At 56.2% G+C, this 69,661-nt stretch overlaps 2 protein-coding genes across 2 annotated transcripts; both read right to left on the bottom strand.

Moving 5' to 3' along the window:
- Positions 1-7,850: 7,850 nt before the first annotated feature.
- Positions 7,851-11,568, bottom strand: KLHDC7A (kelch domain containing 7A). Its single transcript, XM_074560431.1, has 2 exons — positions 10,766-11,568; positions 7,851-10,660 (listed from the first exon to the last, which is right to left on the bottom strand). Exons 1-2 carry the CDS (start codon positions 11,392-11,394, stop codon positions 8,428-8,430), a joined length of 2,862 nt encoding a protein of 953 aa, XP_074416532.1. The 5' UTR covers positions 11,395-11,568; the 3' UTR covers positions 7,851-8,427.
- A 5,038-nt stretch (positions 11,569-16,606) lies between these two features.
- Positions 16,607-66,007, bottom strand: IGSF21 (immunoglobin superfamily member 21). Its single transcript, XM_074560504.1, has 10 exons — positions 65,775-66,007; positions 39,381-39,493; positions 29,019-29,140; positions 22,936-23,054; positions 22,181-22,296; positions 21,462-21,909; positions 18,157-18,242; positions 17,735-17,927; positions 17,594-17,632; positions 16,607-16,878 (listed from the first exon to the last, which is right to left on the bottom strand). The coding sequence occupies exons 1-10, from the start codon at positions 65,836-65,838 to the stop codon at positions 16,805-16,807; spliced, it is 1,374 nt and encodes a 457-aa protein (XP_074416605.1). The 5' UTR covers positions 65,839-66,007; the 3' UTR covers positions 16,607-16,804.
- Between the last annotated feature and the right edge of the window lie 3,654 nt (positions 66,008-69,661).

The following is a 69,661-nucleotide window of genomic DNA, read 5'->3' as shown; positions in this document are numbered from 1 at the left end:
AAAGAGACTTTATTGTCACCAAACCAAGCGCAAACCTGTTTCCAGCCTGAAGGTTTTTTTAATTCTCCCCGTGAATATTTTTGATTGTTTCTCTACCGCATGCTGCGAAAAAGCCGCTTTGCCGGCATTTCACCCTGCTCTCCAAGCGGGAGGTGTAAACCTGGACGCCTCCCACCGAAACCGAGGGGGCGGCGGTGGCGTGAACCCGATGTCAACCTCGTTATTGAAGGTTTAAACAAAAAAAACCAAACAAACAAAACCAAAACCCAACACCCAGCCAAAAAAAAAAAGCGTCGGCGGAGTTGGGAAGCCTCAGCCGTGAGCGACCTGACGGATCAAATTTGCGTGTCACCGAGATTCGGTGAACTGCTATTGTGTTGATTTTTCTAAAGATCCGCAGCCATCAGAGAAATGCAACATAATTGCTGCCCTGTTTATCGACGGCAGGCACCGAAAAATCCATCGCCGCGGCAAATTAACCCCCTCGCCGCCGACATGCGGCCGAGCTGACACCTTCCTGCCTCCGTCTCCCAGGGCTTTTCGCAGCATCCAGTCGCTCGGCTCCTTCCTGACATGGAAGGTATCTCTATGGATTCATAATTATATTAATTTTCTCTTTTTTTGGCTTTCCAGCTGCTTTCTTAGCAGCTGGCAGGTATCGGTCGGTAGTGCAATAAGCGCAATGCCCCCGCCGCATCCTCCAGCATCTTCTTCCTCCCCCCGGGAGAGGAAGAGGAGAAGCGCTCCCTAAGGGCACGCTGTTGGGAAGGGAAACCCAGGACCTGTCTGAGATGCTGCAGACTTGGGTTTTCCATGGGACGGTTGGGATGGAGCCAGCGTTCCCCCTCCCGGGACCCTTCCCGGAGCCTCGCTGGCTCTTGGCACCGGCCCTAAGCCCTTTATCAGCCGTGGCCAGTCTGAGGCGCCTCCGAGCTCGGCTGCGGTGCCAGCTGATGCCAAGGCTGGCGTCTCACCTCCCGCCCGCGGATAAGGCAGGGGAGTGGGATGGAGGGGGCGAAAAAATCCTCCTGTGCCCAGAGCTGAGGGCTTTAGGTATGTGGAGGTGGCATGAAAAGGTCCACGTCGGGGATGCGAAATGCCCGCAGGAGCTGGAGGTGATGGAGCTCAGGGGTTTTCCTGCGGGGTGTGATCCCCGGGCTATGAGCTGGGTCTGAGCAGCAGCTACAAGCACAGGGCTGGGAGCTTTTCTGCTACAGGCATCACATTCACCTCCTGTAGCTTGCCGGCAAATTTTCTTGCACTGTATTTGTGCCGTGAGCTGTACATAGGGGCTGCCGGGGTGGCTTAGAGGGAGGGTTTCTTGCTCTTGGTGCTTACTAACCAGAAACGACAGCTTCAAAATCCCTGCCTGAAGCTAAGTTGGACTAAACCCCGCGCTTGTGGCAATGGCAGCTGCATCAGGGACCTGCTCGGGGCATCTGGTAGGGTTGGTGGCTCCGGACCAGCCACGAAGGTGGAGGATGCAGCTCACTGCAGGCACGTCAGTCCCTGAGACCTCTCTGGTCTCGTGTTCTGGCTCCTTTTTCCTGGAGCTGGTGCTGGGCATAACCCTGGGGAGCCCCAATGACCTTTGCAAGCAACAGGTGATGGGGAAGGGACCACAGCATCCCCGCAGGGTTAACTAGGGACCACAACATCCCCGCAGGGTTAACTAGGGACCACAACATCCCTGCAGGGTTAACTAGGGACCACAGCATCCCCACAATGTTAACTAGGGACCACAGCACCCCTGCAGGGTTAACTAGGGACCACAGCATCCCCACAATGTTAACTAGGGACCACAGCACCCCTGCAGGGTTAACTAGGGACCACAACATCCCGGCAGCATTAACTAGGGACCACAGCATCCCCGCAGGGTTAACTAGGGACTGCAGCATCCCAGCAGGGTTAACTAGGGACCACAGCACCCCTGCAGGGTTAACTAGGGACCACAGCATCCCTGCAGGGTTAACTAGGGACCACAGCATCCCCACAATGTTAACTAGGGACCACAACATCCCGGCAGCATTAACTAGGGACCACAGCATCCCAGCAGGGTTAACTAGGGACCGCAGCATCCCGGCAGCATTAACTAGAGACCACAGCATCCCAGCAGGGTTAACTAGGGACCACAGCATCCCCGCAACATTAACTAGGGACCACAGCACCCCTGCAGGGTTAACTAGGGACCACAGCACCCCAGCAGGGTTAACTAGGGACCACAGCACCCCTGCAGGGTTAACTAGGGACCACAGCATCCCCGCAACATTAACTAGGGACCACAGCATCCCTGCAGTGTTAACTAGGGACCACAGCACCCCAGCAGGGTTAACTAGGGACCACTGCATCCTCACAGCGTTAACCAGGGAGCGCAGCATCCCTGCAGCATTAACTAGGGACCGCGGCGTTAACGAGGGAGCGCAGCATCCCCGCAGCATTAACCAAGCTGCTTTTTCTGAGCTGTTTTGGAGGGAGACAGCCCCTTGCTCTGACTTCTCTTGGCCACCCCATCCCTGCATGGCCGGGGCGCTTCACTGCTCCCGTCTGTCCTGGACCGCTCACGGGATGGATGAGCCTCATGCTTGGCTCTGATGGGCAATAGTGGAAGAGGCTGGATGGTCTTCCCGGCCGCTGATGCACATGGTGGGGTCTGCTCCATCTCCTCTTAGCCTGGCGAGGATGCTTCTGGCCCTTAGGTTAGAGACATCATAAATTAAACAGAGATTTAATGAATCAACAGCAACAACAAGCTGGGAGGACTCTGAGATCCTCAACTGGAAGGGATAGGCTTCACCTTGGCTTGAGGTGGGGCATTTGGTTGGGAGATCCCTTGGCCACGGAGCAATCAAACATCCTGTACTGCTGCAGTGCCCGCTCTCTCCTTGGGCTTGGATCCGAGATGACCTGTGTCCTCCTGTCCCCCATCCTCGGTGGGGCTTGGTGAGGTGCCGTGATCCCCCACGATGGGTTGAGGAAGTTTCGGGGGGCGAGGGATGCTCTGATGGGCAGGGTTTGGGGGACGCCCACACAGCCGGTCCGCGGGAGCTCCCCGAGCAGGGGCTGCAAGTTGGGACTGAATTAAATTTAAACTGAATTTAAACACCTGGGGAAGGTGGGCAGGCAGACCTGACCCCGGCACAAACCCTGCACTGCCTTGCCAGGCTGCTCATTTTGGGGCAAAAAGGCAATTTCTGCCAAAAAAACGAGCCTGGTGTTCGGGAGGTGGGAACTGAGCAAATGATACTGATTCGAAGCAACTTAAGCATCGCCCAAAATGAGAAACCAAGTGACAAACTAAACGGTTGTTTGCCCTGATGGGAATTCAAGGTATTTTTGGGGGCAGTGAGCCCGCACGGAATCTGTTGTCCCTAAACCACAGGCTCACCCCGGCTCCGTGCCCAGGGTGTGTTGTAGCGGGCGATGAACCAAAATAGCTGATATAATGATAAATCTGGTTTTATTTAGCTAGATGGTAACTTCTCGCGAGATTCCATCTCGCCAGGTTGCCTCGGGGCAAGGGGTTTCACCCCAGGGCTGGCACCTCTAAGGGACATGGGGATATTTTCAATAAGGCAGCTGAGAAGATCCCAACCGCTGCTTTTTTGCCTTGAGATCGCTGCCCAGTGCCTTGTGGTTTTGGTTGAAAACCAGCTGAAAACCATAAACACCCCTATTCCCCTTCCGCAGCTCGAGGAGTTTTCCCTTCTCCCCCTCTTCGGCTCTTCTGTAAATAAAAACGAGCTTTATTGATTTTATTTCAGTAACAGAAAAATAATTTGCCTTTGGCCCCGGCTCGCAGGATGCTAAACTCCAGCCAGGAGTGCGGTTTTGGGGTTGGTTTCCCCCCCGCCCCCCACTTTTTTATAGTGTTTCTGATCTGTGTTTATGATGCCAGCGCTGACACATCCTAAACTACAGCGTGGCTATAACCTCCGGAAAAACTCCCGGCGGGATTGAAATAGTGGCTGGCAAATGTTCCTTCCTCGCTGGAGCCTGTGAATCAAAAACCATCAACGGTTTAAGCAAAGGCTTGTGCCGGAGAGGGAGAACTTATGCCAGAGTCGATGCATATTTTATCACCGCTCTTATTCACTCGCAGCCCTTCTCCCTTCGAACGCCGTGTGGGTTTTAATTAAATAGTCATTGGCGAGGCTGTTATTCTAGCTTGGAAGGCCTCCAAATGGCCGTGTTTTTTCCCCAAAATGATCACAAGGGGAAGTGCTCCCATCCCCCCTGTCCTCGCCAAGATTTGTCTTCCGCAAATACCGCTAATTACGTTTGTCTGGCCGGCCGCCGGCTCTCCGATAGCATCTTTCATTAGCACTGACCTCTCTGCGCTCGCAAGGAGCTGGCTGACGTTCCCGGAGCGGTGCCTTGTGGATGTCGCCAAGAAACGTCCCTTTGGCACCGGACAAGCAGGTCTGGGTCTTGCAAGCAAGCGATGGCGTCGTGTTGAGGCCTGGCTCGTTAGCGTCTGCTTGCAAATGAGGTTACGAAGCTTGGGTGCAGCTCCCTGTCCACCCAACCGAGTTGTTCCTGGTTGCAAAGAAAAGCCTGAGAAAGGCTGAAGGTTGGTGCCTCCAGGATCGGCTCTCCCAAGGTGGCCGGCCGTGGGTGGTCAGCTTGGGTTGGGCGCAGGAGGGGTGAAGAAATGAGTGGGAGAGGACAGGGCAGCTCTTCTTGGCTTTAAACGCCTCATGGAGGCTCTCCTGATGGCAACGCAACCCATAGCAGCGTAGATGGTGCTGTAGGCAACTCTCCATAAGGTCTCGGAGAAACCACGGCGGGGGGCTGAGAGGTGCCCCCTCCTTTACCCACGCCTAGAGACGCTGCCATGGGTCTTTCCCTTCCCTTGGCTTTAAATTCCCACCCAGCTCCTCACCCACCAACACGAGTTCGCTCCCGCTTGTCAGGAACGAGATACTTAATTTGTCAGTTCGCTACGCTTAATATTTCTTTCATGTATCGCATCGGTTTTAAATGCAAAACATGTCTGGATAAGCTCACTTTTTTGCTTTTTGGGTTTGGTGTTTTTTTTTTTTTTTTTCCCCCACCCTGCTGCAGTCGACGCATTGAAGGTAGCTGTGTTTAACTAATAAAAAAGATTTTAAAATGCTGGTTTTGCACTTCTTTAATTGACTTCCAATTTCCATTCACATGCAGCCTGGCACATTGCGAAAGAAAAAAAAAAGAGCACCGAGCAAATAAGAAATGCGTCACTCGCTGGTTTTTTACCATAATCAAAAATGTAAAAATTAAGAATCTGAATCAATGTACATTAAACTATGTAATTGCCTAAATAAACGTGGCGGGGGTTGATAATGGGTCTTCCTGATTAGAAGAAAATATCAAATTTAGTGCAAAGGTTATATTTGGTTGCAGAGCAGCGCGGTTTCGCGGTTGCACCTTTCTTTGGGGGGATAAAACCAGACGACAGCGACGGGTCCAGGCGCTGGTGGAAGGATGAAGGAGCTCGGAGCATCTTGGGTGGCATCCTCGAGGGAATTGGGATGGAAGAACGGCTAGCAGGTGGTGGAAATTGGCTTTCCCAGCTCTCACGAGCCCGGTGGTGGTTGTGTTTTCTCTTCCAGCAACACAGTCCTGGCGGTCCCCGACCTGGCGAGGGTCCTGGCTTGCAGCGACTGGTCTTGCAGCGAGGGAAGAGACTCCCAAGAGCAGGAGCCTCCAGGTAAACCCTGGCCCGGATGGGTTTATTGCAGCCTCTTGGTTATTTATCATCACTTGAACTTGCTCAGGGTGGTTTGGAGCTCCATGGGGCACGGTGCAGAGCTTTATTAGGACGCCCCATGTGCCTCCTAACCCTTTTCCCTGGAAATTGTGGCAGCTTTGCCAACCCGACCAGCGAAAATAAATAATATCCCGGTGTCGCAAGCTGCACTGAAGCTGCTCAATGGTCTTATGGTTATCCCGAGAGCTGCAAGGCCACGGTTTGAAGCTGCTGCCCGTCAGTAGAAACACAGAGCTGGGTGTCCGGCAGTGTTGGAACTCAACGGCCGGGATCCAGGGGTGGTGGCAGGAGTCAGATTGTGGCACCGCCATTGCCACCGTGCCTGCCAGCTCTCCAAATGCTCCTCCCCTGCACCGGTATTTGGGAGCAAAAAGAAATAATCACCCAGGTCTGAGTATCAGTTTTCATTTGTCCTTTCTCCTTTGCTTTCCCTTAACCGCAGCCAAAAGTCATTTTGCCGTCAACCACAGGATCACTGCGCGCTTTTCTGCTCCAAACCTGGTTGTCCTTCCCTGCAGAACAAGCAGTGCTCCGGCACGGGATGTCCCCAACGCTTTTAATCTCCAAAATGCCTCCCCAGGCGAATTGTGTTAATATCGGAGAGTGCAGGAGCGGGGGGAGAGCTGCCCGCCCGCGGTCGTTGCTATTCATCGCGCGCTGTCACGCTGGGGAATGAGGAAAAGCCGCCGGGTTTCGACGTGGCAGCAAGGAGTTAAAGGAAAGGTGAAATATTAAACGGAAGCGAAGGGGCACCCTGAGAAGGGCAGGATCCCAGGAAAGCTTTTCTGGGGATGGCAAAAAAAAAAGCCCCTGGAAGGGTTCCAGCTGCCCAGCTCCCACCCAGCCTGCGCGTCCTCGGCTCCCCAGCGCCCAGCCTGCCCTGGCAGGGATGCCGAAGGGCACGAAGCCGGGACGCTGATGGTTAAAAGAGGCTTTTGCAGGTTGCAAAGGGGCTGGGATACCTTTGCCGGTACCCGGGTTTTGCTGGGGGAGAAGTAGAAATGTGTTGGAGCGCGCGCGAGCCCGTCTTGTTGAGCTTGCTGCTCGGAGCGCCGGCTGTGCAGGTAACTAAATAACAAGGAGTTAAATATTAATGATAATATGGAGTTTTTTTGGACTCATAAGGTTTACCAGCCCAAGCATCCCAGCATAGAGGGATGACGGGATGCAGGGAGCTGCAGCCCCACTTTCGTTCTCCTGGGGATGGAAGAGGTGGTCCCGGCGGTGGTGGAAGAGGCTGGACCGTGGCAGCTTTTAGCACGAGGAGAGGATGCATCACCCACCCGCCATCAGCAGAAGCAACACGCTACGGCTAATGGGCAAACTTCAAAGGCAGGGTTAATTAACGCAGCCTCCCAAGGTCTTCTGACATAGGTGGATGCCACTGACCTTCGTAGGAAGCCCTTGAAGGCAGAAATGTGAGGTCTCCAGGCAGGAACTGAGACAAGTAATAAATACTTTTGGGAGCACATTAGGAAAACGTTAACCTCAGCTCTCCTAAACCACCAGGAGCAACAAAGCGTAAATGGTGATATCCTGGGCTGCTCCAGCACCGCCTCTTATCTCCAAGCGCTTCAAGCGCGTCCGTGACTTCGTGCTCACGACCTGCTGCCACCATGGAGGCAGGTACAGCAGGGTTTTGTCTGTCTGGGAGCTGTATTTGTCCGTCTGGGGCTGACAGATGACAGATGACAAGCCGTTTGAGGGGAAGAAAACGCAATTACCCAAAGTAGGCTTTTGGCAGGACACAGAGAAGGAGGAATGAGGTCGGTGAAACCTGGGGAAAAGGGGATGAAAGACCGGCTGCTTACAGTCAGGGCCCTGGTTTGCTTTTGGTTTCCTCCTCAGAGACAGCGGTTGTGCAGTAATTAGCGATGTAAAACATGCGTCGGCCTCTTTGTTCCCATTAGGCTTGGCTACGGCTTGAAATGATGCGCAACAGTCGCCCGTGGTTAATTTTACCAAATGTTCGCTTTAATTTCATTTAAGACCAGCTGTCTATAAATCTATAGGGCCTATTTACATCAGGTGCACATAAATATCTAGAGACACGTATATAATTCTGCGCTGAGGAGAAGGAAACAGGTAGTAAGGCACTGGTAGGAGCAACGCAACCCCTGGCCCCCAGCCTCCAACCCCGGGGGGATGGGTAAGGTCAAGCCTGAAGGCTCAATGTTGGCGTGATGCTGATGGGGCTGACCTTTGGGTCATACCTCCTTAGGGATGAAACCTCCCTGCTGTGTTTCTCCACCCTAAAATCCCCCGTGTGTTGCGTGTCCAGGTCAATATTAAACGCCCAGTGTGTAAAGCAGCTACTAATTGGGCAGCGCACAGCCGGGAGCCTGCGGCGAGACGTAGTTTATTTGCACCCGAGCAAGCACGCCTATGTTTAAATACCTTGAAGCAAACAAGTCCACCCGTCTCTTGCTTTGCTCTTCCTTGTGTCTTCAAGGCTGGGTTTACTGGCAGTATCCAAGGGCGGTTTGTCCCCTTCCTTCCTTACTTACGGCGACGGGTGGGGATGCCTGCTTGGTGGTAAGGATGGATAATATTGCCCCGGTAGTGTTGGTCCCATGCTACGTCATCCAATGTGGGCTGGTGGCTTCTCCTACCAGCTTTCACCATCATGTCACATCCGAGTCACCACCACTGTTGCATGAGACCCAAGCACTGCTCCCTCAAACCTGCGTTTGTGCCGTCCCTCTCTCCGGCAGCACCAGGACAGCTGGGAGGAGGCTGCCGTGGGGCGACGGGAAGGGCTGCAGCTCCTTGGTCCCGAAGCGTGGTGAGATGTGGTCGGCCAGGAAACGTATGTGGAAGTGCCGGCTGATGCAGTGGACCAGGTTGCCCACCACGGCGCACTGGAAGCCAGGTGGGTCGGGCATGGCGTAGGTGGCACACTCATACCATAGCTTGGCCTTGGCACTGCAGCGGTGGACACTGATGCCTGTGTTGCGGTGCAGGTCGAAGCGGTAGATGAAGCCGTTGGTGCTCACCATCTCAGCTGTCCTGTTCCTGCCGCTGCCGGCCGGGCTGACACTCCAGCTGTCCGAGCGGGTGGCATAACGCAGCAGCACGTAGCGCAAGGTGCCCCCCGTCACGTAGATCTCCCCATCGCACACCGTGGCCGTGTGGGCCACAGCGAAGGTGTCGTGGGGCAGGGGTGCGATGAAGGTCCAGCGGTCCTGCCGGGGGTCGTAGCGCTCCACCGTGTAGAGGCACTCACCGCCGATGGCGTAGAGGTGGCCATCCAAAGCCACGAGCTTGCAGTGCGGCCGTGCTTGGTTCAGGGGGCAGATCTCCCTCCAGATGTTGGTGAGAGGGTCATAGCAGAAGACACGGTTGGAAGGTCTCTGTGTCCGGCCTGTGCCCTCACAGCCGGCCACCACGAAGAGGTAGTTGAACATGCTGCACATGGCACACCCCCGGGAGACCACCTCTGGTGGCATGTGGCAGAGGTGATGCCAGCAGTCTCCTCCATCATCGTAGTAGCAGAGGTGGCTGGTGTGGATGCCGGGCTCCTGCACGTTGATGTCTGCCACAGCCACGTACATCTTCCCCTTCATCCTCCACCGCAGGATGAGCTCCCGCTCGCCAGCGTTGAGGCGGCCGTAGATGGAGGGTCTCCTCAGCACCTGCAGATAGTTGTCACTCATCACCTTGTAGGCGGCCTCCTGGAGGTGACCGAGCTTCTGCGCCTTGGCTGTGCAGAGGACTTCGTAGCAGTTCCCCAGGTCCAGGTGGGTGGGTGGTGGCATTTGGAAGTGGTCAGCACTGGCCACCAGCCCTGGCTGGGGGCTTGCAGGAGGCGTGCTGGCTGGCACCGTGACCCCAAAACCCTCCATGGGCAGCTGGAGGTGGGGGCTGTTGGCGATCTGGAGGGTGCTGTCCTTGCGGCCAGGAGAAGGTGGCTCAGGGGAGCTCTCCAAGCTCCCCATAGGTGGTGGAACTATCGAGGAGGTGGTGGGATCCCGCATTGCCAAAGTTGGGTCCAGCTCCTGGGTTGCAAAGTTCTGCTGCTCTTCATTGACACGCTCCGAGCTGCGGGATGTTCCTGGAGGGATGTAGGGGAGACACCTCTTCTTCGACACCGACTGAGAGATGGACTGGACGTAGTAGTCATAGACTTTTCCTTTGAGGCCGGGGACTGGCTGCCCAGGCTTATCCTTCGCCTGCCGCTTGGTGATGTAGTTCTCCTCCACCTGGATCTTCGCAACCGAGGAGAAAGAGTAGGAGGCATCCGACCCCGTGTTGCTCGCCATCATCGTCAGACCCAGGTCTGAGATGACACTGAGGGTCTGGATCATTCCCCCGTGCCCCTCGGCCTCCTGGCTCATGCCTCCACTGGCCAAATCCTGCTTTGTGCTTTGGGCACGTCCATCACCTGCCTCCTGGGCATCAGCAATCCCGGGAGAAAGCCCGGTGCTTGGGGCAAGCGCGTCCTCCGCCCTGCGGCAGCTCAGTGCTTCGGACGCATCCCCAGGGTCGTAAGAGTTCAGCTCGCTTCCCGGCTCGCTTCCTGGCTTGCTTCCTGGCTCATTTCCCGGCTCACTTCCCAGCTTGCTTCCCAGCTCGCTTCCTGGCTTGCTTGACAGCTTACATGCCTGCTCACTTCCTAGCTCACTTCCCGATTTGCTTCCTGGCTCACTTCCCAGCTCGTTTCCCGGCTCGCTCCCTGACTTGTTTGCCAGCTTGCTTCCCAACTTGCTTCCTGGCTCGCTTCCCAGATCACTTCCCGGCTTGACTCCTAGCTCCATTCCTGCCTTGCTTCCTGACTTACTTCCCCGCTCACTTCCCCAATCATTTCCCGGCTCAATTCCTGGTTTGCTTCCCAGATCACTTCCCAGCTTGATTCCTAGCTCGATTCTTGGCTTGCTTCCTGACTTACTTCCCAGCTCACTTCCTAGCTCTCTTTCCGAATCACTTCCCTGGTCACTTCCCAGCTCAATTCCTGACTTACTTCTCAGATCACTTCCCAGCTTGGTTCCTGGCTCGATTCCTGGCTTGCTTCCCGACTTACTTCCTGGCTTGCTTCCTAGCTCACTTCCCAGATCGCTTCCCAGCTCAATTCCTGACTTACTTCTCAGATCACTTCCCAGCTTGGTTCCTGGCTCGATTCCTGGCTTGCTTCCTAGCTCACTTCCCAGATCGCTTCCCAGCTCAATTCCTGGCTTGCTTCCCGACTTACTTCCCAGCTTACTTCCTAGCTCATTTCCCGGCTCGCTTCCCCTCCCAGCTAACCCTGCTTTCCCATGAATCAGCCCGGGATCAGAAACCACCTCCTCTCCTTCCTCCTCCTCCTCCTCGCCCCTCGGCAGATTTCGATCCCCCCAGGAAGGCGTGCGCCGTGGCCGGGGGACGCTGGCTTGACCGCTCACTCGTCCGTCCCCACCGTCCCTCCTCGCCTCCTCCCCAAACACCCTCCTCCGCCGCAGCCCCGCCGCGCCGTCCCCATCCTCATCCCGGCCAGCGTTTTCCCTCTGCTCTCCTCCCGCCTCGGCCGGCGGGATTTTGCCCCCGGCAAGCGAGCGGGACTTATAAAACCTGTACGCCAAAGTCAGGAGGAGCAGAGCGGCGGCGGAGAGGACCAGCTTGCCGGCCAGCTGCATGTCGGAGTGCCAGGGCAGGGTTACCCGCTGGGGCATTTTTCCATGCCGGGAATGCGGAGAAGCCGATTAATGATTGCCGAGCGAGCCCGGAGAGAAGAGTTGAAGGTTTGGGGCAAGGTGACTTTGAGCGGGCAAAGCTGGCAGGAGGTTTCCGGACAAGCTTTGCATGTTTGGGATGGGCTGGGCTCCGGGGAAAAGGTACAGCCCAGAGCTGGCGGCACAGAGCCGGCTTTATTAGCCTGGTAAACAGAGAGGCTCAGAGAAAAGCAAAAGGAAGCACAAAGGGAGGAAAAGTATCTCCTCCGAGCAGCCCGACGGTGCTGCCTCCTCGTTTCTTTGCCTGTTTAAAAGGGATCGTGCAACGGAAGGCAAAAATAAGTTGTTTTCGTCCGGGAAAGGTGTCTCATCCCTGGGCGAAGGGAGGGAGAAGCAGCCTGGTGCCGGGCAGACCTTTGGTCTGACACCGAGCAGCTGCTCCGTGGCGGAGGCGGGTGACTAATTCCATAACCTTCGTTTGCGGCAGGCTAGCTAACGAAGGGTGACGGGAAATAGCCCGAAAGCTTCTCGGGGTCTCTTTGAGGCCAGCTTGGAAGTGGCAGGGGAATGAAGAGCCGGTGGAAAAGGAGCTGGGGGCTCTGGGAGAGGGAAAAATCCGGCACTGAAGAGGAAATAAAGGCAGGAGTGAAACTGTAGCTGGTGGCCGCCGCGTTCAGAGACCTGCATCCATGTGCACGGGGAGAGGGATGAGCTAAGGAAAGTGTATTACAACATTGGGACCGGGAAGAAATTAGGGATGGGAAGGGATGGGAGAGGTGCGAGTCCTCATTTGGAAGCGATGCGCCGCTGTGCGTGGGATGTCCGCGGGGATCGGAGCCGCCGTGGGGAAACTGAGGCACGGAGGATGCCAGACAGGGTCACGCTTGCTTCCTTCCCCCTCTGGAAAGCTGTCGGTGATGTGTCTGGCTCTGATCTGAATTTCAAAGATTTAAGGGAATTGTCGTCCCCACCGTCCCCGAGGCAGCCGGGTCCCCACGCCTGGACCGCAGCGGGGGGTGGGGGTGGTGGGGGTGTTGGAAAGGAGGGCGCCTGGGGAATGACATCCCTCTGCAACCGCCGCTAAGCGAGCTGAATTCAAAGGGATAAAATTAATTTCCTTTTCCCCGAGGGGAATGTCTCGCATGCTGAGAGACGCATAAAGAAACGAGGCCCGACGACGCGGCGCAGGAACAGCCAAAATGTGGGCAGGGGGTGGGCGGCTGCTCCTCTTTCTATGCAGGGACTCGCTCCCCACCAGCTTGGTCCTGATCCGGTGGGATTTTGCCAGAGAAATGAGCCTGGGGGATGCTAAAACAGCCCATTGTATGAGGTGCGGGTGCGACGGGTCCTGCCCGCGTGGGTGAGTGTGGTGGGATGAGGTCTTGCTGTGGGTCTTTAGCGGGTGGTGGGTGCTCGTGCCTGGTGTCCGCACCCTCCCAAACCACATCCCACGCAGCAGCTGATCGTCACCAGCACGAGCTCAGGCACTGCCTTCCACGGCGGGGAGGAGCATCGGGGACCTCCTCGGGGCACGGTCCCCACCGTCACCGGCGTCTGCAGCCACGGGGATGCCCTCCCAGCCAACGCCGAGATGCTGCTTTTCGCCTGACGGCTTCGCACGGGGACGTGGTGGTGCCAAAGGGGATGGGGGGCAGTTGAGTATCTGCCACTAGACTTGCCATGGATGCTTGTTAGGCAGAGGACCCCGCGCTAAATAGTGTAATATTCCTACGTACGTAGAAAGAGGATGGTTTGGCAGTCGGGGACGCCTGCGCGCATCCCTGCTGTGAACCGGGAGAACCCACCAGTGGCTTTTAGGGGGAGGTTCGGGACGTTGTCGCCTCGTATGGGTGCAGCGTGGGGGAACGCAGCAATGAAGAGAGAATGGGGGAACGGGGACATTTCGACTAAGAGCTGGACTGATGCGTCCTGCTCGGTTGCCACTCAAGCTTGGGCCAGGGACCGAAGCCAAAGCTTGGGCCGTCACCTAGCCAAAACCCACCCAGCCGCTCCCCTCCATCCCATTTGGCGTGGTGACCCCAAATTCATCGCTGGGGGAGCTTGATCCGGCCAAAACCTTGGGGAAAGTGTATCCCTCCTGCCTGTAAACGTGGATGGTCCTGAAGCCGATGCTGGCACGGGGGTAACGGGGACGCGCATGGAGGCTGGGCACGCGTTTCGGCTCTCGGCTAGTTGGCAAAGGGTCTGGCCCCCCATGTGCGGCTGCGACCCTGGCCGCCTTCGGCTCTCACTGCGGTGGTTTTTAATCTGCAGGTAGAGCTGCAAAGATCCCCGCGTTCACGAGCTGGGAAGCATGAATTATGCATGTCCTTGGTGGCCCTGTGAACCCAACCACAGCAGCGACTGTGCCCAGTAATGAGGTGGGAGAGACCGGGGAAGCACCGAGCGAAGCCCATCACCGCTCCCGCCGGCATTCCCAGCCCCAGACAAGCTGGAGCATCCCTGGTTTTGTAATCCCCACCTTAATATCCCAAAGGGCTGGGGGTTTGGATGAGCCCTGTGCCAGGATGAACGCGGTTACCCTCGTCATCGGGGGGTTTTTATGGACCTTGGGAGGGCGAAACACGGAGCGCCAGGGGGCTGGGGGCAGGCAGCGTGCTCTGGGTGCTGCTGCCTTCACAACTGGCAGGATTGGGAGGATCAGAGCTCGACCAGCAGCAGGGAATGATGCGGGGAAGGAGGATCGCCATGGCAAAAATGCAGGTCGGACGTATAAAGGCATATTTACCCACGCCTTGCGGTAAGGAGGACGAGCGGCAGCGTAGGGGAGCAGGGGATGCGGCCGCGGCGTCTCCGAGCAGCGCTGACGTCTCGGCACTTGTGACTCTAATTGAATGTAATTGCCTCCTCCAAATTTTGCTAAAACCTTTTCAAAGTCCCCCCGCCAAAATTAGGGAACATCGATAACGCCGCTCCTTGGGGTTTTCAGCTCGCGTCATCCCTAAGAAGCGCGATTAATTTTTTACAAGCTAATCATATCTCTTAGGCAGGTTGTCAGCCGCGGATCTGTCATCTCTCATCAATAATGAAACAACCTGAGCAGCTCTTTCCCCCTCCAGCCTCCTGCATTATTCACCGCCAGGTCCTCAAACAACGGGGTATGTGTGGTGGGGGCCGGGGAGGGGGGAGCCAGGGATTTAATTGATGTCCTTCGTAATTACCTGTGGGAAGGCGGCTGGGGCTGGGGAGGCTGGGAGGTGAAGGACGAGAGGTGGCAGGAGGTGAAGGCAGGGTCCGGCACGGCATGGGAGGTTTTCTTTGGATCACTGCTTGGGTGGGGTGGCATCTCTCTGCGTCCCTTGTCGCCTTGCGGGGGGAACTTTGGGAAAGCAAGCAGCATCTCTGTCCAAAATGAGGAGAGACTCCCGTGTCCCCTCGGTCATCGCTTTGGCTGTGCTGGGGCTGAGGAGGTCCCATGCTCTAAGCTGAGCCGTCACCACGGGAAAGAGCTAAGCATCCCCAACGCGCGCGGAGGTGATGGATTTGGGATGCGGCACCTCCGAGCCCACCGGTCCTCTCCCAGCCGCTGGATGGGGAAGTCACGTCCGTCGTTCTTGAGATGGCACCAAGCGGAGCTGGTTGATGGTGGCACTGCCTCTCTAATGCTCCTCATTTCCATGGTTCCGGGCAAAAACCTCCACATTTGCATTTAAATGAAGGTTTGGGCGCCTGTAAATCCCCATTTTTGAAGCGAGAAGGCTTAATGGTTGTTTAATCGCGTTGGGATGAGGCCCCTGGAGCATCTCCAATCCAGCGAGGAGGGCGAGAAGCATCCGCGCCGCGGTGGTGGGGCTCTCCTGCCTGCTTAGTAGGAGGCAGGGGGGGTAAACCGAGTCACGCGGATGTCCCTAAAAAATAAAGGTTGCCCTAAAAAAATAAAGGTTCTTCTGAAAAAATGAAGGTTTTTTCTTCTCGCCCAGGGAGGTGCCATGGGCTGGAGCAGTGACAGCGGTCGGGGAGGGAGCAGGGGTCCGGGCAGCTGGTCCGAAGGGATATGGATGCTCGGATGCTGTTGCTTTGGGATGAGAGTGGAACCGCTGATCCTCCTACATCCCAGCCAGCCCCTGAGCTGCTGCCAGCCCAAATTATTACGTACGGAAAGAAACTCCTGAGCCGCCGCGTGTTTGTTCAGCTCCTTTGAGGCTAGGAAATCGCTCGCAGCGAGGTTGGCAACGGAGCATGGTAGGGACTGAATCTGCTTAATAATAATTAATCATAATAATAATAATAATAACGCTTAGCACTCGTACGGGGCTTTGGAAAGATGAAGCGCCGCACGGCTGCTGGCTAATCCTCTAGGATTAAAAGTTCCCGGAGGAGAAGGCAGGGGAGTGCCCCATCCTCAGGCTCCTCTCCCCCCACATCCACTCCCCAGGGAGCCGGGATGCTCTCGGGGCACCATGGGGAGGGAAAGCAGCCGGGCAAACCGCCGGCACCCCCGCATCCCCCCGCGCTGGGCAGGATTGAGGCGAAACCACTTGGTTTTTTGCAAAGAGTTGTCCTGCAGCAGGATTAACACCGTACTGGGATGCGCCCGGCGGCACGGGGTACCGTAGGAACGCCCAGGATCTGGCCCTGCTGCCCCGTTATCTGTTTCCATGGCGACAATTAGCCAAGAGGGATGGGGAGGGTGGCATGGACCAAACGTGGGTGCAGCGCTTTAAACTGGGCCGGTGCCTGGGCGCCGGGGCTGCCCGACGGGCCGCGCGCTGCCCGCTCGTGTGTGAGCGCTGACATTTTGGGTGGGGAGCCGTCTGTCACTAGAGATTGACCGTCCAGCCCGGGACAAGCGCTGCGCACGGCGCCTGTTTTCCACCAAAACTGACGTGCCCCAACCGAGGTCCCGGGGTGTAAGGCCAGTGATCCGCGGCTTTTGGGCTCCCGGTGCTGCCGTCCGCATGTAGAACTCGTCCCCCAATGTCCCTCATGATGGCGACGCATCCCTCATGATGGGGACACATCCCTCATGACAGGGACACATCCTTCATGCTCCCTACCCTGGGGAGCTGAGACCTGGCTCGGTGCAGTGGGAATGGTGTAAATGGATTTTTCCAGGGGAAACCTGGCCCTTGCATAATAGACACCCCCCTCCCAACCACCCCCCAAGACTTTGCAAAGCCTCCAGGTAGCCCAAAATGGTTCTGGGTACCCCAGCGCAAGGCAAAACATCAAGCGCAGCCTTCTACCAGGGGAGATTTTTCTTTTTCCTTTTAATTAAATTGTCTGAGGAAGCCAAGACACAGACAGAAAGAGACCGAGACTGTAAATAGTATAGAAAAAAAAAAAAAAGAGAGAGAGAGAGAGAGCGAGAGAACCGACTGACGGAGGTGTAAATGCCAGGTGGAGCCGTACGGAGGAAGAGAAGGAGGAGGAAGAGGCAGGCGAAGCTTCACGTTAGCTCCAGGATCACTGTTAGGGTGAGCGCCAAAACTAATCTGAAGCCGCAGTGGCCGGTAAGTGAACCTAGGCAGGAGGAGAAGAGGGATGGAGAGTTTAGGGAGCCGCGTCTCGCCACTTGGGTTTAAAGTAGTATGGGGTCAGCACCTTTTTTTGGAGGGGATCCCCCTCCTAAACTTGCTATGGAGCTTGTGAAGGGTGGGCAGAAGGTCAGGGATGCTGCAGGGAGCATCCACAGGGCCCTGCAAGGACATCCCTGCTGCCAAGGGCAAGGACTTGAGGCAAGGCAAGGCGAGATGGCCAAGGACTTGGGGCAAGGCAAGGAGAGGTGTTCAAGGGCTTGGGGCAAGGCAAGGAGAGATGTTCAAGGGCTTGGGGCAAGGTAAGGAGAGGTGTTCAAGGGCTTGGGGCAAGGCAAAGAGATGTGTTCAAGGACTTGGGGTAAGGCAAGGAAAGATGTTCAAGGGCTTGGGGCAAGGTAAGGAGAGACGGCCAAGAACTTGGGGCAAGGCAAGGAGAGACGTTCAAGGGCTTGGGGCAAGGCAAGGAGAGACGTTCAAGGGCTTGGGGCAAGGTAAGGAGAGGTGTTCAAGGGCTTGGGGCAAGGCAAGGAGAGGTGTTCAAGGGCTTGGGGCAAGGCCAGGAGAGATGTTCAAGGGCTTGGGGCAAGGCCAGGAGACGTGTTCAAGGGCTTGGGGCAAGGCAAGGAGAGATGCTCTCTGCATGGTCCTTCCATCCCTCTGGGGTTTCGGGTCAAAATACCGGTGCCACCACCACTCACCGTTGGAGTCCTCTGTTCCTCTGGGAATATTTGGGTTTTCTAATGGGAAAGAAATAGCAGAGAGAGAGTTTTATTAGGGTGTGGCGGGTAGATGAGTGAGGATTTATGGAGTGAGGGGTGACGCCCACGGTGCCACCATACCAAAAACGATGAGCCGGGTGTGGGTGTCGGTGGAGCCCAGGGGGTTCTGGGCGGTGCAGCGGTACATGGAGCCGTTGAGTTCGGCTGGCACCCGCTCCAACACCAGCTCCTTGCCATCATGCTCGGCGCTGCCATCGAGGAGCCGGCTCCCCACCCGGGTCCACGTGAAGAGGGGCTCGGGGAAGACTTCATTCTGTGGGGAGATGGGGGGCTCTGAGATGGGTGTAGAGGGTGAGCAAACCCTGTCTCGCACTTGGAGGAAGGATGAGGTAGAGCCAAAATGCCCAGGGGTGCACCAATGTAGGGACCATGATGTAACCCAAGGCCACCAAGCCAACCCCATAAAGTGCTGGTGTGGATGCAAGGCTGTCTGTTGGCAATGGAATCGCCTCACGACAATAAGGATGGGTGGGGATGCTGACCTGGAAGCCCTGCACCAAGATCCGCACAGTGTCTCCAACGCGGGCTCTCGTCGGGGTCATTGTGATCTTCGGGCCCTTGGGAGCGACTGCAAGGGAAGGGGAGAAGAAGGGACATCAGCCGAGCGAGGGGTTCCCGGTGCTGGTGGGTGCCCTTGGCCAGCGTTAATGATGGTTTGATGAACAATCGTGGCAAGGGGGAGGCAGTGTGTGCCAGCCGACGGGGCTGATGGCTGGGTGATTGATGGACAGGCTGACGGCTGTCCAAATGACTGATAGACAGGTAGGCAAGGGCCCCACAGGCGATGAACGGGAAGACGGTGAGATTGATATGTGACTGTAATGGGATGCATCGGTGGTGAAGGACAGATTTCCTAATCAAGCCCCTCTCTGCTCAGAAAGAGGGGTCAAGAGGGGTCAGGCTGGTTTGAAGCCATGGAGGTGGACAACTCAGAAAAGTATCCCCAGGACAAGGTGGCCTTGGTGAGTCTCGCGCAAGTGCTGTTAGCATGGGAGACAGCCACAAAGCTTTGCTGGCCCAAAATGCCAAGGACAGCCCTGTAAAGAAGAGGGGGACCCCCTTTCCCACCCCAAACTTGGGGTGTCCTTGCCTGGTGCCTTGCAGGGAGAAGCAATGATGCAGCCAGCCACGGTGCGTGGATGTCCCTCCTGGGCCATGGGTGGGATGGGACAGCCCCAGGAGCTGGCTGGGCTTTGCACGGAAGGAGCCTTTTGCAGGTTCAAAGGGAAAAATGGGCAGGAGGGAGGTTGTGCTTTGCCAGGAGTGGGTGTTTCATCCTTTGTATACTCAAGTGCTGCAGTGGGTGGGACAGGCTGAGCCTGGACATCACGCTGGCACGACACAAAGGGACAAACAGCCACCAGAAACCACATTGATCTGCACTGGTGGACACTGGCCCTCAGAAAGGGCATCCACGCCCCAGGATGCTCTGCATGGACGTGTGCCGGAGTCCACAGTTGTGCACCTGGCCTGCAATACCCCTGCAGGATCTGGTCCTCTGGTGTTAAAGCGGAGGTGATGGGTTGCAGATAATTACACCATGCTATGGTCTGTACCGGAAGAATTCTTTCTGCACCGAAGCAAATGGTTTGTCTCGGTTTCAACGCGACTTGTATTGAGTGTATCTATAGTGTATATATAATATTTATATGTAGGGAGGGGGTTAATGGGGGATCTGCCAAAAAAATGGGTGTGGATGGTGGTGGTGGGGCACCTGGCGAGGTGCATAGGCTGGAGGCATCTTAGGGGATGAGGAGAGTTGTGGATTTGGGGGGGGTCAGTGTGGGGTGAGCTTTGCTGTTACAGGAACTACTGGGGACAGGCCATCAAAATCTTGGCCTCACAGGGAGCCCCACAGAGCGGACACCTGAGCTGCAGAAGGTGTGAAAATGCAGGACCTAGGTTATTTCTTTGCCAGTTGTATGCTGGGAGAGAGCTGTAATGCTCAGTGGGGAGGAACAGATAATGGAAGGCCATCTATTAGCAAGAGAGCTGCTGCCCTCCTTGTTGACTGCCAACCTCCCGTTGACCTCCTCATTGCTGCCAGCCTCCCACTAATTGAGGTGGTTGATGAGCTGAAGGAAAAGAGACGGAGCACCAGCACTGAGAGGCTTGTGCACTCTGAAGCCTGCGCCAAAGACGGGTGGAAAGCCAACGAGACGAAGCTCTCCAGGACATGGTGCATCACTGCAGATGCAGCGAGCCAAGTGCCCTACTTGGCCGGGAGCAAAGCCCAGTCTTCTCCTCCTGGCTCTAGGGGAGAAAGGATAGAGCAGCCTGCTCAGGAGGGTGCCCCGAAGCTGGGGCAAGCCTGGTGGAGAGCTCAGCCTCTTCTGATGGGGAACCAGGAGAAGGTAGGGGAGCCCCAGCCTTATCTGGGGGCAAGTTGATCAGCCAAGGTGGGGCAGCAGTGAGAGGCCTGATAACTACTCTGCTCACCAACTCCCATGGTCACTCGGGGAGCTTCTGCTTTACTGGGCATGCTGGGAGCCAATGGGGCAGCCCCAACCTCAATCTCACCACCCCATCACAGCTGGAGCCTCACCAGCCCCATAGGCTGCACCCGTGCAGGGGCCAACCTGGTCTCTCCCCAGCAATCCCCACTGGGATGGCTTGGGTGGTGATGGCCAACAAGGGTGATGGCATATCCTCACGTCTCCTGGGACTGGGTATAGAGGGATGGAGGTGACATCGCTATGGGGTTGAAAGTGTTTCCCCCCCACAACGTGACGCCAGTCAAGGGGAGCTCCTCCGACCCGTCCCCTCCCAGAGTTACACCCCATAGGAGGTAACGTTAAGGGGCTACCAACTTCCTCACCTGCCCTGCAGGCAACCAAGGCAAAGATCCACCAAGTCCCCCAACAGAGCCCCCACCCCCAGCTTTAACAACCCCCTCCCTGCTCATTCCTACACCCAACACAGCCCTGGCTCCCCCCCAAACCAGCCCTTCGTTGTCCCCCCTGCCCCGATCCTATGCCTCCCCCCTGTATGCAAACACCCATCCCCTTCTCATAGAGGGGGCTTCTCCCAGCACAGCCCCCACCAGATCTAGGGCCGTGCCCACATTACCCCCCGCCACTGACATCGCTGCCTTGCTCCGATACCCCAGCAACCTCAATTCCCCCCTTACCAGCCCCACACATCACCCCAAACCCCCACAGCACGATTCAACAGCCCCCTCCCAGCCCCAGCCCTACATCAACCCCCACCCAATAGCATCCCCCATGGCTGGGGGGGGCTCTCTCCCCTTTCCGGGGCACCCTGAGACTATGAGGACTTGGGGGGCAGCACCCCCACAGCTTTCCTTACCCCCCGCCCCCCAAGGGGATCTGCATCCCATAGACCCCAGGACAACCTCCCCCAAGCACACTATTGCCAGCACCCAAATCCTATCTTACCCCCCCAAAACTGCCCTTGTCCTCCTCCTCCCTACACCCTATCCTGCCCCACACAGCCCCTCCGTGCTCTGTCTCCCCTACAACACACGGCAAACCTCTTCTCTTGCCTGATGAACCCCCCCCGCCCCAAAACCCGCTGCCCTCAAGCCTTCTTTTCGGGGACCCCCGCCATCACCTCCTCCTGTCACTATGTGGCGTCCCACTGAGACCCGCCAGCGCCCGAAAAAGCCCCAAGAAGAAAAGCCAAAGTGCAAAAAAAGTGGAAGCCAAAAAAAAAAAAAAAAAGCCGAACTTGCAAAAAACCGACACAAAACATTTGTGAAAAATTGCAAAAAAGCCAAGAACTCCCGTCCCTCCCCCCCAAGCCCAGCCGCGGCGGCCGCGCTTACCGAGCGTCACCTCGGACTGCATGGGCATGGAGAGCGCCGGGTGCTTCACCTCGCAGCTGAAGAGCGCTTCGTTGTCGATTTGGGGGTTCAGGGTCCAGGTGAGGGTGGCCCGCGCCTCCACCGTCCCGTCGCTGACGGGCGCGTGCGTGTGTCGGAAATAGTAGATGGGCTCGGCCACGTGCACCCATCGCGGGAATTCCCGGCTCACCACTGTTTCGGGGATGGTTTCGGTGACGGGACCCCTCTCAGCCGCCAGCCCCCGGGGGGGGTCCGCCGTGGCCAGGGGTTGCCCGCCTCCCACCTCCCCTTCGGCCGCCAGCGATTTCGGCACCTTGGTGTCATCCAGGTCGCGGTGAAGGAGGTTACGGGGTGCCCAGCTCCCGGCGCCGACCGGCGGCTCCGGCAGCGGGGTGGCCTCGATGGGCTCCCCGTCCCTCTTGAAGTACACCTGCGTGGGGACAAAAGGGACGGTGAGCCCGGTGGGAACAGCCACCACCCCAGACGTCCCCAGCATCCCATTCCCTTGGGTAGCTTTGCACGGGGCTCCGTCCCAAAGTCCCCACGGAAAGATGCTGCAGGGCAAGATTTGGGTAGCAGGCAGCTATTTGCCTTGTTTTGCCTCCAAAATCAGCACATATATATGATATAGTTTTAATATATTTTTTTTATGCTTGCTTCACATATATATACATGAAAGATCAAAGACCCTGGGGGCTCACCAGCGGGGCGGGCTTGCCACCGGAGACCACACACACCAGGGTGAAGTTCTGCGCCTGGTAGCGGCTGAAGGGTGCCGGCGTGTCGGCGGCGAGCACCGAGATGGACGTCGGAGGAGCTGCCGGGGAGCAGAGCTGGGGCGTTAGCACACCCACCCATCTCCATCCCTGTCCCTATCCCCATCCCTGTCTCCATCCGCATCTCCATCCCCATCCCTGTCCCTGCCTCCATGCCCATCCCGCCCCTGTACCAATCCCCATCCCCATCCTCATCCCTGTGTCCATCCTCATCCCCATCCCTATTGCTGTCCTCATCCCCGTCCTCATCCCTGTCCCAATCGCCATCCCCATCCTCATCCTCATCTCCGTCCCCATCCCAGGCCCCATCCTCATCCCCATCCCTGTCCCCATCCTCGTTCCTGTCCCCATCCCCATCCTTGTCCCCATCTCCTTCTCCGTCCCCATCCCCATCCTCGTCCCTGTCCTGATCCTCATCCCCACCCCTGACCCCATCCCCATCCTCGTCCATGTTCTCATCCTCACCTCTGTCCCTGACCCCATCCCCATCCTCATCCCCATTCCTGTCCCTGTTCCCATCCCTATCCCCATCCTTGTCCCTGTCCCAATCCTCATCCCCGTCCCTGTCCCCATCCCCATCCTTGGGGATGGAAAAATGAGCCGAATCTCTGCTGCCACCCCACCCTGAGACCCCGCAGCCGGTTCCCCTCTGCTCCCACCCAGCCGGGGGCTGCACTCACCCATCACGTTGAGGAATACGTTCCCGGAGGCCAGGACCACCTTCTCCCGCGTGGCTCGGTCATAAATCCCCACGTGACACTCGTAGGGACCGTTGTCCGAAATGCGAACCTCGGGGAGGCTGGGGAGGAGAGAGGGGGCTCACCGCTTGCTCCCCGCTCCATCCCAAACCCGTTCTCCCGGGGGATGCAGCGGTCGGCAGCCGGATATCAAGGCGTCGGGTGGGGTTGCTGTTCGCCAGCGATGGGGATCAATAAACTATTAATAACTGCAAGGGCTGCAGGAGAGAGCTGTGTAATGCGGTTTAGCAGCTGGAGTTTACCGGCACTGACAGCTCCTCGGGAGGGTAAGTAATTGCATTATCGAAAGGAGAAGCATACGGGAGGTAAAGGCACCGCCGAGAGCAAAAACCCGCGAAGCGTGGACATTAAACGCCTGCAAAACGCCGATGTAAAAGGCTGGGCGCCGGACGTTGCAGACCTCTCGGGCGATGCAACGGCTTAGCAAAGCGTGGCGGATCAAAAGCATCACAAGCCCAAACTCCGAGCAAATCCAGAACACGCTTCAATCGACACGTTATCTAGATGCTTTATATACACACACATCAGAGGAGCTGCCGGGGAGCAGAGCCAGGGTGTTCGCACAGTGTCTTCGATACCCACCCGTCTCCATCCCTGTCCCCGTCTCCATCCCCATCCCTGTCCTCATCCCTGTCCCCATCCTCATCCCCGTCCCCATCCCCATCTTCATCCCCATCCCCCATCCTCCTCTCCACCCCCATCTTCACCCCCATCCCCATCCTCATCTCCACCTCCACCTCCATCCCCATCCCTGTCCTCATCCCCATCTCCCATCCTCCTCTCCACCCCCATCTTCATTCCCATCCTCATCTCCATCTCAATCTCCATCTCCACCTGCATGCCCATCCCTGTCCTCATCCCCATCTCCCATCCTCCTCTCCACCCCCATCTTCATCCCCATCCTCATCTCCATCTCAATCTCCATCTCCACCTGCATCCCCATCCCTGTCCTCATCCCCATCCCACATCCTCCTCTCCAGCCCCATCTCCATCCCCATCCCCCATCCTCTTCTCCACCCCTATCTTCATCCCCATCCTCATCTCCATCCCCATCCCTGTCCTCATCCCCATCCCCATCCCCATCCCCCATCCTCTTCTCCACCCCTATCTTCATCCCCATCCTCATCTCCATCCCCATCCCTGTCCTCATCCCCATCCCCATCCCCCATCCTCTTCTCCACCCCTCTCTTCATCCCCATCTCCATCTCCACCCCCGTCCTCATCCCCATATCCATCCCCATCCTCATACACATCCCCATCCCCATTTAGATAGAAATATACACGTTAAAAATATATACATTTTATATCGATATATATATAAAACAGGAGAGGAAGAGATGTACAAGAGGATCGGTGCTGCCGGAGGTGGACACGCTCGCGCCGGCTGCAAAGGAGCCACTGGCAGTGTCCCACCGTGGCAATGACCCCCACCTTAAACCCGCCCCCCCCCCCACTTTTCCGGACAAACCCAGACGTGCACCTTGCAGAGTTTCCCGAGCCAGGGGGCAAAATCCGGTGCTGCTTTGCCGGATCCTTTCCGAAAGCCCCTGGCTGCCTCCCCACACCTCCTCCTCACCGTGCGAGCCCCCCCCCTGCCCCCCGCCAGCACAAACGAGCCCCCGTCGAAGCGAACAGTCGCCTGGCAGCTCCTTTGAACGGCTGCGACGCTTTCAACTAAGCCTTCGCCATCTGTTCCAGCCTCTAATTACCCACGCACCGAGCGGGAAATCATCCACACCCTTCGTTAGCGGCACGCGGGGAGCGGCGCCGGCGCTTTGCGTCCCTGCCAAGCTGGGGACCCGCCGCGTCCTCGCGGCGAGGGACAGGCCCTTTGGGTTTGCGCGGGGATTCGGGTGTAAAATGGCCCTAATTGGGTCGCTTTGATGCTTCCGCGATGGGTAGGGACCGGAGAGAGGGAACCCCCCGGCCCCGCAAAGCAGCCCGTCGTGTCCTTTGCGTCCTCTAAGCGTGCTGGAGATAAGGAACAAAAATCATATAGATATTCATAAAGCAGCGCCTTACTCGACGAGGGTGGGTTTTTAATCAGAGGAGGGGGCGGGGCGGGGGGGGGAAATATCCAGGGTTGGATATTTTTGCTCTTCACATCTGAGCGGGCGGCATTCAAAGCCGGTATGAAAAGAGGCAGCCCCGGCAGCCCTCTGCGCCGCGCAGATAAGAGCCAAGCCGCCCGGGATAACGCTCCGTGGGCCGGCACCGACGTGACCGTGCCATTAAAAAGAGGAAAATACAGAAGGGTAAAATAAAAGGGAGCGAAAACCTGAGCGGAAACGGCCGGGAAGCGACCGACCCATCGCCAAACCCTTCCCAATAGCGTTCCTCTTCTTCACCGGAGCCCAAAATAAGGCAGGCCCCCGCCTCCTCCCTCCCCCCCGAAAAAAAAAGCATCAAGCCAACGATTCAGAAAACAAGCTCCTTTCATACCCTCCGAGAACTCTCTCCTTTCTCCTCGGGCATGCTGCTGTTTTCCTCTGAAAACAACCGCGTGAAAACGCTTTTACCGCGAACATCCCCGGCTCCACGGACAATTTGCCAGCGCCGTGCCGACGATTACCAATGCTTTTAAAGTGCCTGGTCCTAGGGCGGCGAATTTTTCTGCTCGCAAATTCTATTAGTTCTACAATACACGGCGAAAAGGAGCAAAACGGAGGTTTCCGAGCCAAAAAAAAAAAAAAAAAGCGAGCATCTGCTTTGCCTCGCCGGGACAGCGCAACATCCTTGTCCCTTGCTCAAGGGATGCTCGTGGTCGGGATGTCCTGCTCCGTGCATGGGGGGTGGGTTTTTTTGCTGGTTTAATTTCCCGATTTTCCTGGTGCTCCCTGCTAGAGGAGAGCGATGGCTAAATCCAGCGCCAAGCGAAACCGCTGGGTTTATGGCAGGAAAGCGAGGGTGTGGAGTTAGGGAATGTGTAATCTGTCTGTGAAGCCGCCAAAACCTCCTCTAAACAATAATTAGTCGTGTCAGAAATTTGTACAACATCCGAGCGGGCGGCTGAGCGGAGCCTGTGCTACGTGGGGAAACAAAACTCAAGGAGCGGAGCAGCCCCTGAGCATCTCCTGAACATCGCTCTGAGCAACCTCTGATCGTCGCCTGAGCATCCCCTGAGCATCCTCCTGGGTATCACCTGAGCATCCCTGACCCTCCCGAGCATCCTCTGAGCATCTCCTGACCATCCCCCTGAGCAACCTCTGATCATCCCCTGAGCGTTCCCCTCAGCATCTCCTGACCTTCCTGAGCATCATCTGAGCAACCCCTGAGCATCTGCTGACCCTCCTGAGCATCCTCTGAGCATCTTCTGAACATCCCCTGAGCATACCTCTGAGCAACCCCTGAGCATCCTCCTGAGTAAACCTCTGAACATCCTGCTGAGCATCCTGATGATCCCCTGACCCTACGGAGGATCCTCTGAGCATCTCCTGAACATCCCCCTCAGCAACCTCTGATCATCCCCTGAGCATCCCCCGAGCATCCTCCTGGGTATCCCCTGACCCTCCTGAGCATCCTCTGAGCAGCCCCTGAGCATCTCCTGAACATCGCTCTGAGCAACTTCCGACCATCACCTGAGCATTCTCCTGAGCAACCTCTGATTACTGCCTGAGCATCCTCTGAGCATCCCTGACCCTCCTGAGCATCCTCTGAGCATCTCCTGACCATCCTGAGCATCATCTGAGCAACCCCTGAGCATCTGCTGACCCTCTTGAGCATCCTCTGAGCATCTTCTGAACATCCCCTGAGCATTCCTCTGAGCAACCCCTGAGCATCCTCCTGAACAACCCTTGAGCATCTGGAGCTTCTCCTGAGCGTCTCCTGAACAAGCCCTGTGCATCCTCCTGAGCATCCCCTGAGCAACCTCTGAGCATCCTGCTGAGCATCCTGAGGACCCCCTGACCCTCCTGAGCATCCTCCGGAGCAGCCCCTGAGCATCTGCTGTGCATCTCCTGCCCTTCCTGAGCATCATCTGAGCAACCTCTGAGCAAGCCCTGAGCATCTGCTGACCCTCCTGAGCATCCTCTGAGCATTCTCTGACCATCCCGTGAGCATCCCTCTGAGCATCCTCTGAGCAAGCCCTGAGCATCCTCCTGAGCATCCCCTGAGCAACCTCTGAACATCCTGCTGAGCATCCTGCTGATCCCCCGACCCTACGGAGTATCCTCTGAGCAATCCCCTAAGCATTCCCCTCAGCATCTCCTGACCTTCCTGAGCATCATCTGAGCAACCCTGAGCAACCTCTGAGCATCTGCTGACCCTCCTGAACATCCCCATGAGCATCTTCTGACCATCCCTCTGAGCATCCTCTGAGCATCTCCTGAACATCCCCTGAGCATCCTCCTGAGCAACCGCTGAGCCACTTCTGGGCATCCTCCTGAGCAATGCCTGAGCATCCCCTGACCCTCCTGAGCAATCCCTGAGCATCTTGAGCTTCTCCTGACCCTCTCCTGAGGAAGCCCTGCGCACCCTCCTGAGCAACCCTTGAGCATCCTGATCATTGCCTGAGCAATCCCTGAGCATCACCTGACCATCCTCTGAGCAACCCCTGAGCATCCTCTGAGCATCCTCCTGAGCATACTCTGAGCATCTTCTGAGCCTCCCTGGAGCAAGCCCTGCGCATTCTCCTGAGCAACCCCTGAGCATCCCCTGAGCAACCTCTGAACATCCTGCTGAGCGTCCTGCTGATCCCCTGACTCTACGGAGTATCCTCTGAGCATCTCCTGAGCATCCCCCTGAAAAACCTCTGATCGTTGCCTGAGCATCCCATGAGCATCCCCATAGCATTCCCCTCAGCGTGTCCTGACCTTCCTCAGCACCATCCGAGCAACCTCTGAGCAACCACTGAGCATCTTCTGGGCCTCCCTGGAGCAAGCCCTGCGCGTCCTCCTGAGCAACTCCTGAGCATCCCGAGCATCTCCTGACCCTCCTGAGCATCCTCAGACCATTCCCTGGAGCAACCCCTGAGCATCCCAAGTATCTCCTGAGCCAGCCCTGTGCATCCTCCCGTACGACCCCAACCATCTCCCCTCCAGCCCTACTTTCCTGCTGCTTTTCTCCCCTCTCTGTTCACTTTTATTCCCATGCAGCCATCTAACGCGACTGCTCTTGCTTATAATACAACATAGCTCTGAGTGGAGCAGAAAAAGCAAAAAAAAAGACCAAAAACCAAACCCAAAAATTCAGATTCCAAACAATTAGAAAGAATTTCGTGCTTGCACGCATCCAACGGGACGAGCCACGCCGAGCCCGTTCCAACCCCTGCAGGTGCAAAGCGTCGCATCACCCGGAAGAAACGACTGTATTTTCCCCACCGTACACAGAATTTTTATTACCCCACGCTGGGAAAAACGAGCTTTGAAATCCCATCGGCAAACCCTAATTTAAAAAGGACACAAAGGAAAAAAAAAAAAAAACAAAACAAAAACCAAACAACCACCCAACAAACCCATGAAAAAATGAATACTTCACCCCAGCCTCTTTTGCCTTGAATTAACTCTCCCCCTGACATTTTTTTCCGGCTCCAGTTTTGTTTTTATAACACCGGCAATAAAGCAAGTGTGTAATTAGTAATAAAGCTGACACTCCTGCAAGTGATTTCGCACTTGGAAGAAAAGCAAAGACAAGCTTCCACGCTGCCTGTTTTTTTTTTATATATATATATATGTATATTTTATTATTATTATGATGATTTTTTTCCAAGCCTTGTTTTTCTCTGCCCATTTTTTCACCCCTGAAAATCTCCGCCGATGCCACCTTTTCTCTCGGGACAAGCAGGGCGGCGGGGCCAGACCTCAGATATTTGGCGACGGCGCGTTAAGGGAGGACAATGTCTTTGCCGTGCCACGAATCCCCACCGACAGCCAAAGAGGGGACACGTCGGGCATTGCCGTCGTAGCCTCAACTGCCCCAAAATGGAGGGGGGGTGTGAAACAAATCCTAAAAAACAGGCATTAAAAAGCTGCCGACGCGTCAAAGGGGGCGACGGCAGGGTGACGTACCGCACGGTGGACTGGTAGACCAGATCCTCCCTCTTCCGATAATTCTCCATGTGCGAGAAATTGGTGGAGAACATGGCATCGAAGGTGAAGATCTTCTGCTTGATGGTGCCGCCGTCGGTGACCTGCAAGAAAAAAAAAACACCACAAAACCCCATCTATGAGAAGAAGTTTGCACCCGCTTTTTAATTTTCTATAGGATTTTTTAACGGATTTATTTCTGATAGATTTCTTTTCAATATTTTCATTACGATTCAAGAAATGGTATTTCTTTATTATGAGCCTGCTGAGATTTAAAGCAAAACCCGCGCGTTTCTAGCCGGTTACGGCATCACCGTCTCCTATCTCCAGCCGCTCGCTCGGGTTGTAATTTTTAAGGGGAAAAAGGCCCTTTTTGGGACTGAGGAGGACTCGTTTCTTCCCTGTGTCCCCCCCGCCTTCAGATTTATCTCCCCCTCTCAGGAGGGGCAAAGCTTAGTACAAAATTAAGGAGGAAAAGGCAGAAGAACTCAATGCAGATGGGAAACGCGTGTTTTGGGGCTAGAACAGCTCAGATCGATCCATGGGAGGGTTGGAATAGTTGTTTTTTATAAAAGGCCAGGCACGGGAGAAGGGGATTTTGGGGATTAACCCGCCCCCAACCAGCATCTCTCGGGAGGAGACCCCACTCTCCCTACCCAGAACTTCACTCCCCGCTTGGGCAAAATGCAACTTTGATTCCAGATTTTCTCTTTTCCCCCCTTTTTTTTTTTTTATGGCAAAAAGAAAGGGGCGGGGGGAAGCCATCACTAAAAGCACCTCTTCAAATTTATTAGCCGAGGCTGAGGGTTTTATTGCAAAGAAAATACAGGCTGGCACGGACGAGGATAAGGAACTGCAAGGAGAATGATCGGAGCTGTAAATCTCCAGCCTTGGGAACGAGGGGAATTTTTCAAGGACGCATCCCATTTTTCCCCACTTGTAATTACACCCTGGGGTGGGTTTGGGGAGAAACCTTGGAGCTGCTCCCGGAGCAAGAAGCTCCCCGTGTATCGGCTCAAAGGGTTTTCCGACGATTATTTTGGGGATGCAAGAGAGGATGGGGATGCTCAGGGGAAGCGGGATGGGGAGGGGTGGAGGTGACGCCCATGGACCAGGGGTTCGCCCACGGACAGGTTCCCTAGCACATCTGGACGGATTGTGGGCAAAGCAGGAAAGCGTCGAGCTAGATCTGATCCGAGGATGAAAATGGGAAAAATGCAGCTGGAAGCATTACTCCTGCCGATGATTGACCCCCCTGGGGACCCCTCGTGTCCCCCCGGGGATGCACGGCAAGGGAAGATGTCGCAGCCCGGGAGCATCCTTGGGGGATTACAGGCAGCTAATAGGCTCCGATGAAAAGGCGCATAGAAAATAGTCTCTCTCCAGGGATTAGACCTACTTTCAGCCTTTTATCTTGCGCCCTGGGGTCAATTTTTTTTTTGGAGAGGAGCTACATATGAAGTTGTCGGTGAACCCACGGCGGGGGGTGTGTGTGTGTGGGGGGGGGTGTGTGCAGGAGCAGCCAAGCCCAACGCTTCTTTGCTGGGGAGAAAAAGGATGGTAATTGGGCAGCATCCGACGACAATTGCCCCAAATACCGAGGAGCGGGAGGAAAAGGGACACGGGGGGAGGAAAAGGCACATTTAAGGCACGGGAGCCGAGCTCAGGCAGCCCAGGGCTGCCTGCTGCATTATTTATAAACCCCAGTAAAAATCTTATTCCTGACAAAAACCCGGCGATTGCCACTGCGCGGGGAGACATTAACCTCCTGCTCCTTCCCGCTGGCGCAGAGGCAGCCCCCCCCCCCCACCCCCGCCGTGTCTCCCCCCCGCCACCGCTGACCCGGCGCTTTGCTGTTCCCAAAATCCGTTGGCACCATTAATATTGCCGGAGCCTCTCGCCGGGATGCTCGCTGGGCGGGTTAGATAAGCATCGGGGAGTGATGGATGCGGGGACCAAAGTGATGGCGGGGGCGGGGGGGGGGGATTTGGGAGGACAAAGTGGGTTGTTAAAGGACAGGAGGTCTCCGTAGCACCCTGGGACATGGGGCATCACCCCAGGAGGGTGAGGGGTGCTGGGCTCCGGACCAGATTCCTCCAACCGCCCTCATCCTGGGGCTGAATTTACACCTTTTCTCCAAGCAAACGCAACAAGCACTAGCTATGGCAAGAGGGAAGACACCCCAAAGGGGCTGCAAGGGGTGACTGCAACGCTTAGCGTGCTCGGGGCGGGGGGAGCACCGGGGTCTGAAGGTACCCGCGTCATCGCCCATGGGGGTGTTGGTGGACGAGAAGCTCAACGTGACCCAGCAACGCGCGCTGGCAGCCCAGAACCCCCCCCGCAGCCCGGGCTGCCTCCCCAGCAGCGGGGGCAGCAGGGCGAGGTGGGGGGGGATCCTGCCCCTCTGCTCCGTTCTGTGAGACCCCCCTGCAGCGCTGCCTCCAGCTCTGGGGCACCAGAAGGACGTGGAGTTGTTGGAGCGGGGCCGGAGGAGGCCCCGGAGATGCTGGGAGGGCTGGAGCCCCTCTGCTGTGAGGACAGGCTGAGAGAGCTGGGGGGGTTCAGCCTGGAGAAGAGAAGGCTCCGGGGAGACCTTCCAGCCCCTTCCAGTCCCTAAAGGGGCTCCAGGAAAGCTGGGGAGGGACTCTGGAGCAGGGAGGGGAGCCATGGGATGAGGGGTGACAGTTTTAAACTGGAAGAGGGGAGATTTAGATGAGATCTGAGGAAGAAATTCTCTGCTGTGAGGGTGGTGAGCCCCTGGCCCAGGTTGCCCAGAGAAGCTGTGGCTGCCCCATCCCTGGAGGGGTTCAAGGCCAGGTTGGACGGGGCTTGGAGCAGCCTGGGCTGGTGGGAGGTGTCCCTGCCCAGGGCAGGGGGTGGCACTGGGTGGGCTTTAAGCTCCCTTCCCACCCAAACCACTCTATGATTCTATCATTCTATGTCGCAGCCGCTGGGAGAAACACATCACGCTGGAAAACCCCTTTCTTAGCTTTTTTTCTGCCTCCCTCCCCAGCTCACGCCAGCTCAGCTGCTGAAATCCCCCCTCTCACCCTGAGCTTGCTGGACCGCTCGGTCCTACCTCGCTCAGAGACACCCAAAACACCGCCGGCGCCAAATCTGGCTTCCAAAAATACAGAGCAGTTGATTTATTTGCCCAAACCCGGATGGTTTGATCCCAGATAGAGCACCACGACCCATCTCCATCCCCCGAAGGGCAGCACCCACGCCGGTAGCCCCTCTCCAGCATCGCTAATCCACACGCACGATGGAATTGATGTTGCAAGAGTGTCGTGCAATTTTGGGAGGCGCAGCCCGGGCTCCCCGCTGCCTCCCCAGAGCCGGAGCGATGCCCTCGGCCAGCGGTAATAGAGAGCTCAATAAACTGTGCTGGTGCTCCTGACCTTCTCTCCCCACCTGAGCGTGAGGAATTAAGAGAGTTCCCCATTCTGACATTTAAATTATCATCTCCGAGGCGCGGAGACGACCCAGCTGGCGCGTAGATGAATGGCACGAGTCAGACCTCTTGCAGTCACTGGCCCAAGATCTCTCCGTCAGCGGCTTTGCTGGGATTTTAGAGAATTTCTCCGCAGCCGTAAAACTCGAGGTTTTTTTTTTTTTTTTTTCCTAAAGGGGAGCAGGTTTATAAACCAGAGGCACAACCTGCCGTGAATTGGGTTGGCATGAAAATTTGGAGGGGGCTGTGAATTTCTGGGAGATGCTTTCCAGGAGCGAGAGGTAAAAAGCTGCATCCCGGTGCCTCCATCCTGGCTCTTCCCGAGCAACCCCAAACCAGCATCCCTAAATTTGCCAAGGCTCCGGGCTTTCCCAGCAGCGTCCTACGGTGTAGGAAGGGCTTGCAACAGCCTCAGCACGTCGGGTGCCCTTCGCTTGGCTCCTCCATCCCGTCTTCCCCCTCCCCTGGAGCCGATGCTGCCGCGAGCAGTGACTTTATCACTGTCACCAGCAACATTTCCCGCCCGGAGCCACCGCGGGAGCCGCCGGCCGGGGTTGTAACGTCTCATTTCTCCTAATGGGCGGTGGCATAGGAAGCCCCCACGGGGACCGCGCTTTGTCACCATCGATCAGTCGGCTCCGAGCGGCGCCGCCAACATCTGTAATGCATCGATCCCTGCTTGCCATGGCCGTGGGTTTGGGAGCCCGGGGGCATTTGCCGGCTGGGGACTGGCCCAACGAGCCCCGTCAGGGAGCAAAATGCTTTGCGATCCCCATGCACCGACCCACGAGCTTGAAAATGAGAGGTGCTGCACGAAGGATGGGGAGAACGGCCTGGAGATGGGATTAGGGGGACCCACGGGGTCACGGTGTATGTCCCCTTGACTGCAAAGGCCACCCGAATGGGTGCTACGGAGACAAGCGCTCATGCATGGGTGCTACGGTGAGCAATGCCCGTGCAACATGGGTGCTATGGAGAGCGATGTCCACCCACCATGGGTGCTATGGAGAGCGATGTCCACCCACCATGGGTGCTATGGAGAGCAATGCCTATGCACCATGGGTGCTACAAGAGCAATGCCCGTGCATCATGGGTGCTATGGAAAGCAATGTCCATCCACCATGGGTGCTACGGAGAGCGATGTCCATATACTCCATGGGTGCTATGGAGAGCAATGTCCATATACTCCATGGGTGCTATGGAGAGCAATGTCCATATACTCCATGGGTGCTATGGAGAGCAATGCCTGTGCACCATGGGTGCTATGGAGAGCAATGTCCATCCACCATGGGTGCTATGGAGAGTGATGTCCATATAATCCATGGGTGCTATGGAGAGCAATGCCTGTGCACCATGGGTGCTACAAGAGCAAGGCCCATCCACCATGGGTGCTATGGAGAGCAATGTCCATATACTCCATGGGTGCTATGGAGAGCAATGCTCGTGCATCATGGCTGCTATGGAGACAGATGTCCATCCACCATGGGTGCTACGGAGAGCAATGCCCATACTCCATGGGTGCTATGGAGAGCAATGTCCATATACTCCATGGGTGCTACAGAGAGCGATGTCCATATACTCCATGGGTGCTATGGAGAGCAATGCCCGTGCATCATGGGTGCTATGGAGAGCAATGCCTAGGCACCATGGGTGCTACAAGAGCAAGGCCCATGCATCATGGGTGCTATGGAAAGCAATGTCCATCTACCATGGGTGCTATGGAGAGCGATGTCCATATACTCCATGGGTGCTACGGAGAGCGATGCCTGTGCACCATGGGTGCTACAAGAGCAATGCCCATGCATCATGGGTGCTATGGAGAGCAATGTCCATATACTCCATGGGTGCTATGGAGAGCAATGTCCATACTCCATGGGTGCTATGGAGAGCAATGTCCATACTCCATGGGTGCTACGGAGAGCAATGTCCATCCACCATGGGTGCTACAGAGAGCGATGTCCATATAATCCATGGGTGCTATGGAGAGCAATGCCTGTGCACCATGGGTGCTACAAGAGCAATGCCCGTGCATCATGGATGCTATGGAAAGCAATGTCCATCTACCATGGGTGCTACGGAGAGCGATGTCCATATACTCCATGGGTGCCATGGAGAGCGATGCCCACACACCGGCACTGCAGACAGTAACACCAGCCTCATCTCTGAGTTATTCTCCTTCTTGCTAATTAGACTGAACACCAAACCCTAATTAATCGAGGCAGAGCGACTCCCCCCGGACCCGAGGGCTTCCCCTCCATCCCCACCCCTCGCAGCCGTACATCCCCAGGCCAAGCCCCCAGGTCCCCGCCAAGCAGGGGGATGGCGAGCGTGGGAGCGCTGCTCTCCGCCTGGGGAGCGCGCCCGGCCCTCGCCTGCCACCAAAAAAAATCTGCAAAACACATTTTTTTTGCAATTACCCATCATCTCATCCGAGCCCCCGGCTGTGTGTACAGGCTGGCTGCTGCCGGCTGCCTGCCTCCCCCCGCCGCTGCCAGCTGTCTGCACAGAGCCGGAACAGACACTCGGAGGACTTTTCCCTCCCTCTCCTGCTTCTGCATTATTATTCCTTTTTATTTTTTTTTTATTTTTATTTTTTTAAGAGCTCTGCACTGCTGCAAAAAGTAATTTTCTCCCTCCCCGGCCCTCGCTGCGGCGTGGCAGTGACCATACTAATCAGGTCTCCAGCGCGACCCCCAAGACGCCAGCGACGGGAACCAGCAAAGAGCTTGACAGCTCCGTGTCTTCCCGGACTCATTACAAGCTCGTTTGCAAGGATGCCACCACCCTCGGCTCCCTCCAAGGGTTTTTTGGGCACTCGCCTAACGTGCAAGGTGTTCGGACCCATGTTTGTACATGTTCTCGGGCAAATCACACCTTCTGGAGGTGAATTTACCGTGGAAGGGGGGTGGTTGGATATTAATTAACACCTCTGCAGACGGTGCGTGTTCTTGTTTATGCCGCGAAAAAGCCCCTTTGCTCTTCCCAGGTCTCCTCGAGCCTTCTGCATTTCAAGCGACCCGGAGCTGCGGCTCACACCGAGGTGTTTTCTGACCCCCAGAAAAACCTTGTCCCTTGCTGCCACCCCTGCTCACCCTCCCTTGGCCGTGGGGCTCCCGGGGGAGTCGCTGGAGAGGGGGTCCGGGGGTGCCGGTTTGCAGCGCGGTGCTTCGCGGTGGGGTGTTACCTGCCTTTCCCGTGGCAAGAAACCCCTTTAACGCCTCACAGCCCCCACCCAAGGGGTTATGCACCCACCCCAACAAGTTCTGCATCTCCCCCACGGGTTACGTGCGCTCTCGACAAGTTATGCATGCACCGCAGGGGGTTACACATGCACCCCATACCCCGACGGGTGCTGCAGGCACCCGACGGGTTACGCATGCTCCCCATGGGTTATGGACGCACCCCAATGGGTTATGCACATATCCCATGGGTTATGGATGCACCCCGATGGGTTATGGATGCACCCCGATGGGTTATGGACGTACCCCGATGGGTTATGGACGTACCCCGATGGGTTTTGCATGCTCCTGATGGGTTATGGACGCACCCCGATGGGTTACGCACATATCCCATGGGTTATGCCTGCACCCCAATAGGTCATACACGCTCCCGACAGGTCATGCACACACTTCGGTGGGTTATGCATGCACCACAGAGTCACAGAACAGGGGGTATTGGAAGGGACCCCTGGAGATCATCCCGTCCAACCCCCTACCAGAGCAGGGGCACCCAGAGCAGGTGGCACAGGAACGCCTCCAGGCGGGGTTGGAATGTCTCCAGAGACGGAGACTCCCCCACCTCTCTGGGCAGCCTGTGCCAGGGCTCTGCCACCCTCACAGCAAAGAAGTTCCTCCTCATGTTGAGATGGAACTTCCCATGGTCAAGTTTGTGCCTGTTACCCCTTGTCCTGTCACTGGGCACCACTGAGAAGAGCCTGGCCCCATCCTCCTGACACCCACCCTTCAAGTATTTATAATCGTTGATAAGACCCCCCCCTCAGTCATCTTTTTTCCAGACTGAAGAGACCCAAATCCCTCAGCCTTTCTTCATCAGAGAGGGGTTGCAGTTCCCTCAGCACCTTGGTAGCCCTGATGGCTTATGCACGCTCCCAATGAGTCATGCATACACCCCATGGGCCATGGATGCACCCCGATGGGTTATGCACGCTCCTGACAGGTTACACATGCAGCCTCTTGGGTTACGCACGCACTTCGATGGCTTACGTACGCACCCTGATGGGTTATGCACCCACCCCACGGGTGATGCATGCTCCCGACAGGTTATGCACCCATCCAATGGGTCATGCATGCGCCCCATGAGTCAGGCATGCACCCTGATGGGTTATGCATGCTCCTGACAGGTTATGTATGCACTTCGATGGGTTACGTACGCAGCCGGATGGGTTATGCACGTACCCTATGGGTGATGCACCCACCCCATGGGTGATGCACCCACCCCATCGGCGATGCAGGCTCCTGGTGGCTTATACACCCACCCCATGGGTGACGCATGCTCCTGGTGGGTTATGCACCCACCCCACGGGTGATGCATGCTCCTGACGGGTTATTCACCCACCTCATGGGTCATGCATGCACCCCACGGGTCATGTGTGCATCCCAATGGGTTACGGATGCATCCCAATGGGTTACGGATGGACCCCATGGGTTATGCACCCACCCTGATGGGTTATGCACCCACTCCGATGGGTTTTCCACCCACCCTATGCTCCACATCCAACTGCTGCCATTGATTTTGCTGCTGCGCTCCCCCCTCTTTTCCCTTCCCCCCTCCACAACCCGACGCGTGCCCCCGGAGCAGCTCTGCATCCCTGAACTCCACGAGTTCGTTCTGCTCCCGGTAAAATAAACCAAGGGAAACGGGAGCCCCAGCGAGTCCCCCCATCACCGCGCTCCGCTGCCGCGCACAGAGGTGCTGTCAGGATGATTTACAAACGGTATAAATACAACCCGGCGGCCCCAGCATCTCCAACCCGCCTCGCCCGGGACCACCCGTCACCTCCTGCACGGGGGAGCTGCGACCGGGGGTTTGGGCAGTTGCAAAAGTCCACGAGCGAGACAAGATGGGGCGGGGGGAAAGGAGATAAATCCCCAAAATCAGGAGGGAATTCGGGAAATCCCGAGATGCCCTATGAAAAACCCGACTTGCTGAACGCGGGGAGCTCCCTGGGAAAGGAGAAAAAGGGAAGTCGGGGGGGGTGGGGATAAAAAACCTGGGAGAAAGGGGGATTTGCGGCGATAAAAATAAAAGCTGGGTTATTTTTTTTTTTTTTTCCCCCTCCCCATTCCCTCTCTCTGTGGTTTCTTGGAGTGTAATTTGCTGGGCCGCCCCGGCGCGTCATCCTGGCGCTGAGGGCTCCGGCATCCCTCGGCGCAGCGTGTGCGTGTGGGGTGGGGGGGGCGGGGGGAGGATTATGCAAATCCAGCCCCAGCTCGCAAGAAAGTGGGTTAATCCAATATTACCGAGTGGAAAAGGGAAGGAAAAACCCGCTGGAGACGGCAGCGCCGGCGGAAGGAGCACCGTGCAAAAAGCTTCCTCCCCCCCGAAAAAAAAAGCAGGGAGTCGAAGCCAATTGCAAGAATTTAGGGTTCGGGATAGTTTGGGGGTTTTTTTTGGTTTATATGTTGCTGTTGCTCTACTCGCGTCCCCGACACACCTAAATACACGTATTTATAGGAAACGGCCAGCACTCGATGGAAATACTCCTGCGCACGCACCGCGCTCCAGCGACTGAATATCTCTCGGCCCAGAGAGCGCTTTTTCCTATTTATAAACCTGCCTGGACGCGAAGACGAGCTTTAAGGCAGAGATGCTCCTCGTTCAGGGAGCAGAAACAAGACGGTAAAACCACGAAAACCCAAATATCTTACAGCCGAGGGCGGCCGCTCCAGCCGAGGCCACCAGCCAAATTAGCTTTTTCTTCGCCTCCTCCGCGAGCCAAGGCGAAGAGCTGAGGATTTTTTTTTTTTTCCAACCCCTGGAAAACTTCTAAGTTTTCTCTGCTCAAACCACCGTGGGGTTTTTTATTCGTGTTTGGCGGCTTAGCCTGAAATTCCCCGGAGAAAGGCAAAAATACGGCTCTAGAGTGTGATATCTGAGGCTGGATCCAGGCTGGGATCCAGGCGGGGTGGCGGCGGGGGGGGAAGCTACAGCCTCCAAATCCCCCCCCTCCCCAAATATAACCTGACGCTGCGAGTTGTGCTGTGCTCCAGATCGGCATCCCACAGCCGTGAAGTATTTTGGGGACAGGGATGGGAAGGGGAAAGGTTTTCGGGGGGAGGCTTGAAGAGCCCAGCGTGAAAGGCCTAACGCTGCCCCCCCCCCGCCAAGCCCTGAACGCCCTCGATTTTGCATCAATTCCCCTGCAGCGCAAAAAAAAAAACCCCAACAACCCACCTTCTATTTTGCATCATTTCGCACCCGACACGAAAATCTTCTCGGCGCAGGGTCGGGGGGGGGGTGGGGGGGGGTGGGGGTGCTGACCCAAAACCCCCGGCTCCCAAACCCCGACTGGCACCGAGTCGCCAGCGCCGAACCCAGCCTGCCAACTCCGAATCCACCCGGAAAACGTAACAGAACGCCCGGAGAAAGCCTCACGGAGCCCTCAGGATGATCGCAAAGCCGGTTTGCATCTCTTCTCCCCCCCCCCCGGCCCCGCCATAACACCACCCCCGGCCAGGTTTTCAAAGGCCAGCCTGCCTGCCTCCTGCCCCCAATCAATATCCCCATCAGCGCCAGCGCCGGCTGCCTTTCTCTCTGCCGTCCAGCCTTGACCTTCTGTCGTACGGGAGCAAAGCAGCCTCAAAGTACATCAGGGTGGCTTCGCGTCCCCTGTCCCCGAGGGCCGGGAAGATGCACCCGGCGCCGCTTACCCGGTACCAGACGATTTCCCGCATCTTCCCATCCGTCTTGAAGTTGCATTTCAGGGTGACGGCGTCTCCCACCACCACGGGCGGCAGCGGCTCGATGCTGACCGTCAGGTAGGCTGGATAAAAAAGTGAAAAAGAGGAGAAAAAGAGACGTGAGCTGCCAGGGGAGGATGGGGAAAGGGGTTAAAATACCGCTCTCAAGTGCTTTGATGGTATTAATAGCTCCGCCGGTAGGAGCAAGCACTGGCTGCATCCCACCCAGGGGTGACCCATGGGCAAGCCCGTCAGCGTGGCATCTTGGCCCCTTGCAGGGATGAATTTCGGCTGCTCCCAAAGCACCAAAAAAACCCCCAGCCGGGGCAAATCCTTCCTGTCCTGCCCTTATCTACCAGTTTATGGCACCCAAAGGTAAGGACCGAGCGTTTCGCTGCTTCTCTCCTCAGCGTTGCAAAACTGCCCGTTTTTGCCCAAATAAAACCCGGGCGCCCAGATTTTGAGGCTCCCCTTGATCCACGCCCAAAACCCTGATCCCGCCTTTCCCACCTGCAAACTCAAGCCCATCCTTCCGACGGAGATACCGGCTTCGACTTCGTCTCCCCCATCACCTGCCCCGCGTTGGGTCTCTCCCCATTGGGGCCCAAATTCCTCCACTCTTGCTTGAAAACCCTCCAAATCGCTCATTTCTCACGGGAACGGGTCCGAGACATTAATCGGAAGGTGTGCAAAGCCCAACCCGTGGTTTTCCAGCCCAGCTTTGGCCGACAGCCCTGCTCCTTCCCCAAATCCCCCCTAGCGGGGTGCAGGACCTGTCCTCCTAGCAGAGGGGAAAATCAGAGCCTGGGCGGCTCCGTCTGGCCGTTTTCTCCCCGTTTTTCCCCTGGATTTGCTGCAAAACTCTCACAGGAGCACGGAGCAGCCAAGGTCAGGAGGGCGGGAGATTGTATTTCCATTTTATTTCCCTCTATTTCCTCCGGTGCCAGATTGACAGCCCGGCAGATCCGAGCCTGCCTTTTAGCATCCGTGCCCTGCCCGTGCCCATTTGACACCGCCTCCAACCAGGGCCCCCCAAACCAGCCTTTAACCCACTGCAAAAATCCCTATTTTAAAAAAAAAAAAAAAAAAAAAAAAAAATCATTCCTTGCATCAGGTGGAAAAGCAACGACGAGAAATGCCTGGAAAACGGGAGCGGGTTTGGAAACGGGGGGATGGCGGCAACCGAGGCTCCTTTGCGGAAGATTCCCCCTCTGCAAAAAGTGGGGAAGGGGATTTTCCACGTCCCGCGGCCAGCTCTCCGAGGCTTGCATCCCTCGGAAAACAAGTTGCGGGTGGTTTGGTTTTTTTTTTTTTTTTTTTGCAATAAATCTCGGCCGTGACCTGCGGGGAGAGCACGCTGCGCGCACACGTGCCTGCTGCAACAGCAAGGCAGCGTGGCCCGGCATACTGAGCACGGGGCTGGAAAAATTAAAGAAACCTTCTTTATGGTTTGTGGGTTTTTTTTTTTCAGAGGGGCTGCAAAAGCCGGTTTGCTGCCACGACCGGCCGGCTGGTTGAGAGGAAATTTGGAAAAAAAGTGGATTTTTTTTTTTTTTTTTTTGTTTTATCCTGGAAGGTGCTTTGCAGCATGGCGCGGCGGGTGCACGGGTGACGGCGGCGCCGAGCAGGGCTGGGGGCGAAATTAAGGGCAGTTTTCAACCCAGAAATGGCGCACGGTGAGATTTAATGAGGTTTTAATATCGCACTTGGGCAACCCCAGCCCCACGCCTTCTCTCCTTGCTGTGGGGCGACCCAAATCCCCGCCGGCAGCCCCGCTCGTCCGGGGGCCGGCTCCTTTCCAGCCTCTCTCCTCGCCTGGACGGGGTTTATTTTAGCTGGCTAAAGCGGGGATTAATTCCTTGCGGCTGCCGACGCAGCGCGCAGCCCCCTTGAACGCGGGGCTTTGCGGATGTCGAGAGGCGGCGATGGGAGAGGGAAGAGGAGGAGGAGGAGGGACGTGAGGAAGGTCAGGCGAGGTCTCGCAGTGGGGGCCCGGCTTCTGCCCGCTTCGCCTTTTGACCTTTCCAAAAGCGAGATGAGCAACAGGCACGAAAGCAAAGGGAGGGGGATGAGCAAACGCTTTGCTGGCAGCTGCCCAAAGGGAATTGGGTGCGGGGTGGGGGGGGACACGGACATGGGATGAAGGCTCCAGGGGCGTGGAAAAAGCTCTGCCTCTTCCTCAACCCGCCTTGGGAGCCGCCGGGCGAGATTACATCTCCCTCCTGCCCCCCCGGCGCGGATCAAGGGGGCGATTAAATAAAGCCGGCGGCAGAACCGACGGGTGGCAGAGACGGAGCCAAGATCCCGTTTTCCCTCTTGCCCGCGAATGATGGAGACGCAGGAGCTCCCGGCTCCGAACGGCGCCAGCTCCCCGTCCTTTTCCATCCCTCTTCCCGTGGCGTTGCGTTTCAAACCCTGCGCAGGGCAACGGGAAGCCGGAGCATCCCCCATCCCGGTCCAGCCAGGCGTTTTGGGGATGCTCGGAGCATCTCCTGATGGGTGGTGGCTTTTTAAAGGCAAAACCGGCCAAGCTTGGGGTGGCCTCAGCCACCCGCCGCCGTTCACGTGCAGCAAATGCAATGGCAACAAGCCAATCCCCCTACAGATACAACCCAAACCTGCATCTTCTAGATGGCCCAAAAAAGCCGAAATAGGGTCTTTTTCCCCCCTTCACGTGCTGCAAAACCACTTTGAGATATCAGCCGGGCTACAGCCCACCAGCTCCCACCTCTACGCCCCGTCATTCGGACTCAGCTGTGCTGGGAGAACATCAGGTCCTAAAAAACACGGGATGCTCCTGCGCTTCTCCTCCAGAGCAGATCCCGCACGGCAAAGCCGAAGCTCCGGAGCTTCATGATTTATGGCGCCGGTGCCGTGGGGGGACAGGGAACCCACAGAGGGTCAATGCCGGAGCCCCAGCGATGCCTGGAAGGGGAGGGAGGGTAAAAACCCCCTTCCTGCTCAAAGAGCGTCAGCTGCCCCAATTCAGAGCGAAATGAGGCCAGAAGATGGGGAAAAGGAGGAGGGAAAGAGCACGAGCGAGAGGAGCCGAGAGAAACAGATGTGCAGCCCCCGGAGGAGCCAGCTCCCAAAATGCTAAGGATGCGTATAAGGGAGGGGGGAAAAGCCGGGATAATAAAGCCAGGTGTCGAAAAATAAAGCAGGAATCCAGATGGAGCCGTCCAAAAACCTGCTGTTTTGCTGCAGCTGACGCGCGAATTTCATCCCTCGTCCCCCCCCTTTCCCTTTGCTTTCCGACAGCGGAGGATGGCGAAGTGTCACCGCTCCTCAAAATCCCCGGTTCGGTCCCTTTATAGGATTTACCGGGGAGAAGAAAAACCAGCAGTGACAGGTATCGCTGAATTTTAAGGACTTGAAAGAGGGCTGAGCACCAGCTTTGCACCTCCAAAGGAGGAGCCCAGCCCCAACATCTCCGTCGTCCTCCTCATCGGCAGCATCCCAGAGGCAGCTCCGATCCCCGAAGCTCCGCTCCTTCCCCTTTGCTCTTTTTAAATAAGACATATTTCATAGCGAAAGCTGTGCCGGGCCACCCTCTGATTAGATTCTGACCTATGGAAATTCAGCCCTCTGATTAGATCGCATCCCTGGGGAGAAAAGAGTATTTTTGCTCGCGAGCGGTGGGAATTCTTGCGACATCCAGTTTAAGGAGGGGGGGGTGAGGTGGTTAAAAAAAAAAAAAAAAAAAAGGGGAGGGGGAAGGGAGAGATAAATGAAATGTCCTTTTAAATCAGGAGCGACACGTTAATAAAAGGAGCACGTTGTAACACGCTCGGCGCTTTCAATCACAAAAGAGCTGCGAGGGAGGAGGCAGGTTTTTCGCCCCAGCCCTGCGAGCGGAGGACGCGGCCGGGAGCTTCCACCCAGGCGCCGGCAGAAAGCCCCCTTTCTGCCCCCTTCGAACACCCCCCGGGGGATTTTGGCAGGCGAGAGAGCAACCGGTAGCCCCACGGAAATCTCTGGGGATGCAGTACGCGCGGCCGAACACCCCCCCCCCCCAAAAAAAGGCTGAAGTTCCCCCCTGCCCTGTTGAGGAGGGGGAGCCAGAGCGAGCGGCTGGGTGGGCGGCTGGCAGCCACCCAAGGGCAACCCGCCGCGGGTCCCCGTCACTCTCGGGGTGACGGAGCCTTTCGGCGCGTCCCAGCACCGCAACGCAACCTCTCCACCCCTTCCCCACCTGCCTGCTGGTTTTTAAGCGACACCTAAATGAAACATTCAATCGATTAATATCGACCGGCGCTCCTGTTCCCTGATTTCTCACCTTCCGGCGCTTTCCAAAAAGCTAACCTCAAACCGACGATGACGGGCTTTCCCCCTTCGGGACACGTCCCCAAGGTCCCACCTCTCGCCGTCCTTGCGTTTGGGGACGGTCAAGGAGCGTTTCCAGGGATCGGAGCGGAGCGACGCGTGGGGATGGAGCCGGAGGAGAGGCCGTGTGGGGACCCATCTGCCCCCGCCGCGTTCCCCCCATCCTTCAGGTGCCGCCATGTCCCCCCCCCGCCCCCGGCGGAGGCGAGGGGGAGAGATAATATTAACACATCATCATTTTAATCAGCCCGTGATTACTGGGGCTCATACATAATTCACACCAATTCCTCCACCGCCTTCCGGCACTCCAAGCCGGGGCCAGGATGGTATTTTGGGGTGCAAATCCAAGGAGGGTGGGGGGGGAAAAAAAGGGACCAGGACCCCCCCCCCCCAATCGGCGCAGGGCTGATTTTCATCATTTGCCAGAATTTACGGCGTTTACTGCTGGAGGAGGCACTTCACCTCTGGGAAAAGAGCCGACCGGGATTGCTGAAGGATTGCAAATCACGCCCCCCCCATGTGCCCCACGCCAAAAAAAAAAAAAAAAAAAAAAAAAAAAAAATCCCGCTCCCCGTTCTCAAGCCGAGGAAGATGACGGCTGGCTCACGGGGAGATCACCGGCGTGCGAGGGTTCACGGCCGTGCGCGAAGCCCCGGGGACAGGGACGTCACCCGCCGCGCGCCGGGGCTGAGGAGCATTAAACAAACGCGCTTTGACTTGCGGCACTTTGCAACATCTTGTTCATTAAAGATTAAACGCCAGCAGTTGCTCCCGTTCCTGCGAGCGCAGCAAATACCTTCTCCCCCACCCCCCCCCCCACCCCCTGCCGCCTTCCCTGGCTCCGGCGATGCTTTATTTATGATATTCCAGGACAATTTACAATTATAATGTCCTGCCGCCTCCCCTCGCCAACCCAGGAGGGCTCCAAGGGGCACGAACTGGAGAAGGATTCGCATCTGTCCCAATCCGGAGTGGCCAAATTTTGCTGAATCTTGAGGTTTTCCTCCTCGAAAGCTGCTGCATTGATTTTTTTTTTTATATATATATATATTTTTTTTTTTTTTAAATGGAGGAGTAAGTGTTTTAACACAGGTTTAACAGCAACGAGTGGAATGGGACATGACAGATGGAGCCAGCATCGCGCTTCCAAAGAAGACGGTCCTTTTGCGAGGCAAAGAACGGGTTGGGAGGGAGCCCGTTTGTGTTCCTAAATGCAAGAACTGCTTGAGTTTTGCCTGGATTTCCAGGTTTTTTCCCCGTCCGCAAACCCAAAAGCCGAGCGCCCGCAGGGCCGAGCATCCCCAAACCCACCGCCGCCCGCCCAAAAATGGGGCTGGCCTGGGCAAAACGCAGCTGGTTCGTGAAATAAACCCACAAAAGGCGGCGTTACCCACCGCGAGGAAGAGCCCTGCTGGCAGAGAGCAAATTGTATTAATACTGTGTAAATAGGATATTAACGGGCCGACCAAACAATTAAGAGCCGGTAATTAAAATTCATCTTCCTTCGCACCGCGGTGTATTAAAGTACGAACATTTAATTAGATGCCTCTTACCTCACCCATTTGCATAAGTGGGAGGAAACACTTTACCTCTAATTATTCTTTACAGGGGGTTGCCGGACCAGCCCCGAAATCTTTAGGTATTGCAGAGCTGGGGAGCAAATGTACAGAATATATAGGTATAAAATACGCTTCGGTACATTTTTCCTCCAACTAAATAAGATGCAACCGGGACGCTGAACCCGACAGATCCTACGGATGCGTCTTGTTAGCTCTTTGTAACGTAAATCGATAACTTTAATCAATACATTGATTGAGCGTGGCCGGTTTGGCCTTTCGACCCCTTTTAAATCAAGATTAAGTGAGAAAACCACTTCATTGGGGCTGCCGGGAACAGACGGGCCCTAAGGGGCCTGCTGCAGTTAGGATTTAATGATGAAAATCTGTCAAAACCCTACAAAATGATGGGGTTTTTAAGCTTCGCTGGTCAAAATTTATCACCAGGTCCCAATCCAAAGCGTTTTGCCTAGTTTTGGTGGTGGTGGGGGGGTGTAATGCAAAAAACCAACACCAACTTCCAACTGTTTCAATGCCGGTGACGAAATCCTGTTGAGCTGGGACTTTTGAACACTGCCCACAGCTTTCCCTTTTTTTTTTTTTTTTCTTTGTTTTCCTTCAAACCTGGATTTCTCCTGAAAAAAAAATATCCCAGCTAAAAAGAAAAAAGCAATAAAGCCTAATTTTGTGCCGTGCCATCACTCGCGCGCAGCCGTCTTAGCATCACGGAGGGCATCTCCAACACTGCGCAATCACGTAAGGGCTTCCCAAAGAGTTCTGTCAATACGCCTTAAGAAAAATCAATTTTTAGACCCGTTTTGTCCTCGTTATGAACACTACAGTCATTTTTACGTTCTTAAGGGCAGAGATTGGCTCCGATATACCAGCGCCTATAGCGAAGCCCTGGTATGGGGCAGCAACACCGCAGGCCGCAGGGAAACGAAGAGCGAGGCTCAAAATGGATCACGCTGGGCTAAAAACATGGTACAAATGCTTTGGCTCAGTGGGGGTTTCCTGCACATCAGCACAAGTTTGCCACGGTAAATGATGTCGGACACAGAAAAGGGAGAGTTTGGGCCACTTTGGGCATGCAAAGGCAAGGGGGGATTTGAGCCGTGGGAGCCTCGGGATGCTGCGGTGTCTCCTCCATCTCCAACACCCATCTCCTGCCCCTTCTCCATCTCCTCCTTCCAGCATTTCCACCTTTCCCTCTCCTGTTACTCTTCTATCAACTACTAAAGCACCAGCTCTATCCAAGATAAAAGACCTCGGACACAAAAAGGGAGAGTTTGGGTCAACTTTGGCATGCAAATACCATGGGAGATTTGTGTCGTGGGGGCCTCAGGATGCTGCAGTGTCTCTTTCTCCTTCTCCAACACCCATCTCCTGCCCCTTCTCCATTCCTCCTTCCAGCATTTCCACCTTTCCCTCTCCCATAACTCTGCTATCAACTACTCAAGCACCAGCTCTATCCAAGGGAAATGACGTCAGACACAGAAAAGGGAGAGTTTGGGCCACTTTGGGCATGCAAAGGCAAGGGGGGATTTGAGCCGTGGGAGCCTTATGATGCTGCGGTGTCTTCTCCATCTCCAACACCCATCTCCTGCCCCTTCTCCATTCCTCCTTCCAGCATTTCCACCTTTCCCTCTCCTGTTACTCTTCAACTACTCAAGCACCAGCTCTATCCAAGATAAAAGACCTCGGACACAAAAAGGGAGAGTTTGGGTCAACTTTGGCATGCAAATACCATGGGAGATTTGTGTCGTGGGAGCCTTGGGATGCTGCGGTGTCTCTTTCTCCTTCTCCAACACCCATCTCCTGCCCCTTCTCCATTCCTCGTTCCGGCATTTCCGCCTTTCCCTCTCCCATAACTCTGCTATCAACTACTCAAGCACCAGCTCTATCCAAGATAAATGACCTCGGACACAGAAAGGGAGAGTTTGGGTTACTTTGGGTATGCAAATGCCATGGGGGATTGGGGTCGTGGGAGCCTTGGGATGCTGCAGTGTCTCTTTCTCCTTCTCCAACACCCATCTCCTGCCCCTTCTCCATTCCTCCTTCCAGCATTTCCACCTTTCCCTCTCCTGTTACTCTTCAACTACTCAAGCACCAGCTCTATCCAAGATAAAAGACCTCGGACACAAAAAGGGAGAGTTTGGGTCAACTTTGGGCATGCAAATGCCATGGGGGATTTGAGCCGTGGGAGCCTCGGGATGCTGCGGTGTCTTCTCCATCTCCAACACCCATCTCCTGCCCTTTCTCCATCTCCTCCTTCCAGCATTCCCACCTTTCCCTCTCCCGTAACTCCTCTATCAACCACTCAAGCACCAGCCCTATCCATCACCAAGCACGGGCTAATAAAATAGGTGTAAAGAGCTTTTTACAAGCCTGGCGCCAGCTTTGGTGTGTTTCTCCCCGCAAACAAATCCGCGGCGGATAGAGCCATCCATATCAGCTGCGCGGCTTGGGCACAGACCGAAACAAAACTCGCTTTAACGTCTTCATTGCGCGTTTTCTAAGCGAAGGCTCATTGGGAAGGCTGTTCCAGCTCATCGGAGCACAAGATGAGAAAGCCCATTTCTAGCTTGGCTTCTTTTACTCGCGGCGCCAAGTTAGTGCTTGTAGTACATCTCCGTCAAGGCGTTTGCTCGAAATCCCCGGGAAATCAGTCATTCCAGCAAAAAGACGGAAGTTTTGAGGCAAAACGGCTGGAGCAAGCCCGTGCCCTGCTACAAACACCCAGGACGACCTTGGATGCGTCATTTGGGTGCTCAATGGATCCCTCAACCTAAAAATTAGGTGATTTCGTGGAGAGAAACTCAGAGACACAATGTTGGCGGCGTAAATCCTGATGTCATGAAGCCAAGGTTCGCATCCTGCCCGCCCCGAGAGACGTGAGCCGCTGCGGAGCCAAACCCACCGACTACAAAACGCGAGATGCTCCAGACGGTGAAGTGGGAATTTCGGGATGGAACGCAAGAAAAAGGAGGTTTGGAGGGAAGCAACAGGCACTGGAGAATTGCGAGCAGTTTTGAGGGCACCTTACTGGGCTTAATGGGAAATATCTTCCATTTGGGTAATATTTCAACACCCTCAAGCCTGAAAACTGAGGTCATTCCGAGACGAGCATTTCTCCACGCGCGCACACACACACACGGAGAAAGACCAGAGGCCCAACCGAACCCACCACCCGCTCGGCAAACACTCACCCAACCCCCGAACCCCACAAATCAACCCCCCAAAAGCACGGTCGACGCGAAGACGGCGGGTCCCGCCACCCCACGCAGGTTATCAGCAGGGCTGCGCTTGCTGCATTGATAAGTCTTCTTGATATATCGCGTTTTATTAGCTCCTACCAGCCCCCCTCCTCCCGCCCCCGGCTGCGAAGCCATGTACATAAATTATGGATGGAATATTTATCTCCCGCCGCCGCGCAGACGTGAAGTATGTTTAGCAGCATTTACTCGAGCGCAGTAAAGTTTTATTTATAATTTTTCTCCCCCCCCCACACACACACATACACACCGCCGGCGTGCTCCGCGCGCGTCGCCGTAAAGCCAACGGCTTACGTCGCACGCCTCCGTCTCCTAACGACGCTGGGGCATGGGGAGGGGGGGGAGGAGTATATTTTACTACCGCGTCTTCATGCTACTGATGTTGCCGTTAAAACGCTAACGCTTTAGCGCAGCGCTAGAAGCGCCCAGCTGCGGTTGACGGCTGATGAAATTGGTGGCCGTGACCCCGCGCTGGGTCGTTGGGTTTGGTGGTTTTTTTTGGGGAGGGGGAGGATGTCTGTCATCGTTACGTCGCTCATCAGTCTTGCTCCTTTATTCCCAATTTACGGGTTATTTAAGGGTTTGGCCATCCCGGGTGCTTTTTTTTGGGGGTGGGTGGGGGGGGTGGGTGGGTTTTGAGAGTCCTAAATGATGCCTTGTCCCAGGGGAGGGGGAAACAGAGTCTGGCAGAGTTGAATTCCCCCCCCCCCCCCCCCCAAAAAAAAACCAGCGGCATTGCTGATTCGGAGCAATGGCTTTGCTGGCACCTCTTGGTCTCTCCCCAGCTGTGAAAACAGCTGCCGGTGCCAAACTGAAGCCCAAAATGCGCCCGGCTCAGCCTGGGCCTCAAATGCCCCATTTTTTTTTTTTTAAAAATGGGGATCATGCTCTTCATTTGCATGTATGCATATATGCAAATAGGGGCTGATCGCCTGCAGCGCAGCCTGCCACCGACGCTGTTTGACAAACGGCACCCAGTTAAGGCAGAGGCCCCTAAACCAGCCATCCCCCCCCCCCCCCCAATTTTATTCCCACCCCATGAGCCGAAGCCAACAGACGTTGGCAAAACGGGGTGCAATGTGGGGGGGGGGGGGAGGGTGGAGACGCCCCCCATCCCCGCGCTGCCTTGTGCCGGCCCTGAGCGCGGGCGTCCCTCCCCTCCCACCCCAAATTTCCCTCTCCCCAGGGAAGCAAACCCAGTTCCCGCCGGATTTCCCGCTCTCCCCCGCCTTTCCTCCCCGGCAGGTGGATTTTTCCTTAAAGCTTTCCACCCAAAACTGCTGCCCCCCCCCCCCCCCCCCTCAACCCCAGGGCAATAATTCCCTCCCGTGTGCCACTTCTGCTAATAACTCCCGGGAGAGAGTTGCTTTCTCCTTTTCCTAATAGCTCCTCATTACGGATCCTAATTAACCTCGAGACCTGCTAAAACCCCCCCGATCCCTTCTTATTTTACCCCGTTATCGCTTCCCCAGTTCCCCCCCCCCGCTGCACCCTGCAACGCAGACCGCTTCTCCACCGAGCGCGGGAATTGCCCGTATTTTCCATGGAGACTTTGCGGGGGGGTGTCGGGGTCGGGTCTCATCTTTCCCCAGCAAATTCCGGAGCTCGCCGAATGAGGAATTTTCCTTCGATCCCACTTTTTGCAGAGCAGGAGCCATCGCCGCCCCCCCCCCCCCCCCCCAGATTCAATGCAACACCTCCGGGATGGTGCAGCATCCCCCCGGAAAAATAGACGGATCACGGTCACCTCCCCAGCGCCGACGGGGGTTGATGCTCGGGGCCGGGATGCCCAGGGACCCTGCAAACCTTAGCAGCCCCCCCCAGGGCTTGCGCGCGCTAAAACTTCACACCCCCTCTACTTTTCCTCTCCCCCCCTTATTTTTAATCAAGCGGCATCACGGCCAGGGCGGCGGGATCTCCTAATCTCCAGCAATACCCCCCCCCCGCCCCTCCATCCGAGGGCAGATGTGGGGTTTAATCCACAATTAAGTGTGGCAGGAGAAGGAGATACCGTAGCGTAATCCCGCTCTGCAACGGAATGGAAATGGGGTTTTCCGTCCCCCCGCCCCGCCCCCCCCCCCCCAGCAAATATCCAGACTCCCTTTTCCCAGCAACAGGCTCGGCTTTCCATCCCGACGCGGAAGAGATTCCCCCCCGTCAGCCGGATCCCTTCTGGCATCTCTCCGTGTCGGCACCAGGAAGACGCAACACCTGGATGCTGCGCCCCGAGCAGGAGGGATTACGGAAAACCTCACCTGGGGTCAAGGGTCTCGTCTCCAGCCAGCGCCGAAAGCGCTGCCGAGCAAAAACCATCCCGGGCGACGCAATCCAGGAGGGAAGGGGAAGAAAAAAGACGAAAAAAAAAATAAAAAAAATAAAAGGGCGCAAATTATTTGTATCCTGGTTTGTTAGAGCTCCAAACTGGAGCTGATGGATTAGATACAGATGTTGAAACCTGAGGGGGGGAAAAAAAAAGAAAATAAGACGCTGAGCCCCCCACAAAGCCAGATCCGCTGCTTGGGCGAACTGGGGAGGGACCTGCCGGCGGCAGCCGATGGTTTTGCCGCTGCTTCGCCCTCCGTCGGGGTGAGGATTACGACGCCAGCAGCTAATTATTTGAAACCGCTGCTCGTGGCGTTAATCTAGGCTGGAGCATAATCCCAGCCGGGGCTCGTTAGCAGAGCTGGAAGCAGCCGGGAGCCGCTTTTTGGAGCAAGTCCCGCTCCAGTGCCTCAGTTTCCCCACTTGTAGACCCTTCACAAACCCATCTGAGATCCAGCAAAAAGCCCAGCCCGGAGTAACGGCGAGGGGTTATCAGAGATGCCGCTCCTCGGAAAAAAGAAGCGCAGTTTTGAATTTTCCCACCTGAAACCCCACAATCCTCCCTAAACCTTCTCTTCTTCCAGCTCCAGCAGGAGGTACGCAGGCTCGGGGTGGGCGGAAGGGGAAAAATAGTTAATTCCACCAAAGAAATTAAATATAAAGATTTGGGTTTAGATGCTGCCGTCAAGTTTCCCACCAAGTTTAGAGTCCCGGCAAGGTGCTGGCAGGGTTTTTCCATGCCAAGGTGGCCAAGGTGGCCCAGGAGACGTTGGTGACCATGACCCAGGTGATGAATTTATTTATTTAGTTCTCTTTTAGCAGGAAATCCAATTATCCCACCTTTATGATTGGTGACAAACGAGGCAGCCATCGATTCTCCCCCTCCCTCCCCGGGTGCCTGCCGTGAGCGATCTCTGCCCGCGCCATCGATTCCTGCGCCGCGTAACCGGAAAGGGATTATTATTATTAATATTTTTTTTCCATTTTCCTTCTGAACAACTTCTCCAAAGGCACAACCTCGGGCAGAGGAAGGGGGAAAATAAAGCCTGGTGCTGGGCAGAAGTCTCAAGAGCTACAAAATCCACATTTTTTTTGACATTTAGAGTGTGATGCACAGCTTTTTACCCCAAAATTGACCCTGGGGCAACCAGATTGGCACCGTCGTTAGCCCAGGTGGGTGCTAAAAAGGAGCCAAAGCCACCGCGCTCCTCTGCTCCATCGCTGCAAACCCTCTGTGCTCGCACCCGGAGCGCTCCCGAGGCAGCCGGCGCCTTCTCCTGGTTGTACATGGGGGAAGGGGATGGAGAGAGGGAGAGATGAAGGAAGGGATAGATGGAAAAATAGCGGGATGGAGGGATGAAGGGATGGACAGAAGAATAGAGGGATAGAGGGAGGGGCGAAGGAAGGGACAGATGGAAGAACAGAGGGATGGAGGGATGAAGGAAGGGATGGGCAGAGGAACAGAGGGATAGAGGGAGGGATGGAGGAAGGAATAGAGGGATAGAGGGAGGGATGAAGGAAGGGATGGAGGAAGGAATAGAGGGAGGGATGCAGGGATGAAGGAAGGGATGGGTGGAGGAATAGAGGGAGGGATGAAGGAAGGGATAGATGGAAAATTAGAGGGATGGAGGGATGAAGGAAGGGATGGGAGGAGGAACAGAGGGATAGAGGGAGGGACAGAGGAAGGGATAGATGGAAAAATAGATGGATGGAGGGACATCAGAAGGGATGGGCAGAGGGATAGAGGGATAGAGGGAGGGATGAAGGAAGGAATACAGGGAGGGATTGAGGGATGAAGGAAGGGATGGGTGGAGGAATAGAGGGAGGGATGAAGGAAGGGATAGATGGAAAAATAGAAGGATGGAGGGATGAAGGAAGGGATGGGGAGAGGGATGCAGGGATGAAGGAAGGGATGGGAGGAGGAACAGAGGGAGGGATGAAGGAAGGGATAGATGGAAAAATAGAGGGATGGAGGGATGAAGGAAGGGATGGGCAGAGGAATAGAGGGATAGAGGGAGGGATGAAGGAAGGAATAGAGGGAGGGATTGAGGGATGAAGGAAGGGATGGGCAGAGGAACAGAGGGAGGGACGAAGGAAGGGATAGATGGAAAAATAGAGGGATGGAGGGATGAAGGAAGGGATGGGCAGAGGAATAGAGGGATAGAGGGAGGGATGGAGGATGGGATAGGCGGAGGAATAGAGGGAGGGATGCAGGGATGGAGGATGGGATGGACAGAGGAATAGAGGCAGGGATGGAGGGGTAGAGGGAGGGACAGACTGAAGAACAGAGGGACAGAGCGATGAAGGGAGGGAGGGAGGGATGGAGGGATGATGGAGGGAGGGAGCAACATGGGGACGGGTGGAGAGAGGGATGGAGGAACGAAGGGACGGAAGGACGGAGGAACGAAGGGATGGAAGGACGGAGGGAGGGCCAGACAGGCGGGTGGGCTGGTGGGACAGATCCCTGCATATCCTACATTGTAACAGACACAACCTACAGCGATTTCCCGCTCTGGGCTTTGCCACCGGCCCAGAGACGTCCCTTCACTCACTCCCAGGCACTGATTTGGCCGAGGCGGGGGGCGGCTGCATCCCAACCTCTCCCTCGTTCCCCGGCACGGGCTTTTTGCCCTTTCCCTGGGTACCTCCCCCCCCCCCGACTCAGCCTCCACCCGCTGCCCTTCCTCCTCCATCTCCGCTGCCCCTCTCCGCTCTCCAAAGCCGTATGGCTAATTCGAAGCTACCCTCTTCTCCCCGATTTATGCTCCGTGATTAATAATCCCTTTGCTCTCCCAGTAATGCCGCGCCGCTAATAAGATTAAAACATATCTCCCTCTTACAGCACCGATTCATAACGCTGATTTACCGTTACTTCGCCGCTCTTACGGAGAGGATGCACATGGCTGTTACCTTAATCCCTATCCATCTCCGCACCATTGAGAAATAACTGCTAATTAATAGCTTTCTGTCTCCCAATTGCTTCCAGATATGCCTGGCTATCAATATTTGTCTGGCTTTTTTTGCTGCTGGTCTCAAAGGTTGACAGAGCAAACACCCGGCCCCGCTCGCTGCTTTAGCTCTGCAAAGGCCTTTTTGGGGATCTTTTCCCCCAAAAGGGCGATATCCCGGAGGTTCTCCCAACCTGGGCTTGACCACCAAAGGTGAAAAACAGAGGGGAGGCTTTTCTGAGCGTCTTTTCACGGGGATGTTGCTCATCTCCATCCACGACTCAAACGCCTCCGCGGGATGCCATCTCCCCACGACTCCCCTTTCCCACGGCCGCCCCCATTCCTGCCTCCACTGGCTGTTCCCGCCGCGCGACTCCACAGCCCCGCGCCACTCTGGCTACGGAGCGTCCTCAGCTAAACCGATCGGCCACATCTTCCGCCCCTCCAGCGCATATTTTCCTCCTCCTTTGCCAGGAGACCCTGGACCGGCCCGACACCAACCCAAGCAGTCGGATGCTTTGGGAACAGCAGCGCCGGCAGCCAGAGCTCGGGAGGGAGGGAAAGGGAAAAAAAAAAAAAAAAAAAAACCAAACCAAAAAAACCCAACAGAGCCTCTGATCCGATGAATGCGGCAGGGGAGGCCGATGCTCTGCTTTTAATAAAACATAACGAAGCGTAGGATCATAAAATATTTCCTTTAATTCAGTGCTCCCGTGAGGGTGGGTAATAGCGGCTGGGTAATGCGGTAGGCTTTCCTCGCGGCTCACCGGGGTGCAGGGAGGGGGGAAAAAGCGCCGCTGGGGGTGTTAAACAGCCCATTTGCAAGCCTGTAAGTGCTCTCCTTCCCATCCCCGTCCCGTTTTGGGGGTCAGAAAGAAGGGAGGGGGTGGGTGAGGGGGGGCCGCGCATGCCCCCCTACAGCCAAAGCGCATCCCTCCTGCTGTGGGGTTTCGGGGGGCCTCCAGCGCCCAGCCACCCTTCCGGGATGGGTTTTCCAGAGTGGAAAAAGGTCAAAAAGTAAATCAAGGAGGGATGTTCAACTCCCATCCTCATCCTCGGCAAGTACACGAGTGTCTGCGCACGTGCGTGTCCCATATATATATTAAAAAAAAAATATATATACGCATCTCTGAGGCCGCGTGGCGTAAGTGATTAACATTCCCGCGTTAAAAATCTCTCTGCATCTGCTTTGTCCTACACCCGGCACTAAATATAACCATTCAATATGCTCTCTCCCTTCGCCAGAGAGATAACATTGTTGAAATAAGCCCTTTCAATTTTAAAGAACCGGGCTGTTTTCGGGCGGCCGGGAGCTTTCAGCAGATCAGGAGGCAGAGGAGGAGGAGGAGGAGGAGGAGGAGGAGGAGGAGGAGTGGGGGGTGTCCATGCAAACAAACCCAGGGGGCACGAGCATCCCTAACACCCGAGTGCCCAAATCCTGCCCCGCTCCAAATCATTTCCCAGCACGAAGTCGCTCAGATGTAGTTTCCCCGCTCTTAAAAAAAAAAAAAAACAAAAAACAAAAAAAACCCAAACCCAAAAAACCAAAACACCCCAAACCCCACAACGTTAAAGCCACATTTCTAGGAGCAGAAGGGTTTTAATTTGGAAACCGGGCTCGCCTGCGCTTCCTCGAGCATCGCTCCGCTCCCACGCCGCTGCTATAATTACAGCGGCGTAAATTCGCTCTCCGGCAGGAGGAAAACCCGACTATCGCCAGCCAGTTTGCGCCCCTCACCCACTTGCAGAGAACTTCCTCGGAGAAGCAAAAAAAAAAACAACCAAAAACCCACCCCCAAACAGCTGTAGTCACGCGATGAGACGCAAGCGTAGCTTAAACAGAGCCGCCTCGGCCAGCACTTATGGAAAATATCTCATCATCAAGCCGCACGGAGAAGACAGCCCCGCGTGGAGACGAAGCGCTGGAGGTTTTTCCTCCATGACTGATGGTCTCTGTCTGGCAGCCCAACCAGCCGCGGTATCGCCCAGCCTTGTCCCTGCTGGTGATACATCTTTTGCATCCTTTCTGGAGCCACATCTACCCATTACACGGTGCTTCCGCATCGGCAGATCTAGCCCATTAATTCATCCGACATGGAAAAAACTCCGCTCCCCAGCAGCTTGCCGGATGTATTTTGGGGTGCTGGGCATGGCGAAGTTGCCCAAGTCCTCCCACCCTGCTCTGAGTCACCACGTCCTTCTGCAATGCAACTTGGCAGGTATATCTTTAGGAGAAAAGCAAGAAAACCGGGCAAATTCAACCACCGGTTTGTGGGATGCTCTCGGTGCCGCAAGCAGGGCACGGGGGTGGGATGGCAAAGCCTGTGTGCGTGGCCTCCATCTAATAGCTCGTGCAGAAGCTAAATCCGCAGGGAACGGGGCTTTTCTGGGCTTACAATATGAGAAAGATGCTGGATGGAGCAGAAGAAGTACCTCAGAACACGATACATGAAGGGACTGCCCAAATTCAGGTTGGAAATCTTCCTAAGACCAACTTAGAGCCAAGCTTTGAACCCCGCTCTCCGGAGGTGCAACGCTGGGATGGAAACCTAAATCACTTGGCCATTAAAGTCCCCTTCCAGACCATTTATATCCAATCAAACCATGGATTTGCCTTATTTTTCTTTTTTTTTTTTTGGCGCAGAAGGGAAGACACAGCCAACAGCCCCGGCTTGCGCTGAAGAAGGTGCTCGTCTCTACAAGAGGGCTCGCTGGGGTACAGGGAGCTCAGCTCACCCGCATCCCCCCCGTACCAAAATTGGGGTGATCCTGGTCCTTTCGGTGAGCCTTTTCCTCCCCCTCCTGCTGTTACGGTCCATCTCAGCCCACCGTGAGGAGCCAGCAGCTCCCAAAGCCATCGCTCGGTGCCCATGACAATGACAACTGCCAGCCAAAAGTCACCCCTTTCTTCTTTTAAGACCAAGACCAAGAATAAAACTCCCCTTGGGGACCAGCCGGGCGTCCTCCCCAGCACAAGCACCATCAAAAGCAACATTGGTCCCAGCAAATCCAGGTTTATCCATGAAACCCATCCCTGAAAAAAGCATTTCCACGGATGGCAGACCACCTAGGAGCGAACCCAAGTGCCACCCACCATGTCCCCCGTCCCACCCTGCGTCCCACCCATCACTCTGCCCCCTTGGGGAGAAGCCAACCCCCAGCACGGAGCACCTCTCCTCGCTCCGGCCTGTCCCCGTCGTTGCCGATCCCTTTGCAAAGAAACAAACAGGTATAAATACACGCGCCAAGCAGGCGCATCCCAACGGAAGGGTCTCCGGCTCCCGTTTTCCCTGTCCTGGGCAGATAGGATGCAGCATCGGGATTTATCGGCAAGCGCCGGAGGGGAGGGCGGAGCAGGGCTGGAATAGCGGCTGCTAATCCCCTTCACCCTCCCCTCCGAAGTATATTGTTGAAGGCATTATATAAACGGGAAAATAAACGGAGGTTTGGGCAGGAGAGGAACTAAATCCCTACCTCCCCTGCTCCGTTTTGCAACGCCGGCAGCCCTCCGAGACACCCAGTCTTCCAGCCAAGAAGGCTTTTGCAGCTGGAGATGCGCTGCCAGCACCAGAAGAGACAAAACGTGTGGTCTGGAGGCTGCGAAGGGCTCGGCGACGCCACGTTTCCACCTTCAAAGCCCCTTTCCATTGGGTCGCAACGGCCCTCTGCCGGGAAACGTGGGTTTTTCCTGCTGTTCCCCAAACCTCCTTGGAGTTGAAGGCTAAACCCCTGCGAAGCCAACAGCCAAATCCTCCCCCCAGGTGGTCTCCAGCAGCCAGGTTTTCGCTGTGGATTCAGCCCAGCGCTGGAAAAACCTCCATCCCTGCTTCAAACCTCCCTCGCCGGGGCTGTCCGGACCCTATTAGTGATAGTTTTGCTTCTAGTTAATAGAAGCACTAATTACTTTTCAAAGGGCCAGCTCCAACGCTGGCTTCTGCTGCGGACGCCACCTCAGGTGATGACCCTGCGAGATGGCAGGGGCGCAGCAAGGAGGGTCACCCCAAAAGGGCTGGAGGTCACCCCACTAGAGGGCTCCGACGCAGTGTTTTTGGGGGGGCGAACTCCATTTCTCAGCCAAAGGAGAGGGGAAAAGAGGCAGGGCACGCACCTTCCCCAGTCCAAACGGTTCCCCAGACCCTAAAAACCTAATTTTCTACAATAACTCCATAGAGGGAAACCTCAGTGGCGGGTCCGTTGTCCCTGCGCTTCTTCGCTAGGAGCCCGCCTGCCCGCCCTTGGCGCTCGGGGCGAATCCAGTCCCAAAAGCGTTGAAAACAAGGCCGTGATTGACGGTTTATTTTAGGAAGGAGGCAGGGAAAAGTGGGAAGGAGATAATGCTGGGGGAGAGATAATGTGAGCGCCAGTGATTAGTTAAAAACAAGCCCATCAGTACTCCAAGTGCCTCGGCAGAAAGCAAACAAAAGGGCAAAGAGAGCAGCTTGGCAAGGGAACAAAACCAGCCACATCAGCTGCATCCTCCCCGCTCCCTCGGCTCTTCCCAGCGGGATTTACGAGCCGGGAAGTTTGCAAGGCGAGAGCTGCACCTCCTGCCTCCAAAAAAAAAACAAAACAAAACAAAACAAAAAAACAACCCCCAAAAAATAGGAATCTGGGGGCTCCTTCCCTTCGTTTTCCTCTTTGCCAACATCCGAGCAAAGAGACTGACTCGGCATCACTGAAAACAAGGTTTTCTCTTAAAGAAATAAGGGAAAAAACCCCAAAGCACTAAGGAAATCCCACCACTGGCAGGTCCCAAGGGGGGTGATGCTTTGTCCTCCCTGTACATGGTCCCAGGCAGGTCCTGGCCATCTCCATCCTTGCCAGGGTGAGGTTTCAGCTCCATCCCCATCTCCCTGGATGGCTTTTCCCTCGGCAAGCACTGCAGGAGCCTTAGCAGGCTCCTTGCCCCTGTCTCAGCCTAATTCCCAAGCCATTAGCGCATCTGGATTAAATAAAACCTGCTCTTATCCCGACACTGCGCAGAGCTTTTCATCCGCAGATCTTGAAGCACTTGGCGTAAGGAGCAAGGCGAGAGCCAGTCAAGCGCCCCCAGACAAGGATTTTCTGAAGAAAAGACCTTTTCTGCAATGACAACCAGAAAAAGAAAGGCAGGTGGGGTGCGCGAAGCCCTGAAACACCTCCAGGGGAAGGGGGAGGCTCACGAGCGCACGGTTCAGGTCACCTCTGGATGCTCCACAAAGCACCCACGGATGCAGGAGCTGAGCTCCCATGTGGCTCAAGCCTGGACCCAGCGCCAGGGTAGACCTGGCCTGGAAGGGCTTGGGGGCATCAGAGAAGCCACGGGGCATGCGGGAGGGCTGGGATATATACAGCGTGTAGCACCTTGCACGTAGCAGGCAGCGTATCGCATTTAGCGTGTAGCACCTTGCACGTAGCAGGCAGCGCGTCGCATTTAGCGTGTAGCACCTTGCACGTAGCAGGCAGCGTGTTGCATTTAGCGTGTAGCACCTTGCACGTAGCAGGCAGCGCGTCGCATTTAGCGTGTAGCACCTTGCATGTAGCAGGTAGCGTATCGCATTTAGCACGCTGCATGTAGCCCACTGTATTTAGCACGTAGCCTATAGCACATAGCACCTTGCATTTAGCACACAGCTTACAGCGTGTAGCACCTTGCGTTTAGCATGTAGGTTATAGCATGTAGCACCTGGCGTTTACCACCATAGCACAGAGCACCTTGCATTTAGCACGTAGCCTATAGCATATAGCACCTGGCATTTAGCACGTAGCCTATAGCACAGAGCACCTGGCATTTAGCACATTGCACATGGCACATCGCATTTAGCGCATAGCTTATAGCATGTTGCTTTTAGCACGTAGCTTATAGCACCTTGCATTTAGCACACGGCTCGTGGCACACTGTATTTAGCACGCAGCACCTCGCTTTTAGCACGTTGCACATAGCACCTTGCATTTAGCATGTAGGTTATAGCACGTAGCACCTTGCGTTTAGCATGTAGGTTATAGCACTTTGCATTTGGCACGCCACATGCAGCCCGTTGTATTTAGCCCGTAGCTTGCAGCGTGTAGCACCTTGCATTTAGCATGTAGTTTACAGCGTATAGCACATGGCATTTAGCATGTAGCACCTGGCATTTAGCACATTGCATACAGCATGTAGCACATTACATTTAGCACGTACCTTATAGCACGTAGCGGCTTGCATTTAGCACACCGCATATAGCACGCAGCACCTTGCATTTAGCATGTAGGTTATAGCATGTAGCGCCTTGCATTTAGCACATTGCATACAGCATGTAGCACATTACAGTTAGCACACCGCATATAGCACGCAGCACCTTGCATTTAGCATGTAGGCTATAGCACTTTGCACTTAGCAATACATGCAATTGTGCTGCAATACATGCAGCACGTTATATTTAGCACGTAGCTTACAGCGTGTAGCACCTTGCGTTTAGCACACTGCATGTAGCACCTCGCGTTTAGCACGTAGCTTATGGCATATAGCGTGTTGCATTTAGCACGTAGCTTATAGCATATAGCACCTTGCATTTAGCACGTAGCTTATGGCATATAGCGTGTTGCATTTAGCACGTAGCTTATAGTATGTAGCACCTTGCATTTAGCATGTAGTTTATGGCATATAGCGTGTTGCATTTAGCACGTAGCTTATAGTATATAGCACCTTGCATTTAGCATGTAGCTTATAGCATATAGTGTGTTGCATTTAGCACGTAGCTTGTAGTATGTAGCACCTTGCATTTAGCACATAGCTTCTAGCGTGTAGCACCTTGCATTTAGTGTGTAGGTTACGGCATGTAGGTTATAGCGTGTAGTGCCCTGCATTTAGAGCCCAGCTTACAGCACATCGCACGTCGTATTTAGCATGCAGCTTATAGCACGTAGCATCTTGCGTTCAGCACGCTACCTATAGCACGTAGCACGTTGCATTTAGCACATAGCTTATGGCAGGTAGCTTATAGCACCTTGCGTTTAGCAGGTAGCTTATAGCATGTAGCACATTGCGTATAGCAGGTAGCTTATAGCATGTAGCACATTGCGTATAGCAGGTAGCTTATAGCAGGTAGCACCTTGCATTTAGCACGTAGCTTACAGCGTGTTGCATTTAGCATGTAGCTTGTAGCACGTAGCACATTGCATATAGCATGTCGGTTATAGCATGTCGGTTATAGCATGTCGGTTATAGCATGTCGCACCTTGCGTTTAGCACACCACACGTAGCTTATAGCATATAGCGCATCGTATTTAGTACATAGCATGTAAATACACCTTGCATTTAGCACGCAGCTTCTAGCGTTGCAGCCCCTTGCGCCTAGCGCCCAGCACGTAGCACCTTGCGTTTAGCGCACTGCACACAACACGTAGCGCCTTGCGTTTGGCACGAAGCACACTGCAGGTAGCATTTAACATATAGCTCATTGCATATAGCACTTATCACACGACGGATAGCGGGGGCTGCTTAACCCCAGGCTCTTAGAAGCAAAGCCAGGACTTCTAAAACAAGTCCTTATTTCACGACAGAGGAGCAACAGCCCCAACCCGAACCCTACAGCACCCCTAGGATTTTTTTTTTAATTTTTTTTTTTTGGGGGGTGGGGGTGGGGGTGCGTGCTAAGGATACGAAGGGATTACTTGTTGCGGCGAAAGAATTGGGGAGGTAAATACCCCAAACCTGAACTCCGACACATGGAAATGCTCCGGGACAGCCAAGGACCAGCCGCAATTTAACGCATGAGGATTTCGGCGGAGAAATGAAGCCCGGAGTATCTGGGCACCCTGCAGATGCTTATTAGCTCGGAAAGGTACAAGGCGAGGGGAAGACACTTGCCTGCGTTAAAGCTTCTTTAAAGAGCTTTGGATTCAAACCGGCAGCTCTAAACCGCTACAAAACGCAGCCGGTGGGAAGAGGAAAAATTGGGCTAATTGGGGAAGGGCAATCAGCACGGTTAGGAGGATTTTTGGAAGGGGTTTCGGCCGCCTGCGCGGCCTGGATTTACCCAGAGAGCAAAGCACGGGCTTCAAGGAAAAGCAGAATTCATGGAAATAGTAGGAAAAAGACTATAAAAAGAGGTGACCCTGAGCTGAATGCAAAAATTGCCAGGGAAAAACACGAGTAGAAAAGGCTGGAGGGAGTGCGGGATGGCTTTCCAGGTCAGTGCCGCGCACTTGCAGGTGAATTAGAGCAGGTTTCGCTCCCACGCGGCGCGGAAGATGCTCCTCCTTCCCCCCCCCCCCTCAGCACGCAAACTCCCACCAAAAACCTCTTTTCTTTAAAGGAGCTCAGCAGAGACGCGAGCAGGTGGCTCCCATCACCCTGGTAAAAGCCACCTGCGGTTATTTTCCATTACCAAAAGGAGAGGAGGGGGGGGGGAAATCGAGGAAAAAGAAATATGGACGAGCAGCAAAGGGATATCCCCAAGGGCAGGTCCCTGCAAAGCCGAGCCCCAGCAAATCAGTTTTGGGGCAAAAAGCCAGAAAACCCATAAACAGCTTCAAATAAGGAGCTCCGCTTGAATTTTCACCCCTTCCCCCCCCCCGCCATCGCAGGAGGTGCCATGGGCTCCACTAAGGACTATATAAATATCTCGCCGAGATCAAAACTTGACGTATTTAGCCCTCCCTTTCGTGTTGGCGAAACACAGCTCTGGTTTTACGCGGCCGTAAAACAAACCCCCCGCGAACGTGTCACGGGCATGGATTTCAGGCGACAAGCCAAGAGCGCCGGCTCCGGATTTCGGCCATGCCGAGAAACCAGCGCCCCGCTTGCGGATGGGGCTCCCCGGCTTTCCAAAACCAAGGGATGGGGGAGCCCGGGGCTACGGCTCCGTCGTTATCCGTGGTCCAGCCCCTCGCCTCCTCCGCCTGCCCTCCTTTTTCCATCTTGACAGCTCCTTAACCCACTTAGCCCTGCCCCAGGCAGCAATTTTTTTCCTGGCCAAGGGGAGACATCGAGCTTGTTGTAAGGACAAAAAGCTGTTTTACAGGGGGTGACGCTCCCCGGAGGGATGTATCACACATCGGGAAGGATCCGGCCCACCCACCGCGTAGCGAGGAGGAAGCAAGCCGCTTCCTTCAGGGGAAATAAAAGGGCTTTTTCATTAGCAGGCGGTGGATGGAAACCCCCCCTCCCCAAAAAAATGCTCCCACACGAAGGCGCGGATGCTTTGCGGGACGGGAAGCCCTTCTGATGGATCCCCTGGTAGCAGGACCTCCTGGATGGGGCAGCGATGGGGGCAGCTGCCTGCCGAGCCGGCACTGCGCAACATATAAGGTGACGATAAAAATAGGGGAGATTCCCCCCAAAATGGCTTTGGGGGCATATGGAAGACACCCAGAGCGAATACACTTGTAGGGAAGAGCAGTGGGAGTTTGTGTGTTGGGCATGTGCCCACCCCCGTATCTTCCCGGGAGACGCAGCCGGATCCTGCTCCATCCCCGGCGTGCGAAACGCCGGGATGAGGAGGGGATGGACCTCTGCGGGCATGTCCTCCCTCACCGCCAGCTCCAGCCAAGGATGCCATCAGCCACGGAAAAGCCATCTGCCCACCGAATTTCGGGAGCAGCGCTCGGCCTCCGCAGCCTCCCGCTGCCCGGAGCGAAGGGAGGCATCAGCGTGGGGGCACCCATCCCCAAAACCAGGCTTTTTGCAACGATTTTTAGCCGTCTGCTGAAAAAAGCAGAGGGCAAACCGGCTTTTTGGGACGGCGTTTCTCCACCGAGGGCCAGGAGATACTTAAAGCAGCTGATCCTCAGGATACGGCAAAGCAGCGAAGTCCCGGCGTGGTTTTTACGAGCCAAAACCTGGCTCGCGGATGCCCAAACCCAAGTGCTGCCCGCGAGACCCTACTGAACGCCAGGATCCTCCTCCCGCATCGCTTTAGAACCCATGACCCCCCCCCAGCTTCCTCTAGCCCCACCACAAAACAACTTTTACCTCTTTTCCCCCCCTCCCCCCCTCAAAATACACATTTCAAGCACAGATTTGCCCACGCCCGCTCACCCGCTCTCACAAAGCGGCAGCAGCAGAAGAGCAACTGCCCAGCTTGCAGAGATAAAATAGAAGGGAAAGGACGGAAAAATGATCCACGGACTGGTGATGGACAGCTCGTGGCTGAGGAAAAGCCGGGAGGACGAATTGTTCCTTGGAAATTATCTATCCGTGACCTTAAAACCGTGGTGGAGGGGGAGAGGAGATCCAGGTGGGATTTGGCACAAGTTCTATCCACCCCCCCCCGCCCTCCTCGCCCTGCCTTGACCCGCGCAGGTTTTATTATCGACCGCGTGTTCGGCAGCAGGATGCCGGCGGCATGCTCGGGATGCACGGAGCAAACCAGGGAAGGAGGGGGGAAAAAAGCAGAAGCCGCAGCCCGGCAGCGCGTAAAACCCATCGGGGGGGAATGGCAAAGAGGGATGCAGGGGATGCAGGATGCTTTCCCGCCCCTGGTCCAGCCAAATCCAAGCCGGGGGGAATGGCAAAGAGGGATGCAGGGGATGCAGGATGCTTTCCCGCCCCTGGTCCAGCCAAATCCAAGCCGGGCTCTGGAGAACCTCGGTGGTCCATGGTTTCCCCGGGAATGATTTTGGAGCTGCTGGCGGTGCCGGGGAAGAATTGGCTCCTTTGTGTCAACCTCTCCCCGCTCAACCCCGCAGAGGGCGGCCGCCGTTCCCCCTCCCCGCGCCCTGCAGCAGCTGACGGCGGCTTTCCAGAGAGGAAAAAGTACATTATAAATAAAAAAAATAAAAAATAAATAAATAAATAAATAAATAAAGAGGCGATATCGAGCAAGCTCTGCTCATCCCTCCGTCACCCAGCGCTCGGTAGAGACTCCGGAGAGCAGCCGGGTCTCGCTGTGCTCGTTAGAGAGCGGCCACCTGAGACCCCACAGAGGGTGATCGGGGCGGGGGGGGGGGCACGGGGACACTTGGGGAAAGGCCGGGGGGGAGAAGAGGAAGACTGCGTTCAAATGCACGAGAAATTAAATTGCATGGCCACCCCCCAGTCTCCGGGATGCGGGGAGGGGAAAGTTTCCTGCTCCATGAATTTTTACCTCCTGGAAGCCCCGCTTTTGGGGATGGGATGGAGGGGGGGTGGGAGCGTCTCATTAAAACCCCCGCGGAGCAAAGCGGGGAGTCCAGATGTTCATTTAGGAGCTCAGCGAGCTGCAAACCCCTGGGATGGGGGGGATTTGGGGGGCTGCTTCTCCCTGCTGGGTCCCCCCCTCCCTCCCATCCATAAGGATCAGGGTACCCCCTGCACGCCCAAGGGGCAGGGTGGGCTGGGGTGCCCCTGGGTGCTGCAACCCCCCCAAAAAGGGGGTCCCCAAGGCTCAGACCCAAGGCTTGTGGGGGTCCCCAAGGCTCAGACGCCCCCCCCGTACGGAGAGAGTGGAGCCAGGGCTGGGACTCGCAGCCGGAGCCCCATTTCGGAGCATCGGGGAAGGGGGATACTGGTCCCCCCGCAGCGACGCTGGCTCAGGGGCGAGGGACGAGCACCCCCCCCCCCCCCCCCCCCATCTTCTCACCCTGTCCCCCAGCACCCAATTACCGGGTCCAAAGCAGGTGCTTTAATTGATCCCCAATTAACAGCTGCCCCATTAAGGGGTCCAACACCGGCACCCTGTTAACGGGTTCAAAACCAGCTCCCTGTCCGGGGGTGCCCCATTAACGGCTCCAAAACCAGTGTCCTATTCACGGGTCCGAACGGGGTGCCTGCTTCCCCCCCACCACCACCCCCCGGCACCCTCCGGAGCCCCCCCCATCACCCCCCGAGCCACGGGGGGGATGCGGAGCCCGGAGCCGCCGCATCCTTACCGGGGTGCGGGTGGGCACCCCATTATTTCAGCGACCGTGCGGGGGGGCCGGAGGGGGGGTGGAGGGGGGGTGTCCCTTGTCCCCAGCTGGGGGGTGGGAGTCGGGGGGGGTGTGGATGACACTCACCCAGCGCCAGATCGAGGAGGTCCCAGAGCAGCAGGCAGAGGGGCAGGGGGCTCATGGTCCGCATGATGCCCGCGGGGGGGGCAGCCCCATGGGGCTCACCGGTGCCCCAGCCCCCTATCCGGGGGGCAGGCGGGCATGGCGGCGGGGGGCTCAGCCCGGCTCCCGCGGTCCCCCCCGCCGCTGCTGCTCCCGTCGCGCTGCCGCCCTAAGCCGATTTATTGCAGCGGGAGCGGAGCGAGCTGGCGGCTGCCCGCCCCCGGCCCCCCCCCCCGCCCACCGCAGCTCAGCCCGCCCCGGCCCGGCCCCCAGCCCGGCCCCCGGGAGGTGTTGGAGGGGGCGGGAGCGCCGTACGAGGCCGGGGCGGGGGGGGGACACGGGACTGGAGGGAGGGGGCGGTATATGGGGGGGGGGGGGATGCAGAGAGGGATGCAGGATGGAGAAGGGGATGCGCGGTCCGGGAGGCGGCGGGGGGGGGGGGGTGGGGGACCGGGCAGGAGGGGTTGTGCTGTGTATGGGGGGGGGTAACGTGGTATATTTGGGGGGTGCGGGGTGTCTTGTGGGGGGGCGCGGGAAGGGGGACGCGGTGTATGGAGGTGGGGAAGGGGATGCGCGGTCCAGGACGGGGGGTTGCGCCCTGTATGGGGGGTAAAGCGGTATACGGAGGGGGTGCGCGGTGTATTGGGGGGGGGGGCGGTAGGAGGGGGGCACTGTACGGGGGTGCAGGAGGAGGGATGTGAGGCGGTTTAGAGGGGCGCAGGAGGGGAAGGGCGGTTTAGCGAGGGGCTGCATGGGGGGGGTGCAGAGTGGGGGGGTGTGTGCAGGAGGGGATGCGCAGGGGGGCACGGTACTGGCGGGGGGGGCATAGGAAGGATGCTGGATGCAGGCAGGGATGCAGGGGGTAGGAGGGGGAGGGATGTAGGCAGGGATGTGGGGGGCAGGCAGGGATGTGGGGGGCAGGAACACGAGGGATGCAGGCAGAGATGCAGGGTGCAGGGAGGGATGCGGGGTGTCGGAGCAGGAGGGATGCAGGCAGGGATGTGAGGAGCAGGAAGGGATGGGGGATGCAGGTAGGGATGAGGGGTACAGGCAGGGATGTGGGGAGGACGAGAGGTGCAGGCAGGGATGTGGGGGGAAGGATGCAGGGAGGGATGCGGGGTACAGGCAGGGATGTGGGGAGCAGGAAGGATGCAGGCAGGGATGGGGGGCGCAGGAGCAGGAGGGATGCAGGCAGGGATGGGGGGTGCAGGCAGGGATGCGGGGTGCAGGTGGGGGGGATGCAGGCAGGGATGGGGGATGCAGGCAGGGGTGCAGGTGCGGGGGATGCAGGCAGGGATGGGGGCGCAGGCAGGGACGCGGAGTGCAGGCAGGGATGTGGGGAGCAGGAGGGATGCAGGCAGGGATGCAGGGCACAGGTAGGGATGGGGGTTGCAGGAGCAGGAGGGATGCAGGCAGGGATGGGGGCGCAGGCAGGGATGCGGGATGCAGGCACAAGGAGCCAGAGGAAGCCCTGGGGCAGCAGATTCCACCGGACCCCCCTTCCTTCAGCAATCCCCCCCTGCCTGCGGCCCCCAGCAGCAGGATCCAGCCCTGCAGCCGTTCAGTCCTCCCCAAAATCACACGCTAGCAGGGGATGCACGCCCCTCCACGGCCCTGCCACGCAGATAACCTTGTTTTCCTCCAACTCCCCAGATTTAATTAGTTCCTGGACATAGGGGACGACGCGAATATCATTCACGAAGAGCCCAGGTAGGGAGCGGGATGGCCTGGGGCTCGCAGACAGACGAAGAGATTAGGGAGCTGGAGGAAGCTTTTCCTCGAGGTTGGAGGCCTCTTTCTGTTGCTATTCCACTTTAGAAGAAACATTTCCACAGAACACACTTCTCGTCTTTGCAAAATCAGCTTTTTTTTTGGCCATTGCTTTTGATTTTTCCCCCCCCATCCCATGCGCTCACCCTGTCGCCCCGACACTTGTTCTTACAGCCCTCAAGCCCCGTTTAACTCCACCGCTTCCCAAAAGCACGTGAACGCCCCTCATTTCCAGCAGCGCGAAGCCAGACCTGTGCGAAAAAAAAAACACCCCAACCCAACCCCAGAGTCCTCTTTTGGGCCTTATATTTGCAGAAAAAGCATCAGGGCAAAAGGTTTCCCTGGGATGCGGATGCGGAACATCCCCTGTGTTGAGACTTGGGCACAACCAGTGACACCAGTCTAATGAAAACTGGTGGGTTATGGCTTTGTGCCTTAAATAACCGCCCCGAAAGAAATCAGGCTCTGCGTAGATCGGCGCTAAAAAAAAACAACATTAAATAAAATCAATTAGTTGCTGGAATTCCTTTGAGTGAGCTGGATATTCTCTCCCTTCTCCCCCTCGCCTTTCATCCGCCGGGAAAAGCCACGGTTTGTTCTTGCGTGGAGATGCCTAGGAATCAAACCTGGCTTTATTTGATGGCGGGATTGATAGACCCCCTTCCCCTGAGAGACGTCGCCACATCGCCTTTGCTTTGCTCGGCCGGGAATAGAACAGCCAGGGGTAGGAAGAACGGGCGGCGCTCGCGGGAAGTATCCCGGCAAAGCCAGCGGACCCTAAAGAAGCTCCAGCCCCGAGGTGAAAGCGGGTTCAGCCCAGCCGAGCGCGCTGCTGGGCTCCGAGAGCCGCTCTGCCGCCGTAACCGCCCGCGCTCGACCCCGATGGTGCCGTCAGCTCCTCTCCCAGCTGCCCCTCCCAGACACCTCTGCCGAGACGGGCTTTTTCCTCTTCTTCCTTTGCCCTGCCGAGCCGCAAACCCCCGGCTCCATCCCTCACCATCCCCTTTTTCAGCCCCGTCATCCCCTTTTTCACTCCCATCCCAAGCAAGCAGGGACTTAATTGGAATTTTTCCCAAGGAGGCGCACGGAGGAATTTTTTCTGCCCTCGGATGCAGTCGCCCGTAGGCCAAAGCGCTTAAAGACAGGAAGATTTTAGGCTGGGAAGCAGTGAAGGGTCATCCAGACAGAAGCAAGGCAGAAGAGACGTTTAACGAGATACCTCCTTGCAAAATAAATATTAAAGAAAGAAATAAATCCCATGCCTTTTCAACCTGAATTTTAGCCCCTTGGAGCTCCGGCTCTGCCTTTTGGCTGCACGAACCTTCCCCCCGAGCAAAAGCGACGACCCAGGGAGCGAAGCCTAAACTAAATGTCCCGAAACGTTCAGAACCAGGAGTCGTTTTCCCCTGGCAAAGCGTCTTTGGCAGCCTCCAGATTTAATATTTGAGCGCAGGGAAACCCAGAGAGAAGCACGCGGGCCCGTCAGCCGGATCCCAGGACATTGGAGGAGACAGTAAGTGATGTAAATTGTTGGATAAAAATATTGCCGTTTGTATTGGGTGTCGGGCTCACTTGGGTTTCGCCTGGGTTTTAATTTCGTGTGAATACAGCGGCTGGTAAAAGCTGCTCGGTTGACAGCGCCGGAGGCTTCGGTCCCCTGGAAAGGCATGAAATGAGCCGAGCCGCTGGGGTGTGATGCTCCTTCCCCGGCCAAACGCAGCCATCTGCACCGTGAGGGGGGTTATTCCATATTGTGGTGGTTTTTTTAAATAAATAAGGGTTTCCTCGCAGTCCCATCCCATTGCAAAAAGCTGCATCGCTCCCGCCAGGCATCACACCCTGTCGTCCTCCAGCCCCGTCCTTCCCACCCTCGCGAGGGATGGATCCAGCCTGGAAAACTAGGTCCGAAGCCTCATCCCCGACATCCTTTGGGAGCAGCTTAAATCCAGGACAGAGTATTGCGAGCGACTCTCCTCCATCTGTCCTCGGCGACCCCGATTCGGCACAAAAAAGGCTCCAAAAAGGCAAAATTTCTCAGCTCCTCTCTCCTGACCTTTCCAGAAGAAGCCCGTGTACTAATT

Source organism: Larus michahellis, chromosome 16, assembly GCF_964199755.1.
Source record: "Larus michahellis chromosome 16, bLarMic1.1, whole genome shotgun sequence".
NCBI lineage: Eukaryota > Metazoa > Chordata > Aves > Charadriiformes > Laridae > Larus > Larus michahellis.
This window is presented reverse-complemented; position numbering and strand designations above follow the sequence as displayed.

Bases quoted from the DNA above. Each gene is read 5' to 3' on its own strand.
- IGSF21 (XM_074560504.1), bottom strand. From the start codon at position 65,838: ATGCGGACCATGAGCCCCCTGCCCCTCTGCCTGCTGCTCTGGGACCTC. The intron at 22,297-22,935 runs GTGAGTGCAGCC...GCTCCCCGGCAG, and splicing joins CGTATTCCTCAACGTGATGG to CTCCTCCGACGTCCATCTCG. The intron at 21,910-22,180 runs GTGAGCCCCCAG...GTCCCCACGCAG, and splicing joins GTGGCAAGCCCGCCCCGCTG to GTGTACTTCAAGAGGGACGG.
- KLHDC7A (XM_074560431.1), bottom strand. From the start codon at position 11,394: ATGCCCCAGCGGGTAACCCTGCCCTGGCACTCCGACATGCAGCTGGCC. The intron at 10,661-10,765 runs GTCGGGAAGCAA...TGATTCGGAAAG, and splicing joins GGAAGCAAGCCAGGAAGTAA to AGAGCTAGGAAGTGAGCTGG.